The following is a 72,089-nucleotide window of genomic DNA, read 5'->3' as shown; positions in this document are numbered from 1 at the left end:
GTCTCTCTTTCTCTTTCCCTCCCTATCTCCCCTTGCCTCTCAATTTCTCTCTGTCTATTTCTAAAATAAATAAGTAAACACAATAGTTAAAAAAAGAGCTTTCCTGCACCAAGGTCTAAGTGAACTCAGCTCCATCCCATCATGGTACTGCCACACAACATCTGCCTCTGACCCCTGCTGAGAGGACAAGACAACCTCATGCCTCCCACACCTGAAATCTAAGCCCAGCAGGTTTCTGATGGCTCAGCTTCATAGGGCGGCAGGCTTTTACTCACAGAGTAGCTATGAGTCATGCACTCACATTGTAAGACTACAAGACAAGGTACAGTGAACTGTACACCTGTTCCATAATTATTCCCACCTACATATATGCCGTAAAATGGGTGCAGAGAAAACCATATCCAAGATGAATGACAAGAAATTAGATTTCACTTTCACAACGCTCAACATAGTATGTGATTCGACTACTTGTACTTCTCTTTTAATGAGATAAAATCTAGTGTTAAGACAGAACTCGGGTTGTTTAATCTACTCCAAGAAATTTTTTAATGTGGTTCAAAAAAGTTAAAATGGAAGATCATCAGTTCCAACAACTAAAACATATGCATTTTTCCTACATTAATATAACTTAAACTGTGGTCCAGGAGGTGGTGCAGTGGATAAGGTGCTGGGCTCTAAGCAAGAGGTCCTAAGTTCAGTCACCAGCAGCACATGTACTTCTTCTCTCTCTCTCTCCTGCTATCCCTCTCATTAATAAATTTTAAAAACATACCTTTTGTCATAAGACAAAAATATATATACACCGGTTTCAGCTACAAAGATACTTCACTCAATCATCCCAAACCCAGTAGCTGCCCAGTACAGTTGAATTTCACCTACACTTCAGGGTCAGGAATCTTCCCAGGGCACAGTAGACCTGCCTTACCTCTCATGAAATGTCCCCCCTTCAGTGGGGAGAAGGGGTTCAAACCCTGGTCTTGTGCATGGTAATATATTGCTTAACTGGGTATGCCACCACCCACCCCCACCCCCCACCCTGATCAAATTTTAAAAGGGCTTAAAGGATGAATTTCTGGTGCCTAAAACCAGATGAGATCATACTGGCTTGCCTAAGTGAGTATAATGTGGGTTTGCAAGTCACAGAGGCTATATGCTAAATCCATCAACAGACATGGGTGCCCATGTACACTATTACCTCAGGCTGGCTGGACAAAAGACTGCACACCTTTAACAACAAGAATTTATTTTGTCACAATACTGGAGTGTTAAGAGTGTGAGCTTAGGGTTAGATTATTACCTGATTCCTTCTTTATCTGAACACACGGAGAAACAGACCAAAAAAATTTTTTAAAAAGAGCAAGAGAGTGCTCCAATCCTGGTATCTCTTCTTGAAAGGGCATTAGTCCCATTGTAAAGCCCCCATCCTCATGACCTCACCCCACTCTAATGACCTTCCATAATCCTCATCTCCACATAACATCACAGGTGAGCATGGGAGTTAACATATGAATTGGATAGGAATTGGGGGACACAAACTTTCAGCCCATGGCACCATGCTTCCAGCCATGTCAGCCTTCAGTGCAAAATGACGTCAACTTCTGCCTATGTCCAAATATCTAGAGTCTTTAATCAAGTAGACAAATAACTCATACATGTAAATTGTTCACTTTCTTTCCAACTTAGTCTTATAGTCAAAACTCCAGCCAGAGACTGTGACCTAGATATAAATAGATCCAGATCATCATTATATATAATTTGGAGCGGGTTTCAGTGGCGTACATCTGTAAGCAGTTCAGGAACACTTACAAGCTGTGTTTACATGATATCAAACATCTGGATGAAAACTGAAAAAGAAAAAAAAACCTAATCAATTTAGGTTGGAAACAAAACAGTCGCACCAATCTTAGTGCACAGGCTCTTGGAATACGAAAGCAGAGAGAGCCCTTCCGCCCTGCCATACACACACACACACACACACACACACACACACACACACGGGAGGAGAAAATGGTGCCCAAATAGCCATGGAAGGAGAGGCTTCTGGGAAAAGGCAGGAATTAGAACACAAGACTTACAGTGTAAGGTCCTGAGTTCCATCCCTGGCAATGTTCCCTCCTCTCTCTCTCTCTCTCTCCCTCTCTCTTTCATAAATAAAAAAGAATACCAATTGTAAAGAACCGAGATGAATGCGGAAACTTCAAAGCTCAGAGGCAATGAATTTTAGTTTAATTTTTAAAAATAGTAAATCCGGACTATCAGGGAAAGAGGGGATGCCAAGGAAACGCACACTGTAGGTAGCCTATGAATTATTCCTTTAAATATCACAATGGAATCTCATGCTTTTAGGTGGAAATCCTTCTAGAAGTTGGTACTTAGTGCCCAGCCTCCTAAAGCAAACACACTCTGAGATGACTGCTCTAGCCTGCGAGCTTCAGTTATTATATCGATATGCCCTTGAATTCCTGCTACATAACCCCAGGGCCCCAAAACAGTTCCCTGCTTTTTCCAGAGTTATTTTTGCATCATTTTGCATGTCCTGGACTAGGATTCCCAAGTTGGGGCCCCTAAGATCGGGTATTAGTTTGGTTGGTGACCCAAGAAGACTCTGAGTGGCCCTGGGCTGGAGGGGACAGTGGGCCCACCAGGCATTCTGCCTATGGAAGCAGTTAACTTCCCTTGGGGACACATGGGCTCAGCAGCACTGAGACCTCTATAAGACCAGGCAAAATGATCTCACACTGGACAGGCCTGGATTTTATCCCCAAATCCTCCTTGAGAGCTGGCACTCAGCTCCTGGGTCCTTCCAGAAGCAGCTAGTTGTTTGTAAGATACAAAGAAAGTGTATGCCCAGGATGTGAGCAAGGACAGAAACTTTTCCACTCTGGCTCTGGTGCCTCCTAGAACTGCCACCCAGACTGCCCTCGACATCCACTTGAATTTAGGCATAAAGAAAGAGAACGAGACCACAAGAACCTAAATGATTCTCCTCAGACATTTCTCCTGGTAACTGAAGAGTCTGTAAAAATATCCAATCAAATTAACAAGAGCTCCCTAGCAGCAGCTTATAATGGGCAAACTAGAGATGAAGACCGACTCATTCCTATAACCTTGAGCGATAGAAAATGGTAGACCGCAGGTTGGCAAGATAGCTCATCTGCAGAGTACACTTCTTGCCATGTGTGACACAGGTTCTAGTCCAGCCCTAGTGCACTGGAAGAAACTTTGGTACTGTTCTTTCTCTCTCTCTCTATCTGAAAAAACTCCCCCAGAGTGGTGAAGCTCCAATGATGACAAGTAGGAGAAGGGGAGTCCCGTGTGAGTGCAGCAGGTTAAGCACACATGGTGCAAAGCGCAAGCATCCTGGTTCGAGCCCCAGGCTCCCCACCTGCAGGGGAGTCACTTCACAGACGGTGAAGCAGGTCTGCAGGTGTCTATCTTTCTCTCCCCCTCTCTGTCTTCCCCGCCTCTCTCCATTTCTGTCCTATCTAACATGACATCAATTACAACAATAATAATAACTACAACAACAATAAAGAACAAGGGAAAATAAATATTAAAAAATTAAGAAAAAGAAGGGGAAGAAGGGGAGGAGGAGGAAGAAAGGAGGGGAGGAAGGACAGAAGGAAGGAAGTGGCAAACCTCAGAGACAGTCAGCATCCAAGGTAGGACTATAGTCCCTAAAGGTCACATGAGTGCAAATCAGGAAACAGAGTAAACTAAGGTGTTTCTCTTTCTTTACACATTTTTTTTTTGTCTCCAGGGTTATTGCTGGGACTCAGTGCCTGCACTACAAATCCACTGCTCCTGGAGGCCATCTTTCCCATTTTGTTGCCCTTGATGTTATTGTTGCCACTGCTGTTGGATAGGACAGAGAGAAATAGAGAGAGGAGGGGAAAACGGAGAGGGAGAGAGAAAGACAGACACCTGCAGACCTGCTTCACCACCCGTGAAGTAACCCCCCTGCAGTTGGAGAGCCGAAGGCTTGAACTGGGATCCTTACGTCAGTCCCTTGTGCTTCGCGCCATGTGCACTTAACCTGGTGCACTACCACCCAGTCCCTCTTTACACATTCTTTGGGGCAGAGTCAAAGGGAAACTGGGTCAATGGATATGCGGGGCCCCATGTATGCTGAATGGATGCCAGGATGTGCAGAACAGTTCCTCTCTTGGGCAGGCAGAGCAGGGACAGGAGGGAGACTTGATCAGGACAGACTGTGGTCTTAGCAAGAAAGTGTATGGGGAGGGCACATTCAGGGAAGGTTGGGGACAAGTTGATAGCCCGCAGAGCTGGCATCTACAGGGGCCCAGGCCACGCAGCCTGGACTGATCCTAAGTCATGTTTCAAGTCAATGAATTCAGGACAAAAAGGCAGGTGTCTTCACTCCAGCAGAAATGACCCAACACTTTGGGGTCTTGAGCAAAGCCAAGAGGAGCATGTGGGCGCCAGGAACAAACACCAGGGCAGGCTGATCAAAAGTTCCCTTGAGGATAATTCTGGGGAGAAGGGCCTGGGGCCAAGCCAGAGGACCAGAGCCTTGAGCCATCCCATCAAAACATCCACTGGCACAACGGACTGAGGCAGGTCCTATGGGGACATGGAGGTGGGGGGAGTATGTGCCATAGACAGGGTGGCAGGAAAGAGAGTCCCAGAGACCCCCAAATGGGCCAGGCTGGAAGCTGGGAGATGCTGAAATGGGCCAGATATGAGACAACCCCAACTCTGCTGAGACTCTAACTAGCTCTTTCCTCTGATATGTATTCAGGGCCCTTGAGTACAAGGGAACAGGCTGGGTTCTCAGAGTGACAGAAGATGCAGGAACCTAAGCTCTGGTTGCAGTGTAGAGGGCTTTGGACAAAATTGGAGCAAGTGTTACTGCAGTAACCAGACAGGAAGCTACAGATTTGGGATGGAAAGAGTAAAATCAAGAGCCAGAAAAAGAATATTTGAATTTGAGCAGGCACTGGGGAGCAAGACAAAATGTCAAGGATCTAATATGGAGGCTGGAGCTGGGGAGAGTGTAGGCTCTTAGCATGTTGGATGGGAGACTGGAATGATGTGACTTGACTGTCTGGAGCTAAGATTCAGCACCTCTCTGATCACACCCTCCATGAAGGGGGAGGGGAGTCTGGTGTTGGAGGTCATCCTCTCTCAGTCACACCCTGCCCCTGTCATAGCTAGCAGGGAGATATCATGGGCAGGATATCAAGAGACAGGTGCCCCTCCAACCGCCCCCCCCCCCACACACACACACATACACACATGTCTTCTCAGACACAAGACCAATCCTTGATACTTGGAAAATGGAGGGCAGTCGGCCTTCCTGGATGCTTCACAACTATGTGACTTGACAAAAATCCCCATTGGGAGAAAGTAACATGGAATTTGGAAGGATAAAAGAATATAATCAAGCCAACTGGCAGTCCAGTGTCAACGTGTCTGTTGAGGGGAGGATCAGTTCAACTGAACACGGTCACTGTGACTCAAATGATGTATTATCCTGAAAGAGCTTCAAAAGATTTCACTTTCATGAATGTCTAGATAACACAGATTTTAGAAAGATCTAGAAACAAAAGGACAAAGGAGAAAGTTGTTGGGACAATGGAAACTCCCATGAGGTAATACATGATAATAATGGGTTGAATTGAAATAAATGTGATGTTCTTGGCTACAAGAGACTCTCCCTTCTATGCCACAGTGTCAAAAATATTAAGATACAATCATGAGGTCAGAGACGTAGTAGAGTGAGGCTCAAGGGTCCTAACAAGGAATAATGATAACTTATCAACTTCTTCAGACAATGATCAAAGGTTTATGGCATCCAGAAGTTTGGTCCAGGCTTTGAGAGGTTCCTCCCTTAAAACCTTTGATCATGGCTTCAACCAGGCAGACTAGCTTTGAACTCAGAAGGGAGGGACCAATGAAGGGACAATGCCAAGAGAAGTCTTGGCAGAAAAGAACATGTTGGCTAGGAAGGAGAGGGGAATGGAAAGTTTGAGAAGCCATAGAGAAGGAAAGGAAAGGGGAGGGGAAGGGAAGGGGAAGAAGCTATTGATGTGATGGAGAGATTAAAACCCTGCTTTTGGTAGCTCCATTTGAGGAAGGGGGATGGATTCCCAGAGCACAGGGTGTGGTTTGTGAAAGAGGAGAAAGATTCATATTGTGGACAGAGACTTGAAGGAGAAGATACAAGCAGACTGAACTCTGGATGTAGTGAAGGAGAGTTGACTGTCCAAGAAGGAGCATGGATAGCCCGAACTAGACCAAAACCTTGGTTTGAGTCCCCACTCTGCCTCTAACTTTGGGAAAGTCACTCTCTTTCGGGTCCCTCTCCCTCTCCTTTCCCTTCTTCTATTGCTACCAACATTATCAGTGGGAATTGGTATCTACACATGTATCCATTGATCCCTGTAGCCAATCTTTCCTTTCTATTTATTTTTTTATTTTGACAGGACAGAAATAGATTGAGAGAGGAATGAGGGAGAGAGAGAGGGAGAGAGAAAGAGAGACACCTGCAACTCTGCTTCACCACTTGTGAAGCCTCCCCCCTCTACAGGTGGGGACCAGGGGTTTGAACCTGGGTCCTTGTACATGGTAACATGTGTGCCACTGCCTGGCCCTTCTGAATTTGTTTCTTGATATCTACAGTGAAGAGGTTAGATTGAAGAAGGTTCAAGCAGCCTTGAACCTTCCCTTCCTCTTCCACAGTCCTCAGTCCAACACAAATGGCATGAAGTCAGAGCCTTTACATAAAGGGAAACTTTTGTTTTGGAGCATACATATAGTTTTTCTAAGTAGAAAATGCCCTACAGGAGTCGGGCGGTAGCGCAGCGAGTTAAGCACACATGGCGCAAAGCAGGAGGACTAGTGTAAGGATCCTGGTTCAAGCCCCCGGCTCCCCACCTGCAGGGGGGGGTTGCTTCATAGCAGGTCTGCAGGTGTCTCTCTTTCTCTCCCCCTCTCTGTCTTCCCCTCCTCTATCCATTTCTCTCTGTCCTATCCAACAACAATAGCAATGACAACAATAATAATAATAATGACAACAAGGGCAACAAAATGGGGAAAGTGGCCTCTAGGAGCTGTGGATTCATAGTGCAGGCACTGAGCGCCAGCAATAACCCTGGAGGAAAGAAGAAAGAAAGAGAAAAAAGAAAGAAAGAGAGAGAAAGAAAGATAGATAGAGTGGAAGAAAGGAAGGGACAGAGAAAATGCCCTACAAGGGAGGGGGGAAAAGGGCTCCACTCAACACTTGGCAAGCAGTATTTGTTCTGTAAAATAATTAGTAAGTAAGCATTATTGAACTGGGTTGTCACACAGTGACAGGAGAATTTAAAGGGGGAAATAAATGAAAGATTCGAGCAGACTGCATGTTGTCTCTCATAGATCAGGAGGGTGATTATCGTAAGCTAGTAGTGGAGGAGGTGTTAACATCAAATAAAAAGAGGGGGCCGGGTGGTGGCACACCCAGTTGAGCACGCATGCACACACGGTACCATATGCAAGGACCCAGGTAAGAGCCCCCTCCTCACCTGTGGGGGGTGGGGGTATTAAGAGCAGTGGAGCAGATTTGCAGGTCGATCTCTCTCTCTCTCTCTTTCTCTCTTTCTCCCTCCCCTCTCAAGATCTCTCTTTACTATCTAATTAAAGAAAAGAAGAAAGAAAGAGGACAAGAAAGAAGCAAGGAAGGAAGGGAGGGAGGGAGGGAGGGAGGGAAGCAGCCGCAGTAAGCTGTGTATCTCTTGTGCAGGCACCGAGCCCCAGTAATAGCCCTGGAGATCTGAAGCCAGCCTTCCAGTGCCAGCTCTGCCCCCTCGAGGATTCTACCATGTCATTTCCTTCCTGGAACCCAGCCACCAAAGGCCTCCCGCCTCCCACAGCATGGGCATCCACCTTATAATCATTAAAATATTCTTTCTTTCTTTTTTACAATATCATCTCTTCTTCTGTGTGTCTGTACTAACAAAGTCCAACTAAGAAAGCAGAAACTAGCGTGTACACTTTTTTTTCTTAATCTAGGTACAGACTTATTTATTTATCTACTTGGTAGAGACAGAGAAATTGAGAGGGGAAGGAAGATAGAGCTTGTGAAGCTTCCCCCCTGCAGGTGGGGACCGGGGGCTTGAACCCATGCCCATAATAAGCATTGCAGCATGTGTGCTCAATCAGGTGCACTCGACCAGGTGCACCACCATGAGACCCCCTTAGTGTATACATTTTTCTTTCTTAATTTTTATTTTAAAATACAACATTTTAACGCAACAAGAACTGATGGCAGGTGACTTGCTAAAGCAACAGTATACATTTGCAAGAGAGTAATTCAATGAACTGGCTACTGAGGCGACAGGAGAGCCCAGAAGGAAACAGGTGAAAGCCAGTCTCTGAGAGCTGGGGTGTGGCCCTGCTGATTGCATTCAGTCTGGGGCTTCAGGAGGTGCCTGGCTGCAGCCTGGGGACTGTGCTCCCCTGAACCAAGCTGGGACCACAGTGCACAGAGCAGGAGCTGGAGCCACCAGGAGCCCAAGGCACTGCAGAGGGGTCAAGGGACAGATGTCTATGGAGAATAACCCAGCTATTCCTTCTGCCTCTGATTTCTTGCCAGTGTCTCCTCTTGGCTGAATTCAGCCATAAAGCAGCTGGCACAGAACCTAGCAAAATGCAGCCTGCAGCGGTCGGCCCATCTCCCACCCTGAGCAGGGGCACAGCACAAAATGGATCTGAGATCTGGCACTCGAGACAAGTTCTGCTCTCTCTTAACCCCACACTGTTAATCCCAAGTGGGCCTGGAGTCTCAGTCTAGAGCTGAGGACATCCATCCCACCACACCTTGTGTGCTTCCTCCTGCAGGCTCACACTTCCGCAAACAGAGTGGTTTCCAAACTTCCTTCCCTGTCCTGACTCTCCCCTCTGGGAGCCCCTGACTACAGCTAGGTCTCTCTGAAATCGGGCACCAGCTATTCATACAGGTGTCCTCAGCACCAGCTCAGACTCAGAGGGTTCCACCTCCTACCCCCAGTCTTGGAGCCTTGCAGCTGTGAGTGAGCCCACCCTTGACAACTGAGACCCCACAGAGCTCTTCCCTGTGATGCTAAATTGTTGCTAGCCTGGCCTGGCTTAGAATACTCTAAGCACCTGACGAGTACAGCCAAATGTATCTTCTAAATCATTGATTTCTTTAAAAAAAAAAATTCAAAGTATACCAAAGTCAAGGACGGAGCTCTGTATCAGCCCACTGTAAACCTCCATCACAGGAAACCATACAGATGGAGACTCACTGGGGCGGGCTGTTGAGCCAGCTCTAGACCCACCTGATGGAAGGAAATTACCTGATTCCATCTGATCCTTTCACACTTTATGGGACCAGTGGCAATCAGTTCCCTTCAATTTGTGCCAAAGCACAAGAACTCAACTGCTAGCTCCATTGAAGTTGAATGAAATTGTGACAGGGTGTGACCGCTTGACCTGGGTAACACCATCTTGACATCTCTGGCAACCCTACCAGTTTCAGGAAAGTTCTTACCCAACTAAAATAAACAGTGCATTTCCGAAATACCCTTAAGAAAGAGGGTGTGGAGGGTGGGGGTACTTGATGGTTCCCCAAAGATGGGTCTAAAAAATAACTGCCTATATTAGCTTCTGTAATCAGCTTGCTTGCTACAATTGTGGTTTTTGCCTTTAAAACCGGCTGTGTGAGACAAGCCATTACTGCTCTCTGTACAGCACCTTGCTGTCAGGCAGTCCCCAGCCCCTAGCCGGGAAATAAAGACTTTCAAAATCTGGACCTTGGGGGGTCGAGCAGTAGCGCAGCAGGTTAAGCGCACATGGCGCAAAGCGCAAGGACCAGTGTAAGGATCCCAGTTCAAGCCCCTGGCTCCCCACCTGCAGGGGAGTCGCTTTACCAGCGGTGAAGCAGGTCTGCAGGTGTCTGTCTTTCTCTCCCCCTCTCTGTCTTTCCCTCCTCTCTCCATTTCTCTCTGTCCTATCCAACAATGAACGACATCAACCATAACAATAATAACCATAAGGCTACAACAACAAGGGCAACAAAAGAGGGGAAAAAATGGCCTCCAGGAGAAGTGGATTCATGGTACAGGCACTGAGCCCCAGAAATAACACTGGAAGCAAAAAAAAAAAAAATCTGGACCTTGGTCTCGAGTTGTCTTCCTTGCCTCAACCCCACAACAAAATGATCTGAACTTGTACATCGGATGAACCTGTTTAAGTAAAGTCAGCAGAGTGAGAAAACAGCTTGTCTGGATAGTGTACCTGTGTCACCTCACCATGCATGTGGCCAAGGTCCAGCCTGGCCCCCTGTTGCACTTTGGTGCCATGGTGTGTGTGTGTGTGTGTGTGTGTGTGTGTGTGTGTGTGTGTCTGTCTGTCTGTCTGTCTGTCTGTCTGTCTATCTGGAATAAAAATGTCAGCCTAGAGTGGGGAAGCCACAAAAAGAAAGGGAGGGAGGAAGAATAAAGAAGCAAGGCAGGGAGCAAAGTCACTTTTAGGGGACATGATAACAAGCCCACACTCACCGGCATTCATCACGGATGCTCATTGTTCTCTTCCATACGTGTGTGTGACCCTGTTTGCGGCAGATTTTGCTATACCACCACTCTGTTACCTCTGGAATCCCCTCAATTATTCTTTTCTTTTCCTTTTTTGAAATGCATTTAACATTGGTTTACAATATTCTAAGATCTTAAGATTAAGTTTCACAGTTGTATATAGTCTACCACCCAAGTTTTTACATCATTACAGGGAAGGTCCCTCTCTTTTTCCCCCTCTTCTCCCCATCACTCGGATGAACATCATAGTTTTCACAAAGCCTAAGAGTCAATGTGGCTATCATTATTTTTTTTTCTAAATTCATTTGTTTTAGTTACTTATATCCCACACAAGTGTAACTATTGTGTAGCTTTCTTTCACTTTCTTACTTACAACGAATGCTAAGCATAATTGCCTCCAGTTCCATAGTCTTGTCCTGAAAGGAACAATTATCATCTTTTTAATGTCATAGTAGTATTTCATTGAGTTTACAGCCCACAGCTTCTTGAGAGCATATTTGGAGGTTCTAGCAGGGGAGCACCGCTATTCGTATACCCTCAGTCAAAGACCAGTCTGTCTATTTGGGGAAGGCCGTCCTCTTGACCGAGCGCATATGGAGAGTGAGAGAGGAAGGCAACACCTGCCTCGCCAGCCAGATCAGCCAAATTAACCCTGGCAATCAGTGGGGTGACAGATGTCGCAGCCAGATTGCCCTCACATCCAGCCCACAGCTTCTTTATTCAATTTTCTATCAATGAGCACTTATGATGATGCCGTATTCTGACTACTGTGAACAGTGCAGCTATGAAGACAGGGGTGGCATGTCATTTTCAAGTACTGCTTTTGTGAGCTTTGGATAAATGCCTAGAAGTACTATGGCAGGATCATGGAGGAGATAGCATAATGGTTATGCAAACAGACTTTCATGCCTGAAACCAAAAGGTCCCAGATTCACCACACCATGAGCCAGAGCTGAGTGGTACTCTGATAAAAGCAATAAAGAAATAAAAATAGGGGCCAGGAGGTGACATGCTTGGTTAAGTGCACATAGTACTATGTGCAAGAATAGGTGCAAAGACCCGGGTTTGAGCCCCTGCTCCCCACCTGCAGAAGGGAATGATTCATGAGTGGTGAAGCAGATTTGCAGGTGTCTATCTTTCTCTCTCCCTCTCTATATCCCCCCCCATTCTCAGTTTCTCTCTGTCCTATCAAATGAAAAAAAAAAAAAAAAAAGACTGCCAGAAGCAGTGGATTCATAGTGCTGTTACCAAGCCCCAGCGATAACCCTGGAGGGAAAAATTTTTTTTTTAATTAATAAAATTTAATTTTTAAAAATTGTATGCTGTTTCCCATATGGCTGCACTAATTCTAGCTCCCACTAAATGGAAAATGGGGGTGATATTTTCCCCATTTGGCCTTTCTTTCAACATCCTAAAAATTGTAAGGGTTCTAGTTGCTGCTCAAAAATCTCTTGCCTTGGCACTTCTAGAGGCGGGGCTATGAGCAGCAGCAGATCTCTTTCTCTCCTCTCCTCTCCTCTTACAGATAAACTAGGAATACCAAAGGAGACCACCTGGGGCTGAGACAAGACAGGACTAGAACTACAGGGACCCACCAAATCACCGGTGAGTGCAAACACGGGTGGATGGTGACAGAGAGGAGCCTAGGGAGAGACTAAGTGGCTGGTAACAGTCCGGCGGTTTATCAGTTGAGACACCACCTCCAGTCTGTTCCACCAACAAGGGGACAGCTGAAGGGAGGAGAGGACTCCCCAGAGAGTCATCAAGTGCAACTCTGAGTCTCCATTGCTACTGCCCTCATGCCACACCTGTCTGGCCAGATAGGCAGGCCACGACCGCGGTGTGACAAAACAGTGCGGGTGACCTGGTTAGGGAACCGGACAGGGGCCTTACAAGCTCCTGTACGGTAGACCGTACCCAAGATAGGTGGTGGACAGAAGCCTGGATATTTGTGTGGACGGATCCCTGGGTCTCCCGGTTGGCGGAAAGGCCTTGGAGGGCTAGGTGGACTTGGTTTCGCTTCTGAAAGCTTACTGTTGTTGTTTATCATGCTTTATGCAGGCCACCCAGGGAATGTCCAGGAGACTCCGGAGACGCTTACAGTGCAACCCCCCAAGTCTAGTCTGGACATTCCAGACGAGACCCCACTGGATGAAAAGCCCCTTACAACAGTAAATCCCAGCACTTCAAGCCCCAATGACTTGGCTATCCAGGTTGAGCAAGGACTGAGCACTATTCTCAAAAATATTACATTCAATCATACAGACAATGGTCCTTTAGCTTTCCCAGGAAACACGTTACATAGCAACCCTGAAATGCACCTGCATATTGTCTTAGGTAGGTTACAGGAAAGTGAGCTTGGCTTAAGGATCAGAGCAAGGCGCCGTGTTCCCACTAGTGCCCCCCCCCTATTTCTGGGTATTAAGGTCCAGTGCTTGGAAGGAGAAAGAATAGCCCTTTGGATAAATGAGAGCAGTGAAAGCATTTAGTTCTTACTGATAAACTGACTTTTGTCTGAAACCAAAGGGATGTGGTTAATAACCCATGAAAGAACAGTATGGCTGTGCTTTCGTTTTGTTGGTAGTTGTATGCCTTCAGTTCCTCCTGTCTGTGTTACTTATAAAAAATGTACCCTGCGTACTTTGTGGTCAACTGACTTGGCCAGCTTTTGATTTATGCTTCTTTGTTATGCTATTATAAAAAGAATCTCTATATCAGTAAAAGATCGCAGCAGCATTGAAACTCATGTGTCTCAGTGTTGTCTGTCGCGCCGAATCCACCTCCCACCTATAAGTCTCATTCTCCCTGGATCGGCCTGCTGAGCCCCCAGTTGGGTGGTCGGCGGCACCCTCAGAATCTGGAGCAGCGTCAGGGAGAGACACCAGGGGACAGAGATCTAACCAGGAAATTCAGGAGAAGACACATACCTCAGTGGCATAGCTGTGGGGCTATGAAAATCTCTTTGCATAACCACTGGACTATCTCTGCCACACCCTGCCTTATATCTTGGTCAGGAGTCAGTTCTTCTTCTTCTAGCGTTTGCCCTTCTTCCGTAGCCAGTCAACAGCGTCAGGTTGAGCCTGATGTAAAGTTTCGAGACCTCCTTTGAATCTGGAGAGGGGGCAGTCGTTGACTATGTGGGTCATAGTCTGTCTGTAGCCGCAGGGGCAGTTCGGGTCGTCTCTGGCTCCCCAGTGATGGAACAGAGCGGTGCACCAGCCATGGCCTGTTCGATAGCGATTGAGGAGGGCCCGATCATAACGTGCTAGGTCAAAGCCGGGTTGATGCTTGCAGGGGTCTGTGATGAGGTGTTTGTTCTTTACCTCAGCTGACTGCCAACTCTGTTTCCAAGAGTCTGGAACAGAGAAGTTCAGTGTAGGTGTAGGAGACCAGATTGGATGACGAGACGTCAAGCGTTGGACAGGGTGGGCGAAGATATCCGCGTATATTGGCAGGTCCGGTCGAGCGTAGACGTGGGAAATGAACTTAGATGATGCTGCATCCTGACGAATATCTGGCGGGGCGATGTTGCTAAGAACTGGCAGCCATGGAACCAGGGTGGAACGGATGGTTCCAGAAATTATCCTCATGGAGGAATATAATTTGGAATCGACCAAGTGGACATGGGGGCTACGGAACCATACTGGGGCACAGTATTCTGCAGTGGAATAGCATAATGCCAGAGATGATGATCGTAGTGTGGAAGCGCTCGCACCCCATGAGGAGCTGGCCAGTCTTGCAATGATGTTATTCCTCGCGCCCACTTTTGCTGCAGTTTTTATGAGATGTTCGTGAAATGACAGGGTGTGATCGAGAGTAACGCCAAGATAGACTGGATGGGCTTCATACCGGATTCTCGTATCGTCAAGCTGCACATTAAGCTCACGCGAGGCCGAGGCATGGTGTAGATGGAAAACAGATGATACTGTTTTTGCAGTGCTAGGGATTAGTCGCCATTTTTTACAGTAATCAGATATCAGAGACATGTCTTCCGTGAGTGTTTCCTCGAGGATGTCGAACTTGGATGCCTGAGTTGCACAACAGATGTCATCGGCGTAGATGAACTTCCTTGAAGAAGTTTCTGGGAGGTCATTGATGTAAATATTAAATAGCGTAGGAGCCAGAACAGAGCCCTGGGGGAGGCCACTTGAGACAAGTCTCCATCTGCTAGACTTGTCACTTGTCACTTGTCAGGTGCACCCGGAATCTTCTGTTTTGGAGAAGAAACGATATAGTGTTGGCCACCCATGGAGGCAGGCATCTTGAGATCTTGACTAGGAGACCACGGTGCCAGACCATGTCATAGGCTGCTGTGAGATCAACAAAGATAGCACCCATCTTTAAATTCTTCTGGAATCCATTTTCAATGTAAGTTGAGAGGGCCAGGACTTGTTCGCAGGTAGATCTTCCTGGGCGGAAACTAGCGTGGGTGGGTGATAGGAATTTCTCTGTAAAAGGAGAAATATGTGACAGAAGCAGCCTCCCAAGGAGTTTGTAACACACGGAGAGGAGAGAAATTGGTCTATAGCTGGCGGCCAGTGTTGGGTCTTTCTTTGGTTTCAAAACTGCTATTATCTTCGCACGACGCCAAATTTTGGGCATAGATTCGGAGTCAGTGATTAAGCTAAGAATCCTATTGATAGTTTAAAAGCCCTCAGGCTCCCATAGCCTGAGAGTGAAGTTCATAGCTATACAAGCACACATTAGGAAACAAGAAAAAGCACAAATAAACAGCTTTATTGCACATCTTAAAGACCTAGAAGAAGAACAAAGGAACCCTAAAGCAACCAGAAGGACAGAAATCACTAAAGTTATGCCAGAAATCAATAACATTGAGAATAAGAAAACCATACCAAAGATCAACGAAAGTAAATGTTGGTTCTTCAAAAGAGTGAACAAAATCCACAAACCTTTAGCCAGACTCACAAAACAAAAAAGGGAGAAGACCCAAATAAATCGGATAGTAAATGAAAGAGGAGATATCACAACAGACACCGCAGAAATTCAACATATCATACGAGGCTTCTATGAAAAACTATATGCCACCAAGCTAGAGAACCTGGAAGAAATGGATGATTTCCTAGATACCTACCAACTTCCAAAACTAAGAAAAGAGGAAGTGGATAACATGAACAGGCCCATCACAGCTAATGAAATTGAAACAGTTATCAAAAATCTTACCAAAAATAAAAGTCCTGGACCAGATGGTTTTACAAATGAATTCTACAAAACCTTCAAAGAAGAACTAATACCTCTACTTTTAAAAGTCTTCCAGAAGATTGAAGACACTGGAATACTCCCTGCCAGCTTCTATGAAGCCAACATCACTTTGATACCAAAAAGCAGACAGGGACACAACCAAAAAAGAAAACTACAGACCAATATCTCTGATGAACACAGATGCGAAAATACTGAACAAAATTCTAGCCAACCAGATACAGCAGTATATTAAAAAGATTGCTCATCATGACCAAGTGGGGTTTATCCCAGGCATGCAAGGTTGGTTTAATATACGTAAATCAATCAATGTGATCCACCACATCAACAAAAGCAAGACCAAAAACCACATGGTCATATCAATAGATGCAGAGAAAGCCTTTGACAAAATACAACATCCCTTTATGATCAAAACACTACAAAAAATGGGAATAGATGGAAAATTCCTAAAGATAGTGAAGTCTATATATAGCAATCCTATAGCCAACATCATACTCAATGGTGAAAAACTGGAAGCATTTCCCCTCAGATCAGGTACTAGACAGGGCTGCCCACTATCACCATTACTATTCAACATAGTGTTGGAAGTTCTTGCCATAGCAATCAGGCAGGAGCAAGGAATTAAAGGCATACAGATTGGAAGAGAAGAAGTCAAACTCTCCTTATTTGCAGATGACATGATAGTATACATGGAAAAACCTAAGGAATCCAGCAAGAAGCTTTTGGAAATCATCAGGCAATACAGTAAGGTGTCAGGCTACAAAATTAATATTCAAAAGTCAGTGGCATTCCTCTATGCAAACACTAAGCTAGAAGAAATTGAAATCCAGAAATCAATTCCTTTTACTATAGGAACTAAAACAATAAAATATCTAGGAATAAACCGAATCAAAGAAGTGAAAGACTTGTATACTGAAAATTATAAGTCACTACTCAAGGAAATTGAAAAAGACACAAAGAAGTGGAAAGATATTCCATGTTCATGGGTTGGTAGAATTAATATCATCAAAATGAATATACTACCCAGAGCCATCTACAAATTTAATGCTGTCCCCATCAAAATCCCAAGCACATTTTTTAGGAGAATAGAACAAATATTAAAAATGTTTATCTGGAACCAGAAAAGACCTAGAATTGCCAAAACAATCTTGAGAAAAAAAGAACAGGACTGGAGGCATCACACTCCCAGATCTCAAATTGTATTATAGGACCATTGTCATCAAAACTGCTTGGTACTGGAACATGAATAGACACATTGACCAGTGGAATAGAATTGAGAGCCCAGAAGTGAGCCCCCACACCTATGGACATCTAATTAATCTTTGACACAGGGGCTCAGACTATTAAATGGGGAAAGCAGAGTCTCTTCAACAAATGGTGTTGGAAACAATGGACTGAAATATGCAGAAGAATGAAACTGAACCACTGTATTTTACCAAATACAAAAGTAAATTCCAAGTGGATCAACGACTTGGATGTTAGACCACAAACTATCAGATACTTAGAAGAAAATACTGGCAGAACTCTTTTCTGCATAAATTTTAAAGACATCTTCAATGAAACAAATCCAATTACAAAGAAGACTAAGGCAAGTATAAACCTATGGGACTACATCAAATTAAAAAGCTTCTTCACAGCAAAAGAAACCACTACCCAAACCAAGAGACCCCTCACAGAACGGGAGAAGATCTTTACATGCCATACATCAGATGAGAGTTTAATAACCAACATACATAAAGAGTTTGCTAAACTCAACAACAAGACAACAAATAACCCCATCCAAAAATGGGCGGAGGAAATGGACAGAATTTTCACCACAGAAGAGATCCAAAAGCCCGAGAAACACATGAAAAAAATGCTCCAAGTCTCTGATTGTCAGAGAAATGCAAATAAAGACAACAGCGAGATACCACTTCACTCCTGTGAGAATGTCATACATCAGAAAAGGTAACAGCAGCAAATGCTGGAGAGGGTGTGGGGTCAAAGGAACCCTCCTACACTGCTGGTGGGAATGTCAATTGGTCCAACCTCTGTGGAGAACAGTCTGGAGAACTCTCAGAAGGCTAGAAATGGACCTACCCTATGATCCTGCAATTCCTCTCCTGGGGATATATCCTAAGGAACCCAACATATCCATCCAAAAAGATCTGTATACACATATGTTCTTAGCAGCACAATTTGTAGTAGCCAAAACCTGGAAGCTACCCAGGTGTCCAACAACAGATGAGTGGCTGAGCAAGTTGTGGTCTATATACACAATGGAATACTACTCAGCTGTAAAAAATGGTGACTTCACCATTTTCAGCAGATCTTGGATGGACCTTGAAAAAATTATGTTGAGTGAAATAAGTCAGAAACAGAAGGATGAATATGGGATGATCTCACTCTCTGGCAGAAGTTGAAAAACAAGATCAGAAAAGAAAACAGAAGTAGAACCTGAAATGGAATTGGCATATCGCACCAAAGTAAAAGATTCTGGGGTGGGTGGGTGGAGAGAATACAGGTCCAAGAAGGATTCAGAGGACCTAGTGGGGTTGTATTGATATATGGGAAACTGGGGAATGTTATGCATGTACAAACTACTGTACTTACTGTTGAGTATAAAACATTAATTCCCCAATAATAAAAAAAAAATTTTTTTAAAGAGAGGGAGAGAGAGAGACACCTGCAGACCTGCTTCACTGCTTGTGAAGCGACTCCCCTGTGGGGAGCTGGGGGCTCGAATCGGGATCCTTTAGTTGGTCCTTGGGCTTTGCGCCACGTGCACTTAACCTGCTGCGCTACCACCCAACTCCCTATTTTGTCCTTTTTAAGGTATGACATTCTCACAGGTGTGAGACAGTATCTCTTGTCTGATTATCAGTGACTTTAAGCATTTTTTCTAAATGTTTAGTGGCTCTCTGAATCACTTTTTTGTTGAATAAATCTGTTTATATCCTTTACTCATTTTTAAATGGGGAAACAGATAACCAATTGTAGTTATATGCATACAGTGGAATGTTACATCAATAAAAATTAGCTGTGTTGCTGAGTCTTAAAAAAAAAAAAAAAATCTCTTGCCGGGAGTCGGGCGGTAGAGCAGTGGGTTAAGCACACGTGGTGCAAAGCACAAGGACTGGCTAAGGATCCCTGTTCAAGCCCCAGCTACCCACCTGCAGGGGAGTCGCCTCACAGGCAGTAAAGCTGGTCTGCAAGTGTCTATCTTTCTTTCCCCCTCTCTATCTTCCCCTCCTTTCTACATTTCTCTCTGTCCTAACAACAATGACATCAATAACAATAATAATAACTAAAACAAAAAAAAAAACAAGGGCAACAAAAAGGAAAATAATTTTTTAAAAAATCTCTTGCCCTTAAAGAATCTTGAGAAGGAAAAAAAACCAAAAATACAAGTGGAGGCATCACACTCCCAGATCTCAAACTGTATTAAAAGGCCATTATAATCAAAACTGCCTGTTACTGGAACAAAAATAGATACACAGACCAGTGGGACAGAACTGAAAGCCCAGAAATAAATTCCCCACACCTATGGACATCTAATTTTTCATAAGGGGACCCAAATTATTAAATGGAGGAAAGAGGCTCTCTTCAATAAATGGTGCTGGGAAAACTGGGTGAAACATGCAGAGGAATGAAACTAAACCACCTTATCTCACCAGAAACAAAAGTAAACTCCAAATGGATCAAGGACCTGGATGTTAGACCAGAAACTATCAAATACTTAGAAGAAAATATTTGTGGAACTCTTCTCCATCTAAATCTCATGGGCATCTTTGATGATACAGATCCAATTGCAAGGAGGACCAAAATGAAAATAAACCAGTGGACTACATCACATTGAAAAGCTTCTGCACAGCAAAAGAAACCATCACTTCTCAAAAAGAAATGAAAGACTTCTCACAGAATAGGAGATTTTTACATGCCATATGCACAAAAGACTAATAGCCAAAATATATAAAGAGCTCACCAAACTTATCAGCAAAAAAGCAAATGACCCAATCCGAAAGTGGGGAGAAGATATGAACAGAATATTCACTACAGAAGAGATACAAAAGGCCAACAGACATATGAAAAATTGCTCCAGGTCACTGGTTGGTAGAGAAATGCAAATAAAGACAATGAAATACCACATCACCCCTGTGAGACTGTCATACATCAGAAACAACAGCAGCAACAAATGCTGGAGAGGGTGTGGGGACAAAGGAGCCCTCCTGCTCTGCTGGTGGGAATGGAAATTGGTCCAAACCCTGTGGAGAGCAGTCTGGAGAACTCTCACAAAGCTAGAAATAGACCTTCCTTATGACTAAATAATTCCTCTCCTAGGGATATATCCTAAGGACTCCATAACACCCATCTAAAAAGATAATGTATACACCTATGTTCATAGCAGCACAATTCATTATAGCCTAAAACCTGTAAGCAACCTAGGTGCCCAACAACAGATAAATGGCTGAGAAAGTTGTGGTATATATACACATTGGAAATACTACTCAGCTATTAAGAATAAAGAGCCCACCTTCTCCAACCCATCTTGGATGGAGCTAGAAGTAATTATGTTAAGTGAGATAAATCAGAAAGACAAAGACGAGTATGGGATGATCCCACTTGTAAACAGAAGTTAAGGGAAAAAAAAAAAACAGAAAGGGAAACTCAAAGCAGAATTTGACTGAATTTGGAGTATGGCACCAAAGTAAAAAATATATAGAGGGAGAGGAAGGCAGATTTTCAGCTCCACTATAGGGGGGAGTGGGGGTAAGGATACAGACCTTTGGTGGTGGAATGGTGTTAATATATATTTCTATTAACTTATAGTCATATAAAACACTCTTTAATCAATATGAGAGGGGAAAAATAGAATGAATGTCTGGAACTTTTTAATGCATAGGCTAGCTCTGAGTATATATTCCTTTAATCTAAGCACTTAAGATTTCAAATTAGTAAACTGATTGAATTTCAACACTGAGCTTTAATTGTTAATGCATTTCTAACAATAATTAAAAAAATTAAATCACCTACAATCTTAGACCAGGGAGACCAGTAGTAACTGATTTTGTCAGTATATAAGATATAGTTCTTTGTAAATAGCACTAAATGACATACATCATGGTAAGGTCTTGTATGGAACCTCTGGAGCTTTGCTCGTTTTCCTTCATGCTTCTTTTGATTCATACCATTTGAAAATACATCTGCTGATCTCAACAAAATGAATGCAACCAGTACCACCTTGACATGTTTTACTTTGGATTGTATCCAGAGATGCCAGGCCTTGCATGTCAACCCTCCAGCTCCAATACTCTGGTGATACCGTTCCTAGTTGATAATAGGACACCTTAATTCCATTTCGGATGGCATACCTCCTAACAAAGTTATAGATACAGACCAGGGCCCATGAGATAGGGCACATGTATCCATAAGTTAGGGGGAAATATATACCTTAACATAAAAGGGCACAATAGTCTACAGTGACTCAATAAGTACAGCAAGCAAATAGAAAGGCCTAAAAAAAAAAAAAACACCATAAAGTACTTAATCAAATATTTTCTACTTAGACCTAGATACCCCCATCACCTACTTCCTATTTCACTTCTCTCAACACTCTAAGTCTAACCTTGTAAAATAAAGTAAGGACTACAAAAACTGGAGAAAGACAAGAGACCGGTACATTCTAATGATGGCCCTTTTAGTCACTACCAGGCCACCCCATCATCTGGGGTCCTACTTAGGGAATCCTGTGATTCCCACACAGATATGGTGAGCCTACACCTCTAACAGATCTCCCTCTCCGCCATCACTGGTCATCTCCATCAGGAACAACATCATAAACCCTCTTGTGGGCCTCTACAGGAAGGACCTTGCCCTCAATGGAGAAGAACAATGGTAGAAATTGCCCCACTCTGTGAAGGGTGGCTGGATGAGCATACTCTGCCACTCAAGGAAGAATGGTCCTGAAACTAGTGCAGATTAGAAAGTTCCTAGCTGAAAAAAGAGTTAACATATAGAGCCAAACAAATTGTTGACCAATCATGAACCTAAAGGCTGGAATAGTGCAGATGAAGAGTTGGGCGGGGGTCTCTGTTTTGTAGATAACTAGTAGGCATATTTTAATTATATTCCAAAGGGCATGTGCTATACTAGTTTTTTTTTTTTGGGGGGGGGTTGTTTTTTCTTTCCTGAACCTGACATCTGATATGCAGGTGGATCCAAGTTATTGTCTGGGGAGATGATGTCATGGCTGGAAAAAGGACCAGAAAGCTGGACCAGGGAAGAGAGTAGCTCCCAAATATGGGAAAGTTATATAAATATTACTGACTGTAAACCCCATTTATTTGATCTGATCTGGGGCCAATATTCAGGTTAGGAGCCTATGGGACCTCTGCATCCCTGTAGATCTGAGTTCACATCCTGTGGTCATGAGCAGGAGGTTCCAGATGCTAACATGATGCCAATTGGACTTCCTTGGGCAGATGATCCCATCAATGTGTCCTGGAGCCCCACTTCCCCAGAGCCCTGCCCCACTAGGAAAAGAAGAGAGAGAGGCTGGGAGTGTGGATCGATCTGCCAATAACCATGTTCAGTGGGGAAGCAATTATGGAAGCCAGACCTTCCACCTTCTGCACCCCATAATGACCCTGGGTCCATATTCCCAGAGGAATAAAGAATATAGGAAAGCTATCAGGGGGGGGGGATGGGATACGGAGTTCTAGTGGTGAGAATCCTGTGGAGTTGTACCCCTCTTATCCTATGGTTTTTATCAGTGTTTCCTTTTTATAAATAAAAATTAACAAAAAAGAAAGTTCCTAGCTATGGCCATGGAATGTGAGCTCAGACTGACAGGGATGCAGAGGTTACACAGGCTCCTGTGCTAAATATGAATAGATATGGGTCCCAGGTAAGATGGGTGGGGTATACAGTTAACAGTATTTATATACACACATATATATACATATACATATATATTACCATATTTGAGAGCTACTCTCTGCCCTGATCCATCTTTCTAGTCCTATTCCCAATCTGCCACAATCCTCCCAGACAATACTTTTAGCCCACCTACATGCTATCAGGCTCAGACAAAAATTAGTAGTCATGGACCACTTGACTTCCTAGCTTCTTCCAACATGAAGATCCCAAATCTCATCTGCTATATTCTTACCTTTAGGTTCCTGGTTATTAAAATTTTTTGTTCTGCTTTTCAGCCACCAAGTTACAGAAGCTATTAAGATGCCAACCTGACTTCCCTGGGCAGACAACCTCATCAATGTGTCCTGGGACCCCACGTCCCCAGGCTCAGGCAAAAACTAGTAAAAATCATCTGCCCCTTGGAATATACCTAAAATAGACCTACTAGCTTTTTCCAAAACAGAGAGCCCAAATTTTCATCTGTAATATTCTTGCCTTTAGGTTCATGGTTAGTCAACAATTTGTTCTGCTTTATATCTTAACTCTTTTTCAGCCACCAGGTTCTAGATGCTACCATGATGCCAACCTGACTTCCTTGGGCATTCGACCCCACAAATGTATCCTGGAGCCCCACTTCCCCAGATCCCTGTCCTACTAGGGAAAGAGATAGTCTGGAAGTATGGCTCAACCTGCCAATGCCCATGTTTAGAGGGGGAACAATTACAGAAGCCAGACCTTCCACCTTCTACACCCCATAATGATCCTGCGTCCATACTCCCAGAGAAATAAAGAATAGGAAAGCTATCAAGGGAGGGGATGGGATATGGAGTTCTGGTGGTGGGAATTGTGTGGACATGTACCCATCTTATCCTATGGTCTTGTCAATATTTCCATTTTATAAATAAAAAATATATTAAAAGAATAGAAAAGCTTCCAATGGAGAGAATGGATGTGGAACTCTGGTAGAGGGAATTGCATGGTACTGTATCCCTCTTATCTCACAATCTTATTCATCATTATTAAATCACTTAAATTTTTTTAATAAATCTCTTTGCCTTGGCTCTGTTTTCTCCCTAGATTGGACAATATTGCCACTTTCCATGCCACAGACTCCAGGAAGGTCCCAGAACAGTTGAAACAGTCACTCAGGATGTCCACACAGGTGCCATGTGAATCCCTGAAAGAACAGTTCTGTGGTCCGGGAGGTGGCTCAGTGACTAAAACATTGGACTCTTAAGCATGGGGTTCTGAGTTCAATCCCTAGCAGCACATGTACCAGAGTGATGTCTTGTTCTTTCTCTCTCTCCTCTTATCTTTCTCATGAATAAATAAAATCTTAAAAGGAAGAAATGAAGAAAGAAAGAAAGAAAGAAAGAAAGAAAGAAAGAAAGAAAGAAAGAAGTTCATGCTCAACAATTTGTTTGGCTTCATATGTTAACTCTCTTTTCAGTCACCAGGTTCCAGATCCCATCAGGATGCCGGCCAGGCTTCCCTGGACTGAAGACCCCACCAATGTGTCCTGGAGCTCAGCTTCCCCAGAGACCCACCCTACTAGGGAAAGAGAGAGGCAGACTGGGAGTATGGACCAACCAGTCAACGCCCATGTTCAGCGGGGAAGCAATTACAGAAGCCAGACCTTCCACCTTCTACAACCCACAATGACCCTGGGTCCATGCTCCCAGAGGGATAGAGAGTGGGAAAGCTATCGGGGGAGGGGTTGGGATATGGAGATTGGGTGGTGGGAATTGTGTGGAGTTGTACCCCTCCTATCCTATGGTTTTGTTAATTAATCCTTTCTTAAATAAAAAAAAATAAAAAAGAACAGTTCCAAAAGAGCACAGTCACCTCCTATAGCCCAGTGTGAATGCAGTCTGCAGGGCAAGACTCTAGCAGTCAGAGACCCCAGCAAGGCTCAGCCCAGGAAGCTGGCCCTCTCTTTAAAGCCACAGCAGACTGGGCGAAGCAGCACCTGGGCCCACAGAGCTCTCTTCTCTCTGTCCCTCATTCTATTCCTCCTCACTCTCAACTTGCCTCTCCCTCTGAATCACAGATTCCATCCCCAGAGGCATTGTAATTGAATTAGTTGCTCAAAATGCCATCCCACAGCCAAAAGCTCAGAGCCCAGAGAGACAAGCCTATGCCCAAGTTGCCAGCCATATCTGCCCCTGCCTCCCTTGAGGTGTCTGAAACTATGCAGCAGACATTGCCTTCAAAGGGCTAGGGAGGGGTGGGGGGTGGGGGTTTCACTCCTCTCTTCAACCTATGAGAAGGTGAGCTGAGCTTACGCAAAAAGGAACTCATGGGGATCATGCCCCCCAAAGTCCTGCTAACTTTCAAGTCTTGAGATATCTACGTCAATTATTTTGTTGGCTGCAATCCCCTGCCTTATTCCTCTCTCCCAAGAACAAATAAGGATGTTGAAGGTTCACAAACATCTACTAGAGCTGTGTGCAGAGATTTACACGTGAGGGTGTACATCCGTGCCATCGGTTATCGCAGAAAATTGGGGACAACCTCAGTGTTTCAAAGGAGAGGATTGTTCAGACACCTGTGGTACAGCCATACAATAGAATACTGTGTGTGGTCTTTAAAAAAGCACATTCCCGCGGGTCAGGGTGTAGCGCAGTGGGTTAAGCACACATAGCTCAAAGTGCAAGGACCAGCACAAGGATCCCGGTTTGAGCCCCCGGCTCCCCACCTGCAAGGTGGTCACTTCACAAGTGGTGAAGCAGGTCTATAGGTGTCTATCTCTCTCCCCATCTCTGTCTTCCCATCCTCTCTAGTTGAATGCACATGTTATCAAGTGTAAGGAGCTGTGTTCAAGCCCCTGGTCCCCACCTGCAAAAATGAAGCTTCATGAGCAATGGAATGATGCTGCAGGTCTCTCTTTATCTCTCTCTCTCTCTCTCTCTCTCTCTCTCTCTCTCTCTCTCTCTCTCTCTCTCTCTCCCTCCCTCCCTCCCTGTTTCCCTCTCCCCTCTCAATTTCTCACTGAGGATAGAATGGAGGAAGAGAAGGAGGGAGGAAGGGAGGGAGGAAGGAAAGGAGGGAGGGAAAGATGGAGGAAGAAAACTGCCAAGAGCAGTGGATGTATTGTGCAGGCATCAAGCCCCAGTGATAACCCTGGTGGCAATTTCTTTAAAAATCACATTACTGGGGCCAGGTGGTAGCACACCTGGTTGAGTGCACATGTTACAATGCACAAGGACCCAGTTTTGAGCCCCCTATCCCCACCTGCAGGGGGAAATCTTTGCCAAGTGGTGAAGCAGGGCAGCAGGTGTCTCTCTGTCTCTCTCCCTCTCTATCACCCACTTCCCCCTCTATTTCTGGCTGTATCCAGCAAATACATAAAGATAATTAAAAATTTTTAATTGCATTACCAAAGAATAAATGAAATGATAATCCCAACATATTGTTATAAGGGGAAAACAAGTCACCAAAGCAGAGTGCCGTACACATAGAGGGAGATCTTTTTCACAAAGTGTGCTGAGCAGCTGGGGAGGTGAAACAGAAGGTGTAGAACAGGACTTGAAAGCATGAGGCCCCGAGTTCAGTCCATGCAACTGTTGGTAAGAGTGATGCTCTTGTTCTCACTCTCATTTACAAAAAAAAAAAAAAAAAAGTATATGTTCAGTGGAATTGTGAATAAGTTTCTGATGTTTTTTTCTTTCTTTTTTTGTTCACATGTATTTCCCAAACTCTTTTACAGTACATGTACAGATTCTGTAACAAGGGGTGAGGGAGATTGTGGGTTTTTCTTGCTATTTCTTTGTTTTATTTTTTTGTTGGCCAGAAAAGAAAAGGAAAAGGCTCCTCTCTCGGGGCTGTCTTCCAGCACCTGGTTCTGCTCAGGCATCTCCGTCCACTTTGGTGAAAGCCCTGTGGAGGCCACCTCAGTTCTGGACAGACAGATGCTTTCTTTGTGCCAGGCAGTGCCCACCCTGAGACAAATGATTAGAAACCATCCTACCTGACTCTCACCCCAAAGTGTCCAGAGCCAGGTCAGCCTGGAGAAGGGGATGCTATCAGAGGTCTGGGAGGTGCCCTGCCTCTGAGGGATCCTCTCTGCTCCCTCCCTCTGCAGACAGCTCCCTTCCCACCCCGGGAGGGAAGAGATGAGTCACAGCCCCAGCTCCAGCTCCAGCTCCAAGGAGAGGAGTCTGACTTTCTTAGCAAAAATGGATCTATTTTATGATCTGTTTCTTGACACTTTACAAATAGATATGCTTTTCCCATCAGACAGGCAAGTGATTTAAAAAAAAAAAACAAAAACAGAGGTTTGGAGCATTTGCTGAAGCTGAGTGCTGGCCTGTACTAGGGAGAAGTGTGTGTGTGTGTGTGTGTGTGTGTGTGTGTGTGTGTGTGTGTGTGTGTGTGTGTGTGTCCCCACAGGCGGCTGGGCCAGGGAAGTGTAGTGGAAACACCGAGAAACGTGGTTTCTAACCGTCAGACTCCAGATTCAAGTCTGCAAAGTGATGCCAGTCTGCTAAAAATATCCAGAGGAATGGTAGAAGGCTGTTCCTCTTTTCAAAGAGACTTTCTGTTTTTCCTTTTTCTTTTAAGAAAGATAGTAGGACTGATATGTACTGGAGATTTGCCACTTTAGATTTCACTGGTCTTTGTGGGGAGCGCACTAGTTAAAGTATTTCCTTCTCTGATCCAGAGTTTTCCACGGGGGGGGGGGGGGGCAAAGGAAATATGTCCTACTAATGTTCCTTGTTAAGCAGACATGCGTGCCAGCACTCACTTCACTTCCCTCTGCATCGACGTCCCATGACAACAGATTGACTAACGTAGGAAACTGGAATGGAGACCTTGTTTAGTTTGGCTCTCTCTTCTTCATTGTTTGATTCTACATTCAATGTCTCAGTCTGTCTGCCTACTTTTGCAGAAATGTTAGCCTAACAGAATCCAGGAACAAAGACGTGAACAGGGTGTTGTTGATCTTAAAAATTGGTCTCCAGGACTTTTTTAGGAGGGCTTTGGTTTTGTTTTTTCTGTGCCAAGGCCTCCTACATGTACTATTCCTCTTTTCATTTTATTTCAGAGTAGGGGAGAGAGACACACAAACACAAAAGCATCACTCTACCATCTGTGAGAGCATGATATCACTATGTGGCGCTAGGCCTCGTACCCAGGGCCTCACCCTTGGCAAGATACTTGCTCTACGTGGTGAGCTATATCTCCAGCCCACAGTAAGAGCACTTTTTTTTTTCTTTCTCATGAGAGGGAAAAAAAGAGAGAGAGATTTACTTACCAGAGAGACATACAGATAAAGAGAGTGAAAGAGATCACAGCATCAAAGCTACCTTCAGCATGGTGGGGATGAGGCTCCAACCTGGGTCTTATATACAACAAATCCATACACGATCCAAGTAATTAATTTTGCTGGCCCTGAGATTTAAATAGTTTCATTTGTCCTCTTTCCTTCTCTTTTTCTAACTTGAGTTACAGATGACACATGATCTCAGGTAAGCTTAAGATGCATTGCCTGATAATTACAGGCATACAATTTGATTGTTACAACCATCATGTCCCGTATTTATCTTCTTCTGTACCTGTGGTAAGAACTTAGGAGCATTTCTGATGGGCCCTTGATCCCTGCCCCCTATAATTTTATCTGTTGGGTGAAATAAAGATCTAATGACTAACCCAATCAATGGGAGAAGATATTTGTACTTTACACATCTGACAATCGGCTGCCATCAAGCATCTATATAGGAGTGGTACAGATCTATAAAAATAAAACTAGGGAGTCGGGCGGTAGCGCAGCGGGTTAAGTGCAGGTGGTGCAAAGCACAAGGACTGGCGTTAAGGATCCCAGTTCGAGCCCCCGGCTCCCCACCTGCAGGGGGGGTCACTTCACAAGTGGTGAAGCAGGTCTGCAGGTGTCTATCTTTCTCTCCCTCTCTCTGTCTTCCCCTCCTCTCTCCAATTCTCTCTGTCCTATCCAACAACAACAACATCAGTCATAACTATAACAATAAAACAAGGGCAACAAAATAAATAATAAATAAATATTTTAATAAATAAATAAATAAATAAAACTAGCCCAATAAAAAAGTGGGCCAAAGAGGAAGTCGGGTGGTAGCGCAGCAGGTTAAGCGCAGGTGGCACAAAGCGCAAGGACCGGCTTAAGGATCCTGGTTCACGCCCCTGGCTCCCCACCTGCAGGGGAGTCACTTCACAGGCAGTGAAGCAGGTCTGCAGGTGTCTATCTTTCTCTCCCCTTCCCTGTCTTCCCCTCCTCTCTCCATTTCTCTCTGTCCTATCCAACAATGACATCAATAACAACAACAATAATAACTACAATAATAAAACAACAAGGGCAACAAAAGGGAATAAATAAATATTTTTTTAAAGTGAGCCAAAGAAATAAACAGTTTTCTAAAGAAGAGATACACATGGCCCATAGATACTTGACGGAATGTTCCACTTCACATATCGTTAGGGAGATGCAAATTAAAACTACACTGAGATACCATCTCATACCTGTGAGAATGGCTTCCATCAACAAATCAGGAAGTAACAGGTGCTGGAGAGGTTGTGGGGAAAAAGAAACTGTGCTTCAATGCTGGTGGGTATGTAAACTGGTGCAGCCCCTTTGGAAGACTGTATGGAGAATCCTTAGACAAATGAAAATGGAATTACTTTATGATCCAGCAACACCTCTCTTAGGCATTTACCCAAAGGATAATCAAAACACTAATTCCAAGAGACATATACACACCTATGTTTATAGCTGCATTATTCACAATAGCCAAAGAGTGGAAGGAAGCAGCCTAAATGTTCATCAATAGATTAATGGCTAAAGAAGTTATGGGATATATATGTCATGGAATACTATTCTGTCATCAAAATGATATTGTGTCCTTTGGGACAAAACGGACAGAACTGGAGTTGATTATGCTTAGCAAAATAAGAAATGAAAGACAACTACAGGTTCATTTCACTCATATATGGCATCTAGAGGTCTAATACACATGAACTTGAACTAAGCAAAAAAGAGAGAGAGAGAGAGAGAGAGAAAGAAAGTTCATTTCTAGCCTTGTGAGAGTTCTCCAGACTGCTCTCCACAGGGTTTGGACCAATTTCCATTCCCACCAGCAGAGCAGGAGGGCTCCTTTGTCCTCACACCCTCTCCAGCATTTGTTGCTGCTGTTGTTTCTGATGTATGACAGTCTCACAGGGGTGAGGTGGTATTTCATTGTTATCTTTATTTGCATTTATTTGCAGAACTCCATATCCCCTCTACTCCCGATAGTTTTCCTATTCTTTATCCCTTTGGGAGTAATGACCCAGGGTCATTATGGGGTGCAGAAGATGGGAGGTATGGCTTTTGTAATTGCTTCCCCACTGAACATGGGCATTGACAGGTCAATCCATACTCCCTTACTTTTAAGTTCCTGACTATTAAAAATTAGTCCTGCTTTATATCTTACAGTTATTCAGCCACCAAGTTGCAGATGCTACCACGGTGCCATCCTGACTTCCCTGAGTAGATGTCCTCACCAATGTGACCTGGAACCTCACCTCCCCAGATCCCTATCCAACTAGGGAATGATAGAAATTGGCTGGGGTTTGGATCGACCTGCTAATATCCATGCTCAGTAGAGAAGCAATCACAGAAGCCAGACTTCCACCTTCTGTACCCCATAAAGAATTTTGGTCCATACTCCCAGAGGAATAAAGAATAGGGAAGTTTCCAATGGAAGGGATGGGATAACGAACTCTGGCAGTGGGAGTAATATGAAACTGTACCCCTTTTGTCCTACAATCTTGTTAAGCATTATTAAACCACAAATAAAATTAAAAAAAAAAACAAGCAAACTGTTTCTAAGACTTGTAAAAACTATGGTGGTTGTCTTTGGGAGGTAGAAGGGTGGGGACACAGAACTTTGGTGGTGGGTGTGGTATGGGAGGGGGGATCAAATGACTAAAGGGTATTTGTGTGCTCTAAACACAAATGCAACACCTGGCACTCTGCTTCCTATCCATCAAGTTCCCATACTAAGTGTCACTGTTTCTTTGGACCCTAAGGTACAAAACTGCCTCAGTGGTTTTTCTGTCTCCTCTATCCTTCAACCTAGTTATCTATTCATTCAAACAAAGCAAAGCAAAACAAAACCCAAGCTTCCACCAAGAGATAGGAAAGGTGCAACAGAACAGAAAAAGTTGCACATTTCCTGTTGTTGAATCCAGGCTCGACTTTTGGAGGAAGCTGGATGATGGCTCTCTGATACTATTATCCTGGCTTTCCCTTAAGACTGAAAACTTTTCCAATAGTCCCAGCAGTTTGTTTTGGGAACATCAGCTTTCATCCAAGCTTTGCTGCTACTGTTTTCTTTCCATTAAAAAAAAAAAAAAAAGTAAAATATATGATTTTCTCCACAAGGTTTACTAGGCCTAAGAACCAAAGTTCTGGGAGTCGGGCTGTAGCGCAGCGGGTTAAGCGCAGGTGGCGCAAAGCACAAGGACCGGCAGAAGGATCCCGGTTCGAACCCCAGCTCCCCACCTGCAGGGGAGTCGCTTCACAGGCGGTGAAGCAGGTCTGCAGGTGTCTATCTTTCTCTCCCCCTCTCTGTCTTCCCCTCCTCTCTCCGTTTCTCTCTGTCCTATCCAACAACGACAACAACAACAATAACTTGCAGTCAAATGCTCTACCACTGAGCTATACCCCCGACAACAACAACAATAATAACTACAACAATAAAACAACAAGGGTAACAAAAGGGGATAAATAAAATAAAATATTAAAAAAAAAAAGAACCAAAGTTCTTATCAGACATTAACTGTGTGCCAGACATTGGGCAATGGCCTCCACGCTCATTACCTCATCTGTTCCCTGAGAACCACCCTGAGAAGAGATGCCAACACATGAGGACACTGAGGAGGATTAAGTCATTCACCCAAGAAAATACAGCTCGTGAGGGCTCTTCTGATGTTCATTCAGAAGCCACTCAACTTTCATTAACTAAAGCCCATGAGTTTGACCTTTCAGAAAACACTTCTTGAAAGCACAAAGTGCAGCATTTGCGTTCTCTGCAGCCTTGTCTTCCTTCTCTGAAGAAGGCCACACTCACCTGTCACACTCTACCTGGGTGGTAGGAGTGGTGCAGACACCCGTCAGTCGTGACTTCAGGTTCCAGCTCACCCACTCACTGCATCCGTGTCCCTGGGGAGGCTTCAGCTCCACATCTAGAGATTGGAAAAATTGTATAGCTTGGACCTTATGAAACAGCCCATTTTCAGCCATTTTGACACATGCCCCCCCCCCAAAAAAAAAGCATGTTCAAACTGAAGTACTTTTTTTTTTGCTCCCAGGGTTATCGCCGGGGCTACATTCCTGCACTAATAATTCACTGCTTCTCATGGCCATTTTTTTTTGTTGTATTATTTTATTGGATGGGACATGGAGAAATTGAGAGAAGAGGAGATATAAAGATAGATTCCTGCAGACCTGCTTCATTGCTTGTGAAGTATCCCTCCAGCAGGTGGGGAGCTGGAGCTAGAACCCAGATCCTTGCACACAGGTCCTTGCACTTAGTACTGTATGCACTTATCCAGACGGGCCATTACTTGGCCCCCTCACACTGAACTTTTCAAAGGGCCATTGGTCTGATTCACTGACTGCACACAGAAAACTGGGAAGAACACACTTTCCCTCTGTGGTTTCATTTTGCTCAGGTCAGAACAGTTTTGCGTTCTCTGATACAGAGAAGCCGGCCCTGGAGCTGTGAATGTACCAGAGTTGATAATTCAGGAAAAACAAAAGACTGCGTGGATAAGGAAGAAAATACATAAAGCACCTCCTAAGATCTTCCTGCACCCACCCACCCCACGCCCAAGTTTGGTCTCAATGTACTAAATCCATTCTTTTTCTTTTTCTTTTTAATTAAGAAAGTGGAAGGGAAGGATATTGAGTAAGTTTAACAGGGTGCCGGAGCCAAAGAAAAATTGCTGGGAGGTGGTAGTGGTGGTGAGTGACAGGACTTGGTGACAGGTTGGGTCCTGCCTGGATGCCAGGAAGGGTTCCCAGCTGCTAAACGAGCTCCGCAGGGGTTACCCAATGCACCCTGCCCACGCGGGAGGGAAGAGCACCGAGAGTGAGCACTACCTGAGGAACTCTTACCTGAGGAACTCCTCAGGGTTTGCAGGTCTGCTGGGGGGGGGGGGGTGTCACAAGCACTCATGAGCTTATTCCCCCAGCACTCCGTGCAAAAGGGAAATGCCACTTTCCCAAATTTCCCGAGTGAAAAGACAGATCCAGAGAGGGTGAATCGCTCATCCCAGGTCTCCGAGCAACGGAGTCGGATTCGAATCTGGACACCACAGCCCCCCGCCCCCACGAACTCCTCCCACTTGGATTCGCTCCTTTTCCTCCTTGCACTGAAGTGCTTTGCCACCACTACCCCCCTCAGCCGTCCAAGCTGGGCCACGCCCAGGGGGACAGGGCCCGGCGCCCCGCACGTCCCCGGCTGCAGGACAACCGGCGCGGGTGGGAGGAGCGGCGCCGCCCCCCCGGGTATTTAAGCCCAGTTTGGAGCCCCCGGGGCGCCGGCCGCTCCCCCGCTCGCGCCTCGCGCCTCCTCCGCAGCCGCCCGCGCGCCCCACCCTCCGCGCGCGCAGGCACCGGCCGCCCGGATCCCGGAGCGGGGACCCGCAGCCCGGAACGGGGCGCGGGCGACAACCGCCTCTGCCGAGCCGCCCCCGGCCGCGGCCACTGCGCACAGCCCATCGCGCGCCCCTGCAACCCGAGCCGGGACGCCGGCCGCGAGCGCCTCGCAGTCCGGCAGGCGGGCGGGGGCTGCAGCCTGCAGCATGGACTCGGACTCCGGCGAGCAGAGCGAGGGCGAGCCCGTGACCGCCGCAGGTATCTGGGGGCCCGCAGCCGAGCCGGGGGAGGGGGCGGGCCGGGAACCGCGGGTATTCACGCCGCGGAGCTGCGGGCGGCAGGCCGGTCCCCAGGAGCCAGGGTCGTGACCGGCTCCGCGCGGCAAGTTTGTTTGGGGGGCTCGTCACCCCCGCGCCCAGTTCCCCGCGACCCAGGGCGACAGGGAGGGAGGCGAGGTGGCTCTGCGGTGCCTCCCCTCCCGCTGCGGGCGCGGGGCGCTGTGGGGGAAGGGAAGGGCGCGGGAGATCGTGCAACACTTCTGCCTTTGCAAACAACTTTCCGAAGCGCCGGTCTTTGGACCCGGAGACGCTGCGAAGCAGGTGACCTGGTCCGGGGGGTCTTGCCGGGAAGGAAAGGTCCCGCGGGTGGAAGGTCAGGGTGGGTCCCCGAGGCTGCCCGCCCGCCCCTGCGCCCAGCGGCTGGCGAGGAGGTGCGGGCGGGCGGCCAGGGAGAAGTCGGATGTATAGCTACTGACGCGGTGGCTGGGGGACTGGGGGGTGTTCGGTTAGGAAAAAGGCAAGTCCGCCCCCACCTCTCCCCGACACCGAGCAACAGGAGGAAGCCACCCACAGCCTGGAGTCGACCTGCCCGGCTCCGCGCTGCTCCACCGCTGCTCCACCGCCGCTCCAGGGGGCGCCCCCCTCCCCGGGGACCCGCGCCCTCCGCACGTGCCGGCGCCCGAGCCTGCGCCGCCTTGGGGGCTGGTCCCGGCTACAGGCGGTGACCTCAACCCCGGCCCGGACCTCCATGTCCAGACCTGAGAGCCAGAGCCAGTCTGCTCTTCCCAGGGACCAGGGGACCTGAGGTGCAGGGAGCCAGACACTGCAGGGAGCCAGGACTGGGCTAGCGACATTCTATGTGTGACTTAACTATTTAGAGGTTCAGTGAGTTGTCCCCAGTCCCCAGCTACCGTTTCACCGCACCCTACACCCCTCAGCCTCTCACAAGACCAGTGAGAGAGGCCACATGTTTGGATAGGTAGGTGCCCCTGTGTAAAGGGGAGAGAGGATGATAATAAGCAGGCACACTTTTCTGCCTGTGTTTCTGTAACTAGAAAGCATCAAGATTTTCTTGTTAAATATTGAAAAATAATAATAAAATAGAGAGACTAGGTGGTGGTGCATTTGGTTGAGTGCACATGTTACCATGCCCAAGAACCCGGGTTCAAGGCCCCGGTCCCCACGTGCAGGGGGGACGTTTCACAAGTGGTGAAGCAAGGTGGCAGGTGTAGCACTATCTCTCTCTCTCTCCAGCTGTGTCTCCCTCTTCACTTTCAATTTCTCTGTCTCTAAGATAAATTAAAAAAAAATTTAAATGTCTAGAAAATTCAAAGAAAAAAAAGCGCCAAGATTTTGTTTCACAGGTGATGTGGGAATCTCCCCATATCATTTAAAAGTTCCAAGAGTTGCTGTGGGAGGGGGGAGGGGGACAAGGACACACATTTGACTCCTTCAAAATACCAGAAACTAGAAACTAGGAAAATTCTGCCCTCACACTGCATCTCCTAGCTGTTTGATGGGAAAAGAGGGGGAAGGAGGGGTGAGGGGTGGCAGGGTGCTTCTCCTACCAGCCAGCTACCAGGGTCACTGTCCCTGTGGGTGTGAGTGAGAAGACTTCTGCCATGTCACCACAGACCCTGCCAGTGGAGCCCCATGAAGAAGACAGCCATCTCCAGTGAGCCATCACTGTCACCATTTGTGCAGTTATGTCTTTTTTCCTATGCTTGAATCTCACAAGTTGAACATTTACTTGAATGTCACAGCTATTCTGCTAAGTGGCATTCAGTCTTCGCTCATTATTTTCAGCCTCAAAGCAGTCTCCTCCATGACAGAACTCCAGAGCCTGATAGAAAGATGCTAATCCCTGCCCTTGCTCTGGCCAGCGGCTGCATCCTGTGCAGTGGTTTGAATTCCTTACTGCAGCCTCAACTACAGGCTAAAGGGCAGATGTGTTGTCCAGAGGGGCTGACCTTTGCCCCAGAAGGAACTTGGCATCCATTTGTGTGCCTGTATCTGTGTGAACTGTAACTGAGGAAGGACAGCAGACTTAAGTGAGATCTCTGTGAGCATGTGTGTTTGTGTTTGTGGCTACCTCAAAGAGAGTAAGAGGTATGGATTCATTTCTCCTCAATATATCCCCCCTCCTGAACTTGTGGGAAAACCTTCCCTTAACATGGACCTTATAAGGCTAAGAACCTGGGCTGGAATCAGAGAAATCTGGACTTCTTACACTACCTCACGGGTGGGGAAGGTCCAGACCATCATGGTCATAAGTCACTCATTCTGACCCTGCCAAATCAATTGGAGCTTTTCCATAGCATATTAAATGCTGATTTTAAGTTGATAATTTTGTATGGCTCTCAGATAGTGTCACAAATACTCAAATGGCCTTTGGCAGAAAAAAAAAAAAAGTTTGACCACCTGGGCTCCTGACGGGCACATTACTTAGCTTCTCCAAATCTTAGTTTCCCCCACTGTGAAATGGGACTCACAGTAGCACCAAAGTACGGTTGTGAATATTAAATCACACACAAATAGTTCTCCTTGTAATCGTTCAGCAAATGGCCGTCGATATTTTGATTATTGCCTGATAAGAGTTATTTGTTGTTCAAATAATGCTACATGATGCACTCCCATGCTTTGTAAGAGGCAGATCACCAGGCATACAAAACATTAAGTAGTATTGTCATTATTATCATATCAATATAATTGCCTAAGGAGATTTGTTTCAATTTTTTTCCTTTACAGTCCTCTCTCTCTCTCCCTCTCTCTCTCTCTGGTGTGTTCACACACTTCCGCACCCCCCACCCCCATGCTGTTTAATTACTTCTTCAGGGAGGTTATTTGTAACTTAACCTCTTATCAACCAGCTCAAGGCATGAAGTTCCAAGGTGGAACTTTCTCCATCTCTTTCCTCCAGATGTAAGGAAAGCTGTAAAATGCAGAGGATCCCTTACCTAGTTCACCTACTAACCTGGAGATGGGAGGGAGAGTTACTCTTTCATGTTACTTCATGAAAAGGAAGGATCAGTCCCTCTCCCATGAAGACCTTTTCCTATCCAGGTGGCAGGAAGTGGAGGAGGTTCTCACCACCCTTCCATTTTCATCCCCCTGTCCCCTTCTCTGTCCCAGATCAGTTGAGGGGTGTAGAGTCTCTGAGAACTCTGCAGATCTGCCCGCTGCCTGGTGAGCAGCCGCCCTGGAGTATAGCCCTGCGTCTGAGGGCAAAGGGGGAAGGAGATGGGGCTCAGTCTCTGGTTTTCTGGAAGCACTAGGGAGGTGCTTCTTGTGGCATTCCGCAGCCTGCAGCTCCCCTCTGCCTTTCTGGCATTTTATGGTCCTTTTCTATGATTAGGGAAGAGGCCTTTTGAGTTTATGGAACACTGGCTTCATCCCAGAGACCCAATTTGGCAGTCTCTCCTTTGGCAGACCCACCATCCATCTTTCAGAAATCCTCGAGCTTGGTGTGTTCAACACTGGGGAGCAACTGAGAGTCTTTCCTAAGAGGCAACCAACAAGTAAACATTTACGATGTCAGCTTTCTCTTTTTCTTTTTTTTTTTTTTTTTTAATTTTCTTTTTTGACTCATTGAACCAACCTTGTCTACCCAGCTGAGGACAAATGGCTCCTTCAACCCACAGCTGGGTGGCCCAGCACTACCAGGCTGATGGAACAGGGTTTACAACAGCATAGGTGTCAGAAAAGGGCAGTTCTAATTTGGCAAGGGAGCTTCAAGAAGACAAAAGCTGGAAAACAGGCCCCCTCACTCTGCCCTTCCAGACCCTTCCTCCCCCCCCCCCTGCTAAGTTTGGTTGCTGTGAGCAAAATAGTAAGGAGTGGGGAGAACTCAATAGGTGGCAGGCGGGAGAGTGCTCCAGATGTCGAGCACAGTTGGAGCAAATGAAGTTAGAGGAGTATAGGGAGAAGCACTGCAAGAGGCCTTAACCAGCAGGCCGTGAGGATGCCAATGGGGGCCCTCGCAGAGCTGATCACTGAGCAGAGACATGACCAGGTGAGAACTAGGTCTTCTGAAGCCACCTCTGGCAGACACACTACTGGGGCGTGGCTGTGCTAAGGGGAGGGGGGCTGGCAGCATTAAGGCAGAAGAAAAATGCAAATGTCATTTCAAAGCAGCAAACAACAGAAGTTGGTGACAGCTTGCACAGAAGCAGTGAACGAACAGAGAGGGAGAGTGGAAGGAGACAGGCATGCTGAACTGGGGTGGAGCATGGAGAGGCAGGAGATGGCTCCCCAACCCCACCCAGCCCCATCCATGTTTCTCAGCCTCTCTCCTTCTGTCAGACACTTAGCAGTGATGCAGGGTTTAAAGGCAGTATCCCCAGAGACAGTATAGACCCTGCTGCTTCAGGGGACCTCTGATTCTCCTTGAGTGGAGGCTGCTCTGTTACCTCTGTAGGTAACCTTGATTGCCTTGTAGGTAACCTTTGTAGCTTGGCTCTGGGTAGGCTCGGCCTGGGGATGTTGTACCACTTAGCTGTTAATCGCAGCCCCATGTCTTGTTCCTGTTGTGGGAATGTTCAGGCGCTTCTGCCTCAGACACGCAAACACAGTGAGCCAGACATACACACTGTGGGGCATAGCTGCTCTGAGGGTTAAGACCTGGCCCTATGCTTCCACTGTTCCAGGATATTATTGACACAATAAATGAACGTGCATCTTGGAAAGCCTCCTGAGAACTCAGCACTCAAGGACCAGCCAGGCAGCCTAATAGCCCACCGTGAAGCAGCATTGACTTCCAGTGTTGTGCATGGCTGCCTTTTGGTGTTTGGAGATCTCTCGCACTGTCTAGGATTCTCACTGGGAAGCATGGGGGTTGCAATCCAGAGCTTGAGGTCAGTGTGCTGATGGCCCCTCATCCTGGGATCGCACCCCAGCCAGGTCTCTGATCTCATTTGACATCACCCACTTTCCATGGTGGGCTTGCAGGTTCTGCTCTGAGTGGCTTTCCTCTGGTACTGGCCTATGAGCTCCCCGAGGGCAAGGAAGGGTGGGTCTTTCTCATGTGTCATCTCCACCACCATGTGTGGAAAGAACACAGTGGCAAGATGCTAGCTGGCTGGCAGGCACAGGTGGTGGATGTTGGGGGGCTCCCTAGAGGTCGGGCTCTCAGGTGGGGTCAGCACACAGGAGGGAGTCAGTATATGAGGCAGAGCTGCTGTGCAGACTAAACAGACTCCTGGAGCACTGGAGCTGGAATGACTTTTAGGACTGTCTTGCAGTAGGGGGAGAGACCAGGCCTCTGCTCCCCCAAAATAGAGTAAGTCCTTAGAGGTGGACAACCCCAAGGAAAGGGCTGGGACCCTGGGTGCAATTGCTCCCTGTGGCTGAGGGCTGCTTGTGGATTGAGGCCTTCTTTCCTAAAGGGGAGCCTAGCCCCTGCCCCAGGGGATCTCCCACACACTAGCTCCAGGGGTCTTTCTGCTGGGCTGCTGACCTGATCTTGACCTCATCCGGGAAATTGAACTTAACCACTCTAGACCTCAGAGTTCTACTCCAAATGGCCTGATCCACACAGTCAAGCAGACCTTGACTAGTCAGTTGTTTCCTGCTCAGAGGGAACAGAGTGCTGTGGAATGGTAGGTGTGGCCCCGCTCTCTAGGACTGTCACTATGATTAAGGGAAGTTGCCTGCTTGGAACATTGTGTTTTGGGGTTCTGGAGAGAAGGCTTCATAGAGGGAGATGTCCTAAAGGATAGCCTTTAAGGGGTGATGGGTTTAAATGGGAGAAGAACCAAGGCGGGGGGTGGGGGGCAAAAGGCAGAACTGGGATGTAGTGGCGAAAGTGTAAGTTTCTGCAGATGGAGAGAGAAGCCTGTATGAGTGTGTAAACACTTTGCTTCCTATGTTACTGTTTCTTTTTTTTTTTTTTAAAAATGGCACCTGTTTTTATTTTTTTGTATTTGTCAGCAAAACCAAATTACAGTCACACTGTCATTTGCACTTCCCTCTAAGTGCTTCGCTTTTCTCCAGAGTTGCTGCTGGCTCCAGCCTGAATTCACACGCAGATCTCTATAAAGATATGATATACATAATCTTGTTTTCGTTTTTCAGTCAGTTGGCTTCCAACTCTTTATGTAGAATGCCTGTGTAGGTGGGTGTTGGGGCTGTATTCTCTACTAGTGTAGGAAAAAAGAGATAGAGAAGAGAGATCTTAAAAACAACTTCCCTGGGGGCCGCGTGGTGGCGCACCTGGTGGAGCACACATGTTACAATGTGCAAGGACCCAGGTTCACTCCCCACCTGCAGGGGAAAAGCTTTGCAAATGGTGAAGTGGTGCTGCAGGTGTCTCTCTGTTTCTCTCCCTCTGTACTTCCCCCTTCCTCTCAATTTCTGTCTGTCTCTATCCAATAAATAAAGATAATAAAAAAAATTAAAAAAAAAAACAAGTTCCCTGTAACTACCCAGTCTAAGAACACATATGAGAAAAGTGAACATTTATTAAGGCACGCTGGAAAAGTATGTTACTTTTTACACATAAAGTACTTTTTTTAGACAATGGCATGGCACAGTTCTGAGACTGCTTTAGAACAGTCTTCACGTTCATATTGGATTTCCTAAAACATCACTGCCTGGGAATGAATTTGAGCCCATTCGTGGAAAATCTAGTGTGCAGACTATAAAAATGGGAGGTTTGGCAGCACAGAAAGTGCTCGACACACCCTAATAGAAACCAGGTTTTGGTAACTGAGTTCTCCCAGGAAGAAAATCAGACACTTCGGTGGTGTCCAAATGTTGCTACTTAAACTGCTGAAAAACCACAGGAGCAGCCACTGGCTTCTGGGGTCTCTTCCCAAAAGCAAAATGTGCTTTCTGTGAGATGCTGGCACAGAAAACTGCTGCCAGAAAGCCTCTTGGTGACAGGCAGCCTGAGGGTTACTCGGAGGTTTGTTATTTCTGTAGTAGAGGCATCTGATTGCTGCTCTGACTGCGGCTGGCGAGCTGGTGAGCGCAGAGTGCTCTTAATCTTCAGCCTGTGATGGGGGGGGAGGTCTGCTGGGATGGCAAATCTTCAAGGCCCTTCCCTGCCCTGGCTGAGGCTCACCTCCTCTGTCTTGTTGGGGTGGCACTAAGGAAGTCAGGGAGAGAAGACAGGGGAGGGGGGCTCAGGGTAAGAGAAACTAGGGTTTAACAAGTCGGGGCAGGTATCCAACAAGATGAATGATTGAGGGTGGTCACAGCCAGAACCCAGCCCTAGGAGGGCCAAGACTGAGTGTAAAATCACACTGATGCAGGCTGGTGAAATAGCTCACTTGGATAAGGCTCTCTTTTTCCGTGTACATGGCCCGGGGTCCGAGACCAGTCCGATCTGCTTTGAAGGAAGTTTTGGGGCTGTGGTCTCCTTCACTTTCTTTCTTGCCTTTCTGTCTATGTCTAAAATAATCATAATAGTGATGCTTTTTCATTTTCCTTTTTTTAGTGTTTAAAATGAATAACAACAACAATAAAAATCACCCACCCTGGTTCTCTTCGTCCCAGGAGGGAAAACAGCCTGAGGTGCAGAAGTCTGACTCTAACCATCCTTGGTTTTACTTTTTGTTGTTAAAAAGCATATAAAGCTACTCTGCATATAAAGCTACTCTGCCAAACTGTCATCACCCTGCACAAGTGGCTGGGATGTGAACGAAGTCTAGAGAGAGACAGATAGAGACAGGGCAGAGACTAAAATCAAGAGTCATCTGACCCAGAGGGGCTCTGGGACTCCCCTAATAGGGCCAGGCCAGGCATTGTAAGAAGTGGTCAGAAGGGGCCACAGTGGAATAGTTGGTAAAGCACATAAGTTACTATGCACAAGGACCCAGGTTCAAGACCCCAGTCCCCACCTGCAGGGGGAAAGCTTCGTGATGGATGGTGTAGTGTTGTAGGTCTCTCTCTCTCTCTTTCCCCCTCTGACTCCCTATTTCTGTTCCTATCATAATTAAAGTAAATAAAATAAAAATAAAGGGAAGTGGTCAGACACCCAGTTGAGCACATGTTACCATGTACAAGGACCCAGGTTCAAGCCCTAGTCACCATCTGCAGGGGGAAAGCTTCAAGAGCACAGAAATAGCTCCGCAGGTTCCTCTTTCTCTCTCTGTCTCTCTCTCTCTCCCTCCCTCCCTCTCTCTTCCTCTCTCCCTTTCTATCACCCATTTTCCTCGAGATTTCTCTCTGTCCAGTGAAGTGAAATAAACATAAAATAATGTGAAGTTGGTTGACCTTGAAAAGAACTCCTACCCATATATGTCTGGGAACTGGATGTCATGTCTCATCCCTGTAGAAACCCAAGACTAAGGACCCCCCACATACACACACACACTCACATGCATGCACAATTCTAGATATCCACAGTGACAGATTTCCTCTCTCCATCATAGCACTTCTCAGCTCTGGTTTATGGTGCTGCCAGGCATTGAACTAGGGATTGAACCTGAGGCATAGGATCCTCAGGCATGAGAGCAAACCTTTTGTATAACTGTTATGCTCTCTGCCAGGCCAATGACTGAATTTCTAAATGGCACCAACAAGAGCCAGGCAGTAGCGGCACAATGCCTTTGGCATCTCACAGTGAGTTTTTTCTGGCACAAACTTCTGGGCAAGGACCCGGGTACGTGGGTGGGTAGAGTAAAGTCATCGTAAGACATGCTACATCTCTAAACATTTTGTTTACCCTGTCACATTCTCTAGGAAGTGGCTAGTTCAAAAGATGCTCAGTTAAAGCCCCCAAGCCAAGTCCAGTCTACCAGCTGTTTTTGTATGATCTAAGACCGAAGAAATATATATGAGTGGCTACCTTTACATAGTTCTGTTAGTACCTGCATCCTCTCAGGGAGTTTTCTGGCACCTGTTCTAGACAAAATGTTCCACAGAAATGGGGAATAAATTAAGAAAGAGGAGACAAGGGGCTGGGAGATGACTCAGCTAGTAGAGTGTGTACCTTGCCGTGCATGAAGCACTGGGTTCGAGCCCCAGCATCACATAGGAGCACCATGGTAGAACAGAGGAAGCTTCATGGATGGCAGAACAGTGCAGTGGTCACTCTCGTCCTCTCTCTCTGATCTATATACATGTGTGAATATATAATCTCTGAGATAAAAACTAACAAAAGCTGGTCCTAGAGTGATGAAATCATATAAGCATGAGGAGGAAAATAAAAAGGAAGAAGCCTTGAGACCTAAGGAGCAGGAGATGGGAATGGGAGAGAAGGAATGAAGAAGAGGGTGTACCCCAAGCCAGGAGATAACACACACTTTACCAAGCACAAGAAGCCAAGTTTGAGCCCCCAGACAGGAGCATCATACAAAGGAGAAGCTTCCTGAGCCGTGGAATAGTGCTCATGTGGAATAGTGTTGTGTCCCCTTTCCTCTCCACCTCTCCTCTGTCACTCTGTCAGGAAAAGAGAGAGGGAGACTACGCGATCCTACCAGGAATGGTGGAATCATGCAGGTGTGAAGCCCCAGAAAAGTCGTGGCAGAAGGAAAAAAAAAAAAGGCAAAGGAACATAAGAGTGATTCCTTTGATAGCCTGAAGGCCTTTAGAAGGAAACACACCAAGATCTAGCCTAGGGCACAGAGCATTCCAGGGTAGCCTCCGGGAAGAAAGGTGAAGGGTAGACAAGTCGATGCATTTGAACCTATAGAGAAGAACTTTATATTCTTTTTTAAAAAAAATAAATAAATAAAGATTTTATTATTATTATTTATTTTCTCTTTTGTTGCCCTTGTTTTATTGTTCCAGTCATTATTATTGTTTTTGTTGATGTTGTCATTGTTGGATAAGACAGAGAGAAGTGGAGAGAGGAGGGGAAGACAGAGAGGGGAAGAAAAAGATAGACACCTGCAGACCTGCTTCACTGCCTGTGAAGCGACTCCCCTGTAGCTGGGGAGCCGGGGGCTCGAACCCGGATTTTTGTGCTTCACACCACGTGCGCTTAATTAACCAGCTGCGCTACTGCCCGACCCCCAGAACTTTATATTCTGATAGGCGCTTTGGAATGAATTAATACTAGATAGCAAATGAGCCAAAAGATAAAGCAGATGGTCGTTAACTCCTGGAAAAACAAGATGAATAAGAAAGGATGTGTGTGCGTGTTGGGAGTCAGGGAACACATTGACTCAGCTGTGAGTGGTACTCAATCATAGTAATGTCATCTCCAAGTTTTATTTAGCCAAATGTTAAAATAGAACCAAATTGGCAGGAGCAATGAGTAGAGAAGATAATTAACTTCTCACCTTGCAGAACAGGAAGTTAAAAGCAAATAGGATCCAGGTTTCATAGTGTTAGCATGTAACTTATAGACATTGGTGATTATTACTTGAAACAGTTAAGTGTTTTGGCTCTGAAGAGCCAGCATCAGAGGATGCTGCATTTCACTACACACAAACAGAACGGTGCTTATGAGCAAATGTAGAACAGAAATTTATTTCGATTTGATTTTTCTTGTATTTGTTAGGACAGAGAGAAATGGAGAGAGAGAGAAACTTGCAGCACTGCTTCACTGATTCATTCATGAATCATCCCCACTGCAGGTGCTTGAACCCAGGCTCTTGTGCATGATACTGTGTGCGTTTAACCAAGTGCACCACTACCCAGCCCCCTCAATAATATTTTTAAAAGAGAGAGGAGAGAATTCTGAGGAAACTGAGGAGGCCACCCAGAATTCCTACAGAGACTGAGGACAAAGAGCCTTGAGACTGAAAAGGACCAAGAGGAGGGGCCCATGAAAGCCTAGGCTAGGGCAGGTGAGCTGAGCACAGAGGAGCGTGGACTCAGGTGCTGCTGGGTGTGTCATTTCTAAAGGAAAGGGGCAGGACAATTAGCATATCTGACTCTACACACTAAGCACTTTCCACTCACACGCTGAGACCACAGGAACATTTGGTAACCTTGGAAAGCAGTTGCTGTGGTTTCTGATGTGACACCAGGGAAGGAGAAGGACAAGGCCCTCCCTCCTCTGGCCTCTTCCTGGACCCCGGGACCCCACCCCACTCAGTCTCCATCTGCTGCCCAGTGTGGGTTTGGAAAGTTACATTTACTCCTGAGCTCCTGTAGTGTGCCAGGGGCAGGGGGCTCAGTGGATAATGCAGTGCAGGACCCACCCCTGCTCCAGGAACTTCAGAGAACAGGTGAAGCCAGATGGGAGGGTCTTAAATAGGCCCTGAGTGGGACACTTGTTCTGAACAGAGGGAAGGATGGGAGAGAGGGCAGCAGAGGTCTTGGACCCAGAGAGAAGATATATTCAGGTGGTCTGGGAGGTGGCGCAGTGGATAAAGCAGTGGACTCTCAAGTGTGAGGTCCTGAGTTCAATCCCCAGCCGCACATGTACCAGAGTAGTATCTGGTGGTACTTTCTCTCTCTCCTCTTACCTTTCTCATGAATAAATAAATAAGTCTAAAAAATAAATAAATAAATAAATAAAAGGAAAGCATTACTTATTTATAAAAGAGATATATTCAGCATGACAGGAAGAATTGGGTAAAGGATTCCCCCCTAAACACACACACACACACACACACCCCTCTCTTTTTGGGGTGGGGAGACAAGACGACAGGCATGCCAGACCTGGTGATAAGAACTGGCCCTGGGGCTTTGGATACAACTCCCACATGCCTTGTCAGCACAGGCCTCCTGCTGGGGCTGGCAGTCTGTGGCTTGGTCTGTGGGCACTGAGGCCAGTGCAGAACAAGGCCATAGGGAGAGCCTGCTGACCACTTGTCTGTGGCATGGCCATGTTGAGGAAACCAGGGGAAGGACAGCAGCCATCCTGGAGAGAAGCTACCGAACAGAGAAGCTGGAAGCTCCAGGGACATAAGAGAAAGAAAGTGGGGGTCCCTCCCACAGTATCGCCTCATAGTCCCCATACTAATTTCTTGAGGATTTAAAAACTCAAGTCCCTGACTCTGACATTACTCCGGAAGGGTATGAAACAAATGAGTAGACTCGTCTAGTCCAGCTCTGTCACTGGATAGAGAAACCAGAAGGATGAAGCCCTAGGCTCCCCTCACTCCCTACAAGGACTCAGTGGCTACAGATGGGGCCAGGCTTGACTCTCTGGTTTGTACTTGGAGTTCACCCTGTATCCTGGACTCCCATGACCATACTCCATTGTCACAGCCAGGCCAACTACCTCCACAGGACAGTTACTGTCAGCTCTTACAAAAACACCCAGCGACTTGCTTCTAAAAAGACAGCAAAGCCTTATAGAGCTGTCTTCTAGTGCTGTGAAGTCTAAGTGGTATTAACTGGGGACATTTACTGCTGCTGAGACTTGTATGGGGAGAACTTTTCTAAGAAACGAAGCGTCGAGCAGAGACATGGTTATTACTCACAGGAAGCAAGTGCCCACAGTGAGTGTAGCCCGTTCTCTTGAGTGAGTAGGTCCCATCAGAGTGGGGGTCCTGAGAGAACTGAGGAGGAGCTCAGCCTCAGAGGACCTGCAGGAGAACAAAGGATCTGTCCTTCCCCTTACATCTGGAAACTGTGTCCCTCAACACTGCTGACTGCGGCATCAACAGACTGCCAAAGTGTGGCTTGACTCATGTCTCGAATCTCAGATCCATGAGCAGAGAGCCTACAGCTGGAGGACATACGTCAGAGGGATTCTGGGCTCAGCTGCCTGTGCCCCTTGCCTGCTGTTCCACTTGCAGATTTACTGAAATCCAAAAACGTCATTATACAAAATTATTGATTCCACTTAAAAAAAATTCAATAGAACATTGAGCAAAAGCATAGTGGTGGCAGCTAACCCATCTTCCATCCAGAATTACCTTCTGGTTTCTTCGCTGTCATGCATCCTGACCTCTAGTACAGCAAACTACCTGTCTTTATCTTTTCCTTCAAGCTCCCTAAGTTGAGAGCTGATGATGTTACTGGATTAACCCAGCAGAACCCCTTCCAAGAGCTTCAGTCCTTTAGACAGAAACACCTGCTACATCAGGAAATGCGCTTCACCAGTATAGACTGAATTTCATTGCCTTGAAGAAAATTAGGTTTGGGGAGCCAGGTGGTGCTGCACCTGGTGGAGCACACATTATACTGTGCAAGGACCTGGGTTCAAGGCCCTGGACCCCATCTGCAGAGGGAAAGTTTTGTGAGTGGTGAAGCAGGGCTGCAGGTATCTCTTTATCTCTCCCCCTCTCGATCTTCCCCTTCCCTCTTAATTTCTGGTTGTCTCTATCCAATCAACAAATAAAGATGATTTTTAATTAGGTTTTATATCTACCCTTCCCAAAATCGAAGCATTCCTAACAGTGACATTTTTATTGCATCAGTCTCCTTACTAACCTCGAATACCACCAAGTCTTGATCCTCCCACGCCTCTGAATCAGCACGCTTCCAGGGTCCCTCTCAGGAGCCTGCTGGCCTCGGCCTGTGCTGTGAACAGTTGCCAACAGTGGGAGGGGATTGCCCAGAGAGACAGACACGGCCTGCGCTATTCTGATCCCCAGCAGCTCCTAGGCATGAAAATAGCTTGTGAAAAAAAATAATAATAATAAAAAAAGAAAATAACTTGTGAGGGGACATGAATGGGGAGGCTCCGGGGGTGGTGAGAGGGCTGGTGCTGCTGCCATGGAGAGAGGGTTCCTGCAGCATCTGCTCCCGCCCCAGCAATGCTGCTGCTCCTGGGGTGCAGATGGGCCACCCCCACCTCCACCCCAGGCAAGGCAAGCAACTCCCATGAGACAAGGGGTGGGCCCTGTGTGGAGTTCTGAAGGCAGTTGGGTGCATTCAGTTCAACCTGCACTTTGTGAATGAGTACCTCGTCCCAGCTTGCATCCTGAACAGAAGGAATCCAGGCCTAGAAGAATGAGAAAGAATGTGCTAGAATCATTCACACAGCCACTCACTAAACAGATTTTCATTGAGCAATGTCTATACAGCAGGCATCACCATAGTTCTGAGGAGACAAAGTCTTCTGAGCATCAGTCCTATAAGAGCAGTGCCACGGGGAGTCAGGCAGTAGCACAGCAGGTTAAGCACACACGGCGCAAAGCACAAGAACCGGAGTAAGGGTCCCAGTTTGAGCCCCCGGCTCCCCGCCTGCAGGAGAGTCGCTTCACAGGCGGTGAAGCAGGTCTGCAGGTGTCTATCTTTCTCTCCCCTTCTCTGTCTTCCCCTCCTCTCTCCATTTCTCTCTATCCTATCTCACAACAACATCAATAACAACAATAAAAATACAATAAGGGCAACAAAAGGGAAAATAAATTTTAAAAATTCTTTAAAAACAAAAGCAGTGCTATGGCTCACCTGTATGAGTGCATGCATTACAATGTGTGGGGGTGGTAAAATGGAAGGAAGCAGGTGGGAGAAGCAAAACAGAGCTGCAGGTATATCTCTCCCTCTCATCCCTCTTAATTTCTCTCTGTCTTTATATATAAAAAAAAAAAGACAAAGAAAAAAAATGACCATCAGGAGCTCTTGATTTGTTCTGTAGGCATCAAGCCCCATAACCTGGTAGTAATGGCAATTAAAAATACATACATTCTTATACATTCTTTTTTTTTTTTGAGAAGCCAGGGTAGCTGAGCATTAAAAAGCATGCTTTGCATAGATGGGTCCCAATTCTCAGTATGAAAAAAAAAAAAAATATATATATATATACATAGAGAAATAACACAAGGAGGAACCAGGTGGCGACATACTTAATTGAGTGCACATGTTACAATGCATAAGGAACTGGGTTCGAGCCCCCGGCCCCTACCTGCAAGGGGAAAGCGTTGCACATGGTGAAAGCAGGTGTCTCTCTTTCTCTCTCTCTCCCCATCTATCCCTCTCTCTTGGTTTTTGGCTGTCTCTATCCAATAAATAAAGATAATAAAATTTTAAAAATAAAAAATCACATGAGAACAGTACTAAGAATGATCTTTCATTTACAACAATCACCTGCTTTATGAATGCTGTAGAGAAAAAAGGGTAAACTTAGGTAACCTAGATAACTACTAGCCTATTTTAATTAGCTAATAATTGTTAATAAGAATATTATAAATGTAGACTTGAGAGCTAGCTCAGCCTGGTAGAGCATAGGACTTGCATGCTTGATGTCCTGACAACCCAGGTTCAGTCCTAGGCACTACCTTATGCCATAGCTGGGCAGCTCTCTGGGTCACTCTGTTCTCATTGTCTTATAAACTATAAATATTTTTATTGTAAATATGTATTTACGGGGCTGGGTATTGGCACACCTGGTTGAGTGCACATGTTACAATGTGCAAGGACCCAGGTTCAAGCACCCAGGCTCCACCTGCAGGGGACAAGCTTCACAAGTGGTGAAGCAGGGAGTGCAGGTGTCTTTGTATCTCTCTCCCTCTCTATCCCCCCTTCCTCTCAATTTCTGTCTTTATCCAATAAAGATAAATTTAAAAAATAAATATACATATGTATATATTGTCTTAGTGATTCTCCACTCACCCTTCTCCCAGAATGCATCTTTATACGGGGCAGAGGACCCCACCAATGTGTCCTAGAGCTCTGTCTCTGCCCCACCAGGGAAAGAGAGAGGCAGGCTGGGAGTATGGATCGACCTGTCAATACCCATGTCCAGGGAAGCAATTACAGAAGCCAGACCTTCCACCTTCTGCACCTCATAATGATCCTGGGTCCATACTCCCATAGGGATAAAGAGTAGGAAAGCTATCAGGGGAGAGGGGTTGGGATACAGAGTTCTGGTGATGGGAATTGTGTGGAGTTGTACCCCTCTTATCCTATGGTCTTGTCAGTGTTTCCATTTTATAAATAAAAATTTTAAAAAGTGCATCCTAGCTACAAGTGGTTTTTGAGGATGATTATTAAATAGTTAATTGTCATTTCAGGACAGAAAATGAGAGAAAAACTACTCAATCCACTTTATGAGGCTGACTTACTCTGACACCAAAATTAGACATGAATTGTACTAGGAGAAAGATATCAGTTTCGCCTTTGAGCATGGCTGCAAAATGCTAAATACAATATTTACTAGTAGAGTTGTCCAGTATATTAAACACAATGCATTGTGACTAAGCCAGACATATCCTAGGAATGCAGTGTGTTAAAATCTTATAGCAACTGGTGAAATTCACACAGTAAAACATATAAATCATATGGCCACTTCTGTAGGTACAAAGAAAGTATTTGATAAAGCTAGAATCACATTTTTACTGAAAACAAAGTCCTAGGAAAACTAGATTTGGGCAGTCAGGAAGCAGCACAGTGAATAAAGCATTGGATTCTCAAGCATGAGGTTCTGAGTTAGAGCCTCAACATTACATGTGCCAGAGTGATGTTCTGATGGAGTCTCTCTCTCTCTTTCTCTCTCATACATAATTAAACCTTTAAAGAAAAAAAATGGGGGCAGGGGTAGAAGGGGCAGATAGCATAATGGTTATGCAAAGAGACTCATGTCTAAAGCTCTAAAGTCCCAGGTTCAATCTACTGCACCACCATAAGCCAGAGCTGAGCAGTGCCCAGAAAGGAAAGGAAAGGGAAGGGGAGGGAAGGGACATTTATTTTAAAAAAGAAAAAGTTAAAGAAGTCTCCTTAACTTGATAAATAGTATCCTTCAGAATCCCACAGTTTGCCTCAGATATGGCAGGGGGTGGGGGCTAGAGTTAAATCCTGTTAAAGCCAGGATCAAGAGACGATGCCAGAAGCCGGCACTGACATGCCTAGTAGAGTGAATATGTAACTCATGTTCAGGGACCTGGATTCAAGCTCCTGGTCCCCACCTACAAGGGGGAAGTTTCATGAGCAGTGAAGCAATGCTGTAGGTGCTTCTCTTTCTCCCTCCCTCCTCCCTCTCAATTCCTCTCTGTCTCTACAAAAAAGAAATAAATTAAAAGAAAAAAAGAAAAGGAACAAAAAGCTGCCAGGAGCAGATTTGTCATGTAGGCATATGACCCTAGCATTAACCCTAGTGGCAATAAAATTTGAGAGAGAGAGAAAGAGAAAGGTGAGCCAGTAGCACTTGTACTGTTCAGTATTGGTGTTTCCACCATTGCAACAAGGCAATAAAAAAAAATAGGAGGAAGAAGTAAAACAATTATGTTATGCAAGAAATGTAATTAGCCACATTAAAAAACATCCAAGGGATGCTACTTAAAATCTACTACAAATAATAACAGAACTCAGCAGAACCACTCAGTTGGACATGAATACACATGAATCAACTGAGTGCTTCTATACCATTAATAACCATTTAGAAGCTATAATGAAAAAAATAGCAACCAAATCTACGAGGAAACTAGAAGTGAATCTAATGAAAGATATGCAAGGGCTTTATGGAGGTAAATGTAAGACATCAAGGACAGGAAATATCTGACTAAATGGAGAGATATTATGGTAATGTACAGCCAGTTCAGTATCATAAGGTTCATGATTGGTCAACAATTTGTTTGGCTTTGTATGTTAACTCTCTTTTCAGCCACCAGGTTCCAGATGCTAGCATGATGCCAACCAGACTCCCCTGGGCAGACAACCCCACCAATATGTCCTGGAGCTCCGCTTCCCCAGAACCCCGTCCCACTAGGGAAAGAGAGAGACAGGCTGGGAGTATGAATCGACCTGTCAACGCCCATGTTCAGTGGAGAAGCAATTACAGAAGCCAGGCCTTCCACCTTCTTCATCCCACAATGACCCTTGGGTCCATACTCTCAGAGGGATAAAGAATAGGAAAGCTATCAGGGGAGGGGATGAGATATGGAGTTCTGATGGTGGGAATTGTGTGGAGTTGTATCCCCTATTATTCTATGGTTTTGTCAGTGTTTCCTTTTTGTAAACAAGATTTTTTTTTTTTAAATTGAGCCCCACTAACACACAGGAAAACAAGCTACCATACTTGGCAAAAAAAAAAAAAAAGTTAGAAAAGATGGATTATTTGAAGGTTGATGAGGAAGTCGAACTACAGGGACTCAGTTAGGGCCGCTGGGAGTGAGAATAATGAGAGCGGCCGCGATGGAAGGCAGTCAGCAGGCTCTGACCCACGACCTGGCAGTTTAGTTCCAAACACAGAACGCATTATGTGCACAAATGGAGACATCTGTGGACTTACGTGGTTGCAGACAGTGCAAAGAAATATATACATGGTTAAGCTGGATAAATCCTGAAAGCATGAAGCTGAGTAAGAGCTGCAAAAAGATCTGTGAAGTATAACACCTTTATCTAAAGTTAAAAAGTATTCTGTTGGGGGCCAGGTGGTAGCGCAGCAGGTTAAGCGCACATGGAGCAAAAGTGCAAGGACTGGGTAAAGATCCTAGTTCAAGCTCTCAGCTCCCCACCTGCAGGGGGGTTGCTTCACAGCGGTGAAGCAGGTCTGCAGGTGTCTTTCTCTCCCCCTCTCTGTCTCCCCATCTCTCTCCATTTCTCTCTGTCCTATCCAACAGCAATGACAACAATAACAACATCAAGGGCAACAAAATGGGAAAAATGACCTCCAGGAACAGTGGATTTGTAGTGCAGACACTGATCCCCAGCAATAACCCTGGAGGCAAATACATATACATATTCTGTTTAAATTTTTTATCTTATTTCATAAGACAGAGAGAAATTGAGAGTGGGGAGGGGAGATAGAAAGAGACACCTACAGCCCTGGTTACCGCTCATGAAGCCCCTCCACCACAGCAGGTGGGGCCAGGGCTTGAATCTGAGTCTGCATGGAAATGTGTGTGCTCAGCCAGGTACTCCACTGCACGGATCCCTAAAAATACTCTAAGTATAATGTTCACATATATACTCATGAGGCAGAGGCATTCATACGCTGACAAAACAAAGGCACATCAGCCTCTGAAGTGCAATGAAAGCTGGAATCCAGAAGGGCTTAGAGAGCGTTTCATAGCACTCTGTCTCTAAAAGCAAAATACTAACATTGTTCCAAAAGATGAAATCTTGCCTGTTGCTACAACACGGATAGAACTGGAGGTGGTTGTACTAAACAACCTAACTCAGAAGGAGAAGGGAAAATATGGGATGATCTTGCTCATATGTGAGTTAGAAAGAAAGAGAACAAAGTCAAATATAATAGAATTTAAGTAACATCTCTTAATTTTTTTAAAATATATTTATTTTTTATTCATTATAGTTGTTTTTTTTTTAAGGATAGGAAGAGAGAGAGAAAGAACCAGATATCACTCTGGTATATGTGCTGCCTGCCGGGGATTGAAATCAGGACCTCATGCTTGAGAGTCCAATGCTTTATCCACTGCGCCACCTCCCGGAACACTCTAAATTTTTTTTTTTTAGTTTCTTTTTTTTTTAAGATTTTAAATATATTAATTTATTTATTTCCTTTTTGTTGCCCTTGTTTTTATTATTGTTGTTGTAGTTATTGTTGTTGATGTCATTATCATTGGATAGGACAGAGAGAAATGGAGGGAAGAGGGAAGACAGAGTGGGGGAGAGAAAGACACCTGCAGACCTGCTTCACCACCTGTGAAGCGACTCCCCTGCAGGTGGGGAGCCGGGGGCCCGAACCAGAATCCTCACACCAGTCCTTGCGCTTTGTGCCACATGCACTTAACCCACTGCGCTGCTGCCCAACTCCCTTATTTTTTTTAAAAGGTAAAAAAAATAAATAAATAAAAGCTTGGACTTTGACCAAAAAACTGAGGCTACTAGCACAGGGTAGAAGGAGAAGGTTAAAAAGATGTAGGGGATCCAGTGGACTTGGTGGAAGATGTTGGTACCTATTTGTGGTGGACATAGTTTATGAATACATCATGAGAGGGTGTGAAATTGTCGCCCTAAAAAATACAGGCTTATGGCACTGAAAAGATGACTCAGCAGTAGAACACATGAAGGCCCAGGTTTCAGTCCCTGGTGCCACTATGATAGAGTGGTACTCTGTTCTCTTTCATAAAAATAATAAAACATTAAAATACACACACACAGTCTTGTAGCTGCTGATAAGATAGCTCTCCTGGGAGGGCATCTGCTTTGCCATGTGCACCACCCAAGTTCAAGTCTCTGGTACACTATTGGAGAGTACTACAGCCCTGGAGGAAGCCTGAGTGCTGTGGTGTCTTCTCACTATCTTGCTGTCTCTGAAAAAGCTGACACACAGCGGTGAAGCCTTGACAGTGATAAAACACACATACATACATACACACACACACAGTCTTGTAAGACAATGTGACAATAAAAGTGTTCTTTTGGGGTCCAGGCAGTGGTTATGTTATTGTGGTAACCAAGCTCAAGGACCAGGGTTTGAACCCCTGCTCCCCACCTGTAGGGAGGACTTTTCAGAAGCCATGGAGCGGTGCTGCTGGTCTATCTCTCTATCTCCCCCTCTCAATTTCTTTTTTTTTATTAGTGGTTTAATAATGATTAACAAGTTTGTAAGATACCATAGGTACAGTTCCCAATATCAGAGTCCCATATCCCACCCCCTCTATAAGAAGCTTCCCTATTCTTTATCAAATAAAGGGGGGGGGGGAGTTGCCAGGAGTTTTGTGTTCATCATGCAGGCACCAAGTCCCAGTAATAAGTCCCAGTAATAACCTTGGTAGCAATAAAATAAAAAGTTTTTTTTTAACACCTGTGAACCAATATAGAATCTTCAAACACATGACCTAAGTTTAAACCACTCCCCTGCTGAATCCTTTTAAAACAAAACAAACAACAAAAAAAAACCTAGTTCTAGACTTGGGAAACAGTTTTTCCTGCTTTGCCTCTTGTCTCCCAAATATTAAAAACAAACAAACAAACAAAAAAAAAAAAAACACTAAGCAGAACTTGGACTGTAGTAGTTGTATTGCACCAAAGTAAAAGACTGGGGTGGGGGAGAGAGGAAGGGTTCAGGTCCTGGAACATGATGGCAGAGGGGGACCTAGTGGAGGGGTGTATTGTTATGTGGAAAACTGGTAAATGTTATGCATGTACAAACTATTGTATTTATTATTGACTTTAAACCATTAATTCCCCAATAAAGAAGTTTTTTTTAAAAAAAAGATAACCAACCCCCCCAAAAAAAACCTTTTTAAAGTATTTATTCATTTATTCCCTTTTGTTTCCCTTGTTTTATTGTTGTAATTATTATTATTGTCATTGTTGTTGGATAGGACAGAGAATTGGAGAGAGAAGGGGGAGAGAAAGATAGACACCTGCAGACCTGCTTCACTGCCTGTGAAGCAAACCCCCTGCAGTTGGGGAGCCGAGGATTTTTAGGCACAGTAACATGTATGGTCCATTAGGAGTACCACCACCCAGCCTCCTAGCTTTGGTTTTGAAGATAGATGCAATGACTAAATCTACTTTTCTATACGAAATGTCCTGATTTGCCTCCGTTTGCTTTTGTATGTCCTTGCTTGGTAACTTGTCTCATACAGTTAGGACATTTCATCATGCATGCCCACCAACACCCGCCCCCACACCCCGGTGAAGAAGAGTCATTCCTGAATGCTGACTGAATGGAGCTCTAAGGCTGGTCCATCACCAGGGGCAAAGCCAACACCGCAGGCCTGCCCCAGGCATGAGCTAAAGGTCTGATTTCAGGGCACCTGAACCCACACTGGAGACAGGAAAACTGACACCGTATGCTAAAGAGGCTGAAGACTGGCTAACTCATTTCACTCCTGGCATTTAACTTGGGTGTCTCTGGCATTCAGTCCTTCTTCCTTCCATCTCATTCCTTACTGTGCCTAAGTTTAACTCTCACTTCCCACCTTTTTTTTTTTTCTCCACCAGGGTTATTTCTGGGGCTCAGTGCTGGTACTACAATTTCACCGCTTCCAGAGGCCATTTCCCACCCTCCTCTCTCTCTCTCTCTCTTACTCACTAGGACAGAGAAATTGAGATGGGAGGGGGAAACTGGGAGAAAGAAAGATAGACACCTGCAGACCTACTTCAATAGCTCTGGACGCATCCCTACTGCAGGTGGAAAGCAGGGACTCGAACTTGGGTCCTTGCACATGGTACTATGTTTACTTAACTGGGTACACCACCTTCTACACCCCTCCCCCATTGTTTTTAAACCATCTGTAATCAAGATGGGGCAGAAAGGGTGTTTTGGTAATGGGCCAGGGAGGAGAACCCCCTAGGAGGGTCCGTGTTGTTCTGACTCGAGTGAATCTCAGTAAGCTGTGACTAGGCTACATCTGAAGCAGATAAATAAATAGGTCTTTGCATTCGAAAGGGAGAGCTGGTTCATCTGGATCCTTCACTGACCAGTTATTTGGGGAAGATGGGTCATTGCCACAATCATTGGCTTGCTGGAAAGGGACAGGGTTTGGATTGAAAAATGGGAAGCTCAGGGTTGAACAGGTTGTGTTTGAGGCCAGGGTGACCCTCTGTATCCAGATATCCCTCAAAACATGCTCAGGACTGAAATCATCTACACACACACACACACACACACACACACACACACCACCCCGACTCCCCAGGCCCCACTCTACCTCCCTCCTGACACACACCATTTTAGTTGATAGTGTCTGAGTGGCCCATCCAGCCTGTCTCCAAAACTGGAGGCACCCCTGTCATTCTCAGATCACCCAGCCCTGTGTGGCTCGCCTATCACCTACAGGACAAGCTGAGATCAAAATCCCAGTGCCTGGAGCTGCCTTGCTAACTGGTGTGGCTTCCAACTGGATTGGGGAATATTTCCCAGCACCCACTTGGAATTTTTGAAAAATTGTGATGCCCTGTCTCTTGTCAGATGAGATCCTTTCTTTTCTTTCTTTTAGTATTTTGTTTTATTTATTTATTTGATAGAGACAGAAATCGAGAGGGAAGAAGGAGGTAGAGAAGAAGAGAGAGGAGAGAGAGATCTACAGCACTGCTTCACTGCTTCCCCCTGTAGGTAGGGACCAGGGGGCTTGAACCAGAGTCCTTGGCATTGTAACATGTGCACCACCACCCAGTCCCTGAGGTTTTTTTTTTTTGTTTGTTTTTTGTTTTTTGCACTAGGACTGTGGAAAAAGCTCTTCCTGGGAGGAGGCCCATCAGCCTTTTCGTATCCTAGCTATGTGCTCATGTGCATGATTAACATTTTGTCCTCAGTCCTCAGTTTTGTTTCTCCAAAGAGTCCTTTGAGAACACTGGTGAGGGTTAGTTTAGTTAGAGATAAATAATTTAATTAGTGAGTCTGTTTAACCAAGCATCCATAAACATCTCTGAAAGAAATCAAAACTGAGGAAAGGGAACAAACAATGAGGGAGACAGTGACTACCCCCCCCCAGTCGGGTTCTTTCCGTCTTCCCTTAGAATTGCCACGTGACATTGTGTCCCTAGGATATTAGCATGTATTTTAAATATTAGTAAAGCTTCATTCATTGACCTCATTAGGAAAGAAGAAATGGGACTGGACAATGGTGCACCCAGTTAAGTGCACATAATACTATGGGCAAGGACCTGGGTTCGAGCCCTAGCTCCTCACCTGCAGTGCAGACACTTCATGAGTGAGTGGTGAAGCAGGTCTGCAGGTGTCTATCTCTGTCTCTCTCTCTCCCTCTCTATCGCCCCATCCCCTCTCAATTTCTCTCTGTCCTATTAAGTAAAATGGGGGGCGAGGGGGGATGGTCGACATGACTGGTGGATTTGTAGTACTGGCACCAAACCTGAGCAATAACCCTGGAGGCAAAAGAAGAGAAAGGAAAGGGAGGGGAGGAGAGGGAAAAGAAAGAAGCAGAGGCACAGCTCTCGTATTCTCATGGTGGTGTGCACCTCCTGGTGGTGTCTGATGGAGGCCATTGCTCTCCAAGTCCTGACCCTCTCCCTATGCTCAGTGGAAATTCAGGGACCTGAGGTCTCAGCAGCAGGGTTGAGCCTAGGGGCTGGATCCTCAAGGTGGTTGACTCTTGTGGAGGGGAGAAGAGGAACCAGACCCAAAAAGATCTCAAGTCAGCACTGGATTAACCCACAGAAAGTTCCATTTCCTCACCTTCCCAGGTCTTCTCAGTTTTGCCTTTCTTAGCTGACGAGATCGGTGTTCAGGGTGGTATGGACATAGACAGTTTTGCCTTTCTTGAGCTTTAACTACTTCTTTGTGAGGAGAGGTAAGAATCGAGGTTTTAGTGCGTCCCCGACTCAAAAGTCTCATCATCCACTGCTTCTTCTTCTTCTTCTTCTAGCGTTTGCCCTTCTTCCGTAGCCAGTCAACAGCGTCATGTTGAGCCTGATGTAAAGTTTCGAGACCTCCTTTGAATCTGGAGAGGTGGCAGTCGTTGACTATGTGGGTCATAGTCTGTCTGGAGCCGCAGGGGCAGTTCGGGTCGTCTCTGGCTCCCCAGCTAGCGGTGCACCGGCCATGGCCTGTTCGATAGCGATTGAGGAGGGCCCAATCATAACGTGCTAGGTCAGAGCCGGGTTGACGCTTGCAGGGGTCTGTGATGAGCTGCTCATTTCATTTCACTGTTCCTCCTTGGTGCTGTGTTTTTTTCTTTAATAACATTCCAGCCTTATACAGCTTGTCTAGTTTGACTCGATTACTCTAAGCAGAGTGAAAACAACCCCAAGGCTGAGGGAACTTTGTGGCAGCAGCGGGGGGTCCATAGCTGAAGTGAAAGCCTCCCCCTGGGAGACTGTGACCTTTTGCAGCAAAAGGTCCCCACTCAACATCCCCTGAGCTATATCTGTGCTTCACAAGCCATCTAGCCTGTGCATATGTGAATGAACTTCTCACACACGGACGGGGAAGGGAAGGAGGAACCCTCATAAAAATGGAGGGGCTTTAGGCTGCCATGTATAGCCTCTCTCTCAGCCTGCCCACTCCCCACCCTTCATGGGGAGTGTACTTTCACTCTCATCCCCTTTTCTCCTCTTGTTTTTATGTAATAAACTACATTTTCTGAGAGAGAGAGAGAGAGAGAGAGAGAGAGAAAGAGAAAGAGAGAGAGAGAGAGAGAGAGAAACAGAAAGGCAAGAGAGAGAGAGACAGAGAAACCATAGCAGCAAAGCTTCCTTCAGTGCACTAAGGACCAGGCTTGAACTTGAATAGCAGCACACTATCCCAATGAGCTATTTTTGCCCATTCAATAAAGTAGACTTCTACTTTTCCCACTGACAGAGTCAGCATCCTGAAATGTCCATGTGAGACATTAACAAGAACTGAGCTGGCTATTAGAGGCCCACTGGGGAGACTATATCTCAGTTTGTCTTGCTAGAAACACTTCTGGAAACTCTGTGCATTTCAGAATACTACTAGAGATTCCTTAACAGTTCATCTTCACTCACAGGGACAGCCAAGAACCGCAGCAGAGGCAGTATCCCTTCTAGAAGGTGCCTTTCCCCCCCTGCAGCCAGCCCCTGCCTTGTCCTTCACCCAGAGGACAAGGAGAGAAGGCAGCAGGTGTCACTGTTTGCACTGACTCCTACCTCCTCAACTGTAGTGAAGGAGGGAACATGAGGGGTATGATAGGCCATTTAGTTTTTCTGGGCACACAAACAGGTGAGCAGATCTGTAAAGGTGTGTCATCTCAGGAGGCTTACTTGAAGTTATTCCCCACCCCAATAGTATATTATAGTTAAGGGCAGAGGTAAATAGCATAATGGTTCTGCAAAGAGACCATCTTGCCTGAGGCTCCAAAATCCTAGATTCAGTCCCCTCACACCACCATAAGCCAGAGCTCAGCAATACTATGAGCAGTACCACCTTCCCTGTATACTGGGCTCCTGCCTTAACAAAGGGAGAGTACTAAACACTACACTTTATTCTCCCTGGCTATCATCTCCACTTCTAAATTCTACTCAACACTTTGAGCTAACTCTCTCCCTTGCCTTCCTCTTGAGCTGTTTACAGGAGTGGAGTTATAATGTATGGGTGCTAATTTCCAGCTGTATCATTCTGACACAGCTATCCACACACACATTCCACCCCTGACATGTAGGGTAAGGCCTACAGCGTCCTGGGAGTCAGGAGAGAAGAGTCAAGACTGCTGTGTCATAGTCCTGCTCTACATGCTGGGCTGTAGCTCACAGCTCAGAGCCTGTCATCTATCATAACCATCATTAACTTTCTTTTCCCCAAAAAAACATATTTATTACCTTGTTCTTGCCATCCTGAAGCTTATCTGCTTCTCATCTGCCCACTCATCCAGCTTGGGAAGATCTTCCTGTTGTTTATCACCAGCAACTTGGCATTTCACCATCTGGGGGAGCTTAGTGTTTTCCAGAAACATGGAAACATCTCTTGTACTACAGCTGAATGTCATTTATAGAATCATCAACTCAGACTGGCCCCAGTGAGAGGCACCCCTAAGTGCCTCTCTTCAAACTAGTTCACTGCCACTGTCAAGCCATTCTCCCAACGTGGTCCTAGTGTTTTTTCCTTCCTTGTAAATGTTCCAGGGTGGGGAGTGGGGGTGTTATTGTGACAGCACCAAGTTCATATACTTTCTCTGGTGCTCTCTCATCACCCTTGGCTTAAAGAAGCCCACTTGTTTTCTTTTTGTTTTGTTTTCTATGAAGACGTATTTGCAGCTTCCTCAATCCTGTCTCGTGCTAGGTGAGCTCGACATAGCTGCATAATCTCAGGTGTGTGTGTGTGTGTGTGTGAGAGAGAGAGAGAGAGATGGGGGGGAGGGAGAGGGAGAGAGAGAGAGGAAAAAAGAACTGGCACATCTCACTGGCATATGCAATGCTGGGGATCGAACTTAGGACCTCATGCTTGAGAGTCCAATGCTTTATTCTACTGCATCACCTCCCAGGCTCAGGGTTTTAGCCTAACGTTGCCTACCTCAGGCAAGCCTCAAAACACTTATATCAGGGAGTCGGGCTGTAGCGCAGCGGGTTAAGCGCAGGTGGCGCAAAGCACAAGGACCGGCATAAGGATCCCGGTTCGAACCCCGGCTCCCCACCTGCAGGGGAGTCGCTTCACAGGCGGTGAAGCAGGTCTGCAGGTGTCTATCTTTCTCTCCTCCTCTCTGTCTTCCCCTCCTCTCTCCATTTCTCTCTGTCCTATCCAACAATGACAACAACAATAATAACTACAACAATAAAACAACAAGAGCAACAAAAGGGAATAAATAAATCAAATAAATATTAAAAAAAAACACTTATATCAGCCAACAGTTGGAAAAAATCACCTAACACAAAGTCAGTTTGGTACTCTGGTGTTGAATGTCTCATGTCACTTGTTTCACTGAAAGTGAAAAACCAATGCTCAGCCCCCACCATGAACCTAAGCAGCTGAAGACACAATGTGTTTCACTTGCACAGCACTGTCCAGCTGAAAATTCGTAAGTGGGAGCATCATAAGTTAGTGACCTTCTGTTCATGTATGTTTTTTTTTTTGCCTCCAAGGTTATCACTGGAACTCAGTACCTGCACTACAAATCAAATGCTCCAGGAGGCCTTTTTTCCCCACTGTTGTTGTTATTGTTGTTGGATAGGACACAGAGAAATTGAGAGAAAAAGGGAATGCAAAGAGGGGGGAGAGAGAGAAAGACACCTGGTGGTGGCGCATCTGGTTGAGTGCACATGTTATATAATGCGTAAGGATCCAGGTTCGAGCTCCCAGTCCCCATCTACAGGGGGAAAGCTTCACAAGTGGTGAAGCAGTGCCGCAGGTGTCTCTCTGTCTCTCACCCTCTCTATCCCTCCCTTCCCTCAATTTCTGTCTCTATCCAATAAATAAATAAAGATAATAAAAAATTTTAATTCTGAAAGAAAGAAAGAAAGAAAGAAAGAAAGAAAGAAAGAAAGAAAGAAAGAAAGAAAGAAGGAAAGAAAGAAAGACAACTGCAGACCTGCTTCACCATTTGTGAAGCGACGCCCCTGCAGGTAGGGAGCCAGGGGCTCAAACCAGGATCCTTGAGCTGGTCCTTACGCTTCGAACTATGCGTGCTTAACCCAGTGCACTACTACCTGGCCTCCTATTTATGTATTTTTAAGGTCTGGTAAGTTTGAGAAGCAGTAAACAAAACAAAACTGTTATTTAGATGTGCATTTCCAATAAAATCTACTTTTTATGTTTGGTAGGTATTTTGTATTATACAGTATAAAATGTGAGTGCTTTACACTGGATCTAGGATAATTAGAATATTCTTCTCCAGAAGAAACACTTTAAGGATTGAGATGTGTGAATATCACTGTAATTTAATTTTAAATTTGTATTTTAATTACAGAGAACTATGGTGGATTGATCATATATTTTTCAATCATAAAACATTAAAGTGAAAGTTTCCCTGTGGTGGATAGATGCAATTTGAAGGGGAAGTGTGAACATCTTTGGAGACGAATGTGGTATTTCCAATTTTTTAAAGAAGAGCTTACTCTTGTCATGTTTAAATGAATATTGATTGGTTCTATACCACTGTGGAATGTTGGTCACATTGGACACACTTAAGAGAATGATTTCTAACATCATTCTTAATTTTAAAATATCAATATTTATAATGCCTAGAAGTCATAACTAATTTAAAATGCGAGAAATACTGGCTCTCAAGTTAAAAAAATGCAAGAAGGTATATCATTTTTCAAAATTCTTAAGGGACTGTATCAACAAAAGGTGTGACAGCCACTGCTCCAGAGAAAAATGCTTTTTGGTGCCAGTGCTTTAAAAAAAAAAAAAAAAAAAACAGGGTTTGGATCCAGGAGTGTTCGAAGCCTGCATGAAACTGCCAGCTTCTTCCCTGGACAGACGACCCTAGCAATGTGTCCTGAGGCCCTGCTTCTGCAGAACTCTGCCCCACTAGAGAAAGAGAGAGACAGGCTGGGAGTATGGATCGACCTGTCAATGCCTATTTTCAGCAGGGAGGCAATTACAGAAGCCAGACCTTCCACCTTCTGCACCCCACAATGATCCTGGGTCCATGCTCCCAGAGGGATAAAGAATAGGAAAGCTATCAGGGGAGGGGGTGGGACACAGAGTTCTGATGGTGGGAACTGTGTGGAGTTGTGCCCCTCTTATCCTATGGTCTTGTTAGTGTTTCCATTTTATAAATAAAAATTATTTAAAAAAAGAAAAGAAAAGAAACTTCCAGCCTCACCCAGTTCTGAGGGTTAAGCCACAAAGCACTCACCTTGCCTGCCTTCAGCCAGTAGCTGCATGTGACACCAGTGTGCCATTTACTGGATGTGCAGGAGGACCAAGGCCCAGCGCCTGCTCTCACAGGGCTTCACTGTAGCCCACACGTTAGAGCTATTGCTTCTATGTAAATGCACGCTTGATGTAATTCTTGAGAGCCTCTTAAAGACTGTTCTCAGGCATTTGTTAGGAGCTGTGTCTACAAAGATATGACTCCTGTTTTGATAATTCAGAATGGATCTATCTAGATTCTATTGTTCCTGTCAGAATAATCACCCGAGGGAGGCATACACTGACTTCAGTGACATGACCCAAGTTACTTAAATGTCTCTAAGTTTCTCCTGTGGCATTGACTACAAAGCACATAGCACAATCTTTTGAACATCCTCAGTGCTGGCAAATACTTGTCTTTGGAGGATAGATTTGATGTTTGGGGGGCAAAGGTTATTCACACAAAAGTCTAGTGACCATGGTAGATGATCCGACAAGATAGGAATATTGTTTGTCTCAAGCTCTAGAAGAGCAAGCATAAATTAGGAAGTGGGGCTTTCTTGTGGTGGAGACTCAGAAAGAAGCAAAAAGCCATTTATTCCCTCTGTACTGAGACTGAGGGCAAGTGTTGACCATGTCAGGGCCTCTTGACCATGAAGCTGTCTGAAGATTCTAAGCCCTCTAAGAATTCAGGGGGTGAGGAAGATTCCTGGGGCCCAAGGTGCCCACTGATTTTTGTTCTGCTGCCGCTAGTATTTGACCCCAGGCTGTGCTCCATGTGGGCCTAAGAGCAGAAGCAGCTGTCCTGGGAGGACCCAGGGCTGAGACCATGTGCTTAGTCGTGAGGGGACATGAGGGTAGAAAGACTGTAGGGACTGTGTCTAAATTCTGCTCCAGTGTTTACTGAGTGTGCGTCTGCAAGACCTAACCTTCCAGGGATTAGCCACTCTCCTCTGAGGAATGATTCCTGGGTGACCACAGAGGATGGGGGGTATGAGATGGGAAGATACTGGGTAAGGGTTGCAGAAGCTGTATGGCCACTTCTCTGACCATTCTGTCACTACTGTATGGCCACAGAGCACTGGAAAATTCTCAAGGAAAATTAGGGTGAGGGGTGTAATAAAAGTTTGCATTGTACTTTACTCCTTCCTTATTCTGTAGTCATTCTTGGGCATTTCAGTCAATAGATGGTATCCCATCCCTGTGCTCAGTGCTGAGCTAGGTGCTATGAGAGAGACATGTCTCAGTCCTCCAGACAGTTGACTGTTCTTGAGAAGATAATAACAGTACACATACATACTGCCAAGCATGAAAGACCAGTGGGTTTTACTTCACATGTCAGCTCCAATGCATTGGTGATTTCACAGTTTCTTGTCAAACTTAAGACAGCACCATCAGTTGGATGATATTGTTTTATGTTCTCTAAAGAAAAAAAATAGACACTACCCATTAGATAGTGATTGCTTTCTTACTAGAATCTTAATGGTTTTCTATTTACTGAAAGGCCTTCCGAGACCTGACTTAAACATAGTGTCCCCTTTTTAATGTATATTACTTTTATCCATTCATAAGGTGTAAAACAAGGGAAATACATGGACTTTGGCCTGGAGCTACTCATCTGAAACATCTTTGACTCAGAGACTTTTATATCTGGGGCCCAGGCAGTGGCACACCTGGTTTAGCACACACACAACAGTGTGCAAGGATCCCGGTTCAAATCCCTGGTCCCCATCTGCAGGGGGAAAACTTCAAGAGTGGTGAAGTAGAATTGCAAGTGTCGTCTCTCTGTCTCCTCCTTCCCCCTCCACTTCTCTCTGTCTCTATCCAATGATGATGATGATGATGATGATGATGATAATAGTAATAATAATAATAATAAATTTAGTATCTGTTTCCAGCTCAGCATTGATGACAGCAGTGACTGCACGACACATTCCAATGAATGAAAACACATCTTAGACTCATTGCAGTGCATTCTGAGATTCAGTCAAAAGAATGAGCATGGCCAACTACCCTTCTTTGCCTTAGTAATGGAGTTTGTATCAGTTGCCACCCTAAGCAATCATCGGCTCCTGAATAATTTGCAAAATAGGGCTGGTTTCTAGTGCAACAGCTATTAGAGGGAGTTCTCTATAAGCTAACAGAGTCAGGAAGCATTATGCATAAAGTGGGTCTAGAAAGGTGATACTTGGCCTGGACAAGAGGAGACCACTTTCAGGAAGGGAAAAACAAAATTTAGAAGGTTCAGAAGGGTAAATCAGTATGCCGTGTGGACAGACTAAAGGAACAAGCAATCTTGGATAGGGTTTAGTTAGACAGCTGCGGAGTACAAAGGCATGAGATTTTGCTTCTTGATTTAAGAGTATAAGGTCAAGGGCCAGGCAGTGCTACAAGCTGTTGAGCTCACAGGTTACCATGCACAAGGATCCAGGGTCAAGCCCTGGTCCCCAACTGCAAGCAGTATGGAGGAGGAATTCACAAGCAGTGAAGCAGTGATGCAGGTGTCTCTCTGTCTCCATCTCTATGTCACCTCCCCTTTCAATATCTCTCCTTTCAAATGAAAAAGAAAAGAAAATTGATGTAAATTTAATAGACTAAAATAAATGGTAGTCATATATTTAAAAAAGAGTATAAGGTCAGTAGTCAGGGATGTGATTCAGTGGGTGAGCACAAAGTTTGCATGCATGAGGCCCGGGGTTCCATCCTTGACAGCACAGTGCTCTAGTCTCTCACTCATAAAGTATATTTTTTAGGGGCTGGGTGGTCACACACCTGGCTAAACACATAGTGCTATGTGTAAGGACCCATGGAAAGATCTTGGTTGGTTCAAGCCCCCACTCCCCACTTGCAGTGGGGACACTTCATAAATGGTGAAGCAGGTTTGCAGGTATCTATCTTCCTCTCTTCCTCTCTATCTCTCCCCCCCTCTCAGTTTCTCTCTTTCCTATCAAAGAAAATGGGGGGAGAGACAGAAATGGCCACCAGGAGTGGTGGATTCATAGTGCCAGTATCAAACCGCAGCAATAACCCTGGAAGCAAATATATATATTAAAATAACTTAGATTCAAGTTAGTGTGCTTCAGATGTAGAAACATAATAATGAGGCCTGTATTTCTCTTAACTTTCATTTCTTGCCTTATCACAGGTCCTGATGTTTTCAATTCAAAGAGCTTTGCCCTTCAAGCCCAGAAGAAGATTCTGAGCAAAATAGCCAGCAAAACTGTGGCCAACATGTTGATTGATGACACCAGCAGTGAGATCTTCGACGAGCTCTACAAAGTCACCAAAGAGCACACCCACAACAAGAAGGAAGCCCACAAGATCATGAAAGACTTAATCAAGGTGGCAATCAAAATCGGGATCCTCTACCGGAACAACCAGTTCAGCCCAGAGGAAATCATTATCGTGGAGAAGTTCCGGAAGAAGCTGAACCAGACGGCCATGACTGTTGTCAGCTTCTACGAGGTGGAGTATACCTTCGACAAAAACGTGCTCTCCAAGCTCCTGCACGAGTGCAAGGACCTGGTGCACGAACTGGTGCAGCGACACCTGACGCCCAGGACCCACGGACGCATCAACCACGTCTTCAACCACTTTGCTGATGTAGGGTTCCTCTCCACCCTCTACAGTGGAGATGGAGACTGTAGGCCCAACCTCAAGAGGATTTGTGAAGGGATCAATAAATTGCTAGATGAGAAAATCCTTTGACTGTCTTCCCTTTTCCTGGACTCTGCTGTGTTCAACTTATAGCGCTCAATGCAGTCTGGGTGAGAAACAAGAAAACAAGAAGAAACCTTGTGGACGATGTCTGTGTGCTGTCCTCCTCGTCCCTCTGATGTTGCTGCCGGACTGAGTGGCGCTCAGGGGAGGGTGTCCCGTATACTCCTGACAAGGTCTGTACTTATGATCGCCTTTGATTGCAAGCCCAAAGGACGCACTATTCTAAGCAGAAAGGCTGCCCTGCTCAGAAGCTGAGCTCCCTCCATTGTGTGGAGCAGAAGGAACCCTTGGACCAGGTGTCGGAGGACATGGATTTGATTCCTAGCACCACCACTTCTGACTCCCTCCTCTGGGTCACAGAACTGTGATGCCCACCTGCCTGCCTGCCTGCCTGCGTGCCTCCCAGGACAGCTGTAAGCATCAAGTCAGAAACACATGTTCCTGCTTTTGAAAACACACATCTAAAGTCTTAATGTGTTCTCTTTGGAGTGTGAGAGATGTCTAGGCGATCAAGCAGCAGAGAAGAAGAGAATAGTATCTAATGGGCTGGGCTTGCAATCTGTCTCTAGATGAGCTGTTTCAAACGAAATAATAATGAATCCAAAGTTGTGTGTATGTGTGTGTGTGGGGAGATACAGCTGCCAACTGGAGAAAGGTATTCCAGAACGGCGTCCTACATGCAGGTTTGTGGACCTGCAGAGGGAAACCTTCAGGGGCAGGAGTGGGCGTGGAGGGAGAGTGGGGGTAGAGAAGCAGGTTTACACTCCCCTGTACAACTGCCTCCTTATGCTCTTGGGGCTCCTCCTGTGAGGCCAGGGGGCAACTGATTCCACATGTAAAGGACAGTGGGGCAGAACGAAACCCTATCGTCTTTCTTGGCCTTTTGTGGTCATTTTGTGCTGTTTTCTCGGGTCTGTTAATAAACCGAAACTGACCTTCAAACAAGAAGTTTTGGAGTTGTGATTTAAAAATAAAACTTTTTTTTTTCTGGTTAAGAGTAATGGAATGGGGTTGGGGTTCACTGGGAACTAGCTCATCTGGTAAAGCTCACAATTGGGCTTGAGTCCCTGGTCATCACATGGGAACACCAGACAGCTGAAGCTTCATAAATGATAGAGTGGCACTGGGGTGATGTCTCTCCTTCTCTCTTTGTCTATGTCGCTCACTCTGTCTCTCACCCTCTGTATAAAACAAAAGGAGTGGAATGTCAGGTGGTGATGTGCCCTGTAGATCACACATTATAGTAAGCAAGGACCAGGATTCAAGACCCCGGCTCCCACCTGTAGAGACAGAAGCTTCATGAGTGGTGAGGCTGTGCTACAGGTGTTTCTCTCCCTCTCTCCCTCCCCCTTCCCTCTCAATTTCTGTCACCATCAAAAAGAAAAAGACAAAACTGGCCACTAGGAGTGGTAGATTCAATGTGCTGCTACCAAGACACAGTGATAACCCTGGTAACAAAAACATAAATAAATGAAATAAAATAGTGGAGCCGAAAGGAGAAGAAAGCGAAGCTTCAGAGCTCTGCACTAGGTCTAAGGGGAAGTCGTCCCAGAAGGTCGGGCCAGAGACAGACTTAAACTGCAGCTTCTTTTATCACTATCTTAACAGGCACTGGGGCACATGTTTGCCTAATTTTGTTTCCTCAGAAAGCTGACTAGGAGCCCCAACCTACTAGGGAAAGAGAGAGACAGGCTGGGAGTATGGATCGACCAGTCAACGCCCATGTTCATGGGGAAGCAATTACAGAAGCCAGACCTCCCACCTTCTGCATCCCACAGTGACCTTGGGTCCATGCTCCCAGAGGGATAAAGAATAGGAAAGCTATCAGGGGAGGGGATGGGATACGGGGATCTGGTGATGAGAAATGAGTCGAGTTGTACCCCTCTTATCCTACGGTTTTGTTAATGTCTCCTTTTTTAAATAAATTAAAAAAAAATTTTTTAAAGCTGTCTAGGGGCCAACACATTTAGAAATGTGTTCTTCCTGCACTGCCTTCTGCCCCACTAGGACTCTCTTGTACCTGATGATCATGTGAAAATACCACTTGACCTCAGCCCCAGGTTCAGCTCCCATGATCGCTCCAGCAGGAGCACCAAGAGGTGGCCTGTGGAAGGTAGAGATAACATCCATTCCCGTGACAGCCTCCATGCAAACCATCCAGCTAAGGTCCTCAGCAACCAGCACTCAAAATTAGTCCACAGAGTTGAGCTCAAAGGAGAGCAGTTATCCCAACAGCAGAAGGGTCTATTCAGAGGCGGGAGGGCAAGGGGGAGAATGCATTCATGGTGAGACTCAGGTATATCCCCAGAACCAAGGCTAACTGTTCGCTCCACTCTCTGGAGTACCTCCCTTGAGTCTCTCCCGTGGAGAAGGCAATCTATTGACTTGTGCAAGTGTGGGGACCCTCCAGCCTCCCAACCTCATCTAAACAGAGTCTCTGCATATCAGCACTCATAATGGGAAAGATGCCTAGGGGGAATCGGTTAGCCCCATTTAAGTCAGTCTCTGATTTCCATAGTTAACAAGCAAGGCCTAGCACCTTCCTGGAAGACCCCAGAACTGGGCAGTGGTGGCCTGTGTGCATCTGGGCTGAGGATGCCTTCGTTTATTTGGGCTGGGCTGGCAGAAGTTGCAGGCACTAGAGACTAGGCTGGCCAGCGGTAGCTGAATTCTCACACAATCTTCAGTTCTTCCTCCGGCAGGCCTGTCTGACTGTGTTCCGGTTCAAGAACTGATTCTAGAAGCAGGTTCTCATTTTGATGCGGTACATATCCTTCCCAGACAATCCAGACACCAAATAAAAGGTGGCACTGTCTCCTGTCCTTCTGATCCACGGCAGAGTAGAAGGCAGGACTGCCCAGCCTCTGTTCCTTGCAGGCTTTCCCCCATTCTGCCGGTCACAATACACAGCAGTGTCAGCAGAGGGGAGCTAAGTTGGCTCTGGCAGCCTGAGTCTCTCAGGAAACTGGTTCCTTCTTGTTCTGGTCAGAGGAGGAGCAGCACTTCCAGCAGTAGGTCTGAGCAAATGCAGCAGCGAAGGTACAAGTATGTTCTAGAGCCTCAGGCTTCTCCATGGGGCAGCCAAGGGGCTTTCTGCTGCTCAAGTTACCATCAGTGGCCAGGAGTGGCTGAGCTACCCAGGCAGAAGAAATCTACCACTCTTCTAAAAAGTGCCAAAACCAACCCAGTGAGTCCACTGCCAACACACTGCTGACATGTAAACTGAAGGAATTACTGGGGTTCGTCAACCAACTGAAAAGGCTTAAAAAAAATCTCCAATATTTCATAAAACAGTCTAGTGACCAAAGAAAGTATCAAATTGGTTTATCTGAGGATGCCAAATGTGTCCAAGTGGGTAAGTGAAAAGCTGTTCTGACTGGGGAAAAGAAAAATGTGCAGAGGTCAGAAGGTAGCTTTGAAATATGTATCTGCCGATGTGTATTTAGCCCCCAAACTCTAGAAAATGTTCAGTAATGGGAACTCACAGAAACAAAGAGTAGTGGGGCCAGGTAGTGTTGCACCAGATAAAATGCACACATTCCCATGCTTAAGGCCTGTGTTCAAGCCCCTGGTCCCCACCTGCAGGAGGGAAAACATCATGAGCAGTGGAGCAGTTCTGAGGGTGTCTCTCCCTCTCTATTTCCCCCTTTCCTAAGTATGTCTATCTCTAGCCCTCCCAGCCCCCCCCCAAAAAATGTCCCTAGGGAGCAGTGAATTCATAGTGTAGGCACCAAACCCTAGGGATAATCCTATTGGCAATAAAAATAAATCAGAACAGCTGTATTTAGGTATCCCAAAGAAAATAAGATTTTTAAATACTTCTTTAAAGATAGTTTTTATTTTAATGAGAAAGAGATACATAAAGACCAGAACAACTGCTTAGCTCTGGCTTATGGTAGTGCTGGGGGTTGAACCTGGGATCTTGGAGCCTCAGGCATGAATCTTTCTGCATAACTTTCATGCTGTCTCCTCAGCTCAGAAAATGAATTTCTAAAGAAAGATCCTTTTGTAATCCTCAAATTGAGTAGACCACACACAGAGACTGCCTGGTTCAGTGAACAAAGCACAGAGACGAGACTGATGCCCTTCGGGATGAGGCTGGTGGAAGTGGGTTGTCTGGTCAGTTGGGAACATCACCGAGATGACCCGCCTCTGTCCCCATGGGAGGACACCAGCCGCCTGTGGTATGTGTTCTGAACCCTGCAGAAATGCTTTCTGCCAGTTGTGCCACCATGTGTCTGCCTCACCTATCTGTGTGTGCAGCTGCCGGCCTCGACACCCTCAGGTGGGGACCAGATCCTTATGCACTGGAACGTGCACTCGACCAGGTACAACACCACCTAGCTCCAAACAAATGTTTCTAAAAAAAAACAAAAAGAAAGAAAGAAAAGAAATAGGGCATGTGGCATTCAAATACTGGTGACATGGAATTCAAGTTCCTCCTCATCCCAGGAGGAGGCCCAGAACAAGAACTTTCTCACGCCCCACCCCCAGCAGCACCTCGGTGCCTCCACTAACCAACTGGTCCTTCCTCTGAGACAATTCACTATGGACAAGGAGTCCAGGCCACCCACCCAGGCAGCCAGTACCACCCCTCCACCCTCCTCCCAGAACTCCCATACTGACTGCTAAGGCCATTCTGAATCAGTTCCTGGGACAGGGAGTCTGAGATTTGGCTCTGTCCCAAGGAAGGACTTGGGTAGGAGCCAGAGCTTGGCACAGAGTCAGTGCCAGGCTGGCAAGAAAGCAGGGATGAGGTTACCTTGTGGAAGGAGAGACATGCTCTTCTAGGTTCTATTACTCGTGATGGAGAAACGTGTGACTAGTCCCTAGGGGGTGGTGACTAGCTTTCTTCCCCTTCAGGTCTCTTAGCCATAGGATAGGGCTGCCTTTGCTCTGGGTTTCAGAAAGTTACACTTGACTAGAAATTGAATTTGGGGAGACGGGAGAAATGGATATTTGGGGTTCTGTTTCCTTTTCAGCATTCTTGGGCAGAAGGATGTGTAGAACAGGGCTCAAACTACATGTCAGGACATTTAGTGACATCCTGGCTTTGTTTCTATGTGCCTCAGTTTCCTCAACTATGAAAGCAAAGCATTATACTGACAGAAGGTCTTTAAGAATCCTCCCAGGGGAACAGGCAGTGGTACACTAGGTTAAGCACACATAATGTGAAGTACAAAGACCAATGCAAAGATCCAGGTTCGAGTCCCCGGCTCCCCACCTGCACGGGAGTTGCTTCACAGGCGGCGAAGCAGATGTGCAGGTGTCCATCTTTCTCTTGCCCTCTCTGTCTTCCCCTCCTCTTTCAACTTCTCTCTGTCCTATCCAACAACAAACAACAGCAACAACAACAATGGGAGGAAAATGGCCACCAGGAGCAGTAGATCCATAGTGCAGGCACCAAGCCCTATCGTAACCCTGGAAGTAAAAAAAAAAAAAATCCTCCCAATTCCAAAGTTAATATTCTGAGTACCATAGGAGAGAGGTTCTGAGCATTTCTGCTTTGAAGGTCTCTATGAGGGAAAACCCATTTATTATTTAAGTGAAGCAATAGCTTCCAAATAGGAAGAATTGACTCCTCATTCATCTCTGTCAGGGCTTTTGATGGTGGGTCTAGCTTTCCTGGCTTCAGAGGGAAAAGCTTTAAGTCAGAAAGTGCAAGGGCAAAATCCATAAGGCCCCATGAACTACATTCGGCAGCCAGGTGTACACTCAGCCAGCCAGTCACCACCTTCACTTCAGTAACTGGAGTTCAGTGTCAGGACAACCCTGGACTGAGACTTACATTTCAAGTCGATGTATGTCCAACACCAGCCATGCATTTTTGTAGAAATAACAGGATGATAAGCAAAATATTGAATCCATCACGATTTAAGTCAAATAGA

The 72,089-nt window shown here is 45.7% G+C and overlaps 1 protein-coding gene across 1 annotated transcript; it reads left to right on the top strand.

The window, feature by feature from the left end:
- The first annotated feature begins 33,401 nt into the window (after positions 1 to 33,401).
- On the top strand, positions 33,402 to 67,149 carry TNFAIP8L3 (TNF alpha induced protein 8 like 3). Its single transcript, XM_007531877.3, has 2 exons — positions 33,402 to 33,543; positions 65,627 to 67,149. Exons 1-2 carry the CDS (start codon positions 33,492 to 33,494, stop codon positions 66,187 to 66,189), a joined length of 615 nt encoding a protein of 204 aa, XP_007531939.1. The 5' UTR covers positions 33,402 to 33,491; the 3' UTR covers positions 66,190 to 67,149.
- Positions 67,150 to 72,089: the final 4,940 nt, after the last annotated feature.

This window comes from Erinaceus europaeus, chromosome 16, assembly GCF_950295315.1.
Source record: "Erinaceus europaeus chromosome 16, mEriEur2.1, whole genome shotgun sequence".
NCBI classification, from domain to species: domain Eukaryota; kingdom Metazoa; phylum Chordata; class Mammalia; order Eulipotyphla; family Erinaceidae; genus Erinaceus; species Erinaceus europaeus.
This window is presented reverse-complemented; position numbering and strand designations above follow the sequence as displayed.

Bases quoted from the DNA above. Each gene is read 5' to 3' on its own strand.
- TNFAIP8L3 (XM_007531877.3), top strand. From the start codon at position 33,492: ATGGACTCGGACTCCGGCGAGCAGAGCGAGGGCGAGCCCGTGACCGCC. The intron at 33,544-65,626 runs GTATCTGGGGGC...GCCTTATCACAG, and splicing joins CGAGCCCGTGACCGCCGCAG to GTCCTGATGTTTTCAATTCA.